At 46.3% G+C, this 72,089-nt stretch overlaps 2 protein-coding genes across 2 annotated transcripts; one reads left to right on the forward strand and one right to left on the reverse strand.

Moving 5' to 3' along the window:
• The first annotated feature begins 13,084 nt into the window (after positions 1-13,084).
• On the forward strand, positions 13,085-14,071 carry LOC139262752 (putative nuclease HARBI1). Its single transcript, XM_070877903.1, has one exon. It carries the CDS (start codon positions 13,085-13,087, stop codon positions 14,069-14,071), a length of 987 nt encoding a protein of 328 aa, XP_070734004.1.
• Positions 14,072-22,022: 7,951 nt separating this feature from the next.
• On the reverse strand, positions 22,023-57,090 carry LOC139262753 (prostaglandin D2 receptor-like). The gene is made up of 2 exons (XM_070877904.1): positions 56,308-57,090; positions 22,023-22,229 (listed from the first exon to the last, which is right to left on the reverse strand). The coding sequence occupies exons 1-2, from the start codon at positions 57,088-57,090 to the stop codon at positions 22,023-22,025; spliced, it is 990 nt and encodes a 329-aa protein (XP_070734005.1).
• Between the last annotated feature and the right edge of the window lie 14,999 nt (positions 57,091-72,089).

Raw genomic sequence — 72,089 nt, forward strand, 5'->3', positions numbered from 1 at the left:
GGATTCGCTCGGCCACCACGATCTTCCAACGAAATATGGAAAGCCTCCTCAAGTCGATTCCAGGGACTGTGGTTTTTCAGGACGACATCCTCATCACGGGTTACGATACTGAAGAACACCTCCACAACCTGGAGGAGGTGCTACGCAGACTGGACCGGGTAGGGCTGCGACTGAAAAAGGCGAAGTGCATCTTCTTAGCTCCAGAGGTAGAATTCCTGGGGATGAGAGTAGCAGCAGACGGGATCAGCCCTACTGCGTTCAAGACGAAAGCAATCCAGAGAGCACCCAGACCCCGCATCATGACGGAGCTGCGTTCGTTCCTGGGGCTCCTGAACTATTTTGGTAACTTTCTTCCCAAATTGAGCGCACTGCTAGAGCCGCTACACGTGCTCCTACGCAAAGGTCATGAATGGGTCTGGGGGGACAGCTAGGAAAGGGCTTTTAATAGAGCAATTTGTTATGTTCCAACAATCTGTTAACGCCATATGACCCATGTAAGAAACTTGTGTTAACGTGCGATGCGTCGTCCTATGGTGTCGGGTGTGTGTGTTGCAGCATGTCAATGCCAATGGTCAGATACAGCCAGTTGCTTATGCCTCCAGGAGTCTGTCCCAGGCAGAAAGGGGCTATGGGATGGTAGAAAAAGAGGCGCTCGCATGTGTATATGCGGTAAAGAAAATGCACCAGTACCTGTTTGGCAGGAAATTTGAGCTGGAGACAGATCACAAACCCCTAACGTCCCTTTTGGCCGACAACAAGGCCATAAATGCAAATGCATCGGCCCACATACAGAGGTGGGCACTCACGTTAGCCGCCTATGACTACACAATTCAGCACAGACCGGGCACCGAAAACTGCGCTGATGCACTCAGCAGTCTTCCACTAGCCACCACTGAGGGGGCTACCGAGCATGCTGCTGAGATGGTCATGGCTGTTGAAGCTTTTGGAAATGAAGGCTCACCCGTGACAGCCCATCAGATTAAAGTCTGGACAAATAGAGACCCGCTATTGTCTCTAGTCAAGAAATGTGTCCTGAATGGGGACTGGGCAGCCACGTACAGGGCATGCCCTGAGGAATTTAAACCATTTCACAGGCGCAGGGATGAACTCTCGATTCAGGCCGATTGCCTACTGTGGGGAAACCGCGTAGTCATGCGCAGATGGGCAGAGAGGTGTTCACCAGAGAACTCCACAATGAGCACCCGGGCATTGTCATGATGAAGGCAATTGCCAGGTCACACGTTTGGTGGCCAGGGATAGATGCAGATCTGGAACTTTGTGTTCGCAGGTGCAACACGTGTGCCCAGCTGGGCAACGCACCCAGGGAAGCCCCCCCTTAGCCCCTGGTTCTGGCCCGCCAAGCCTTGGTCACGCATCCATGTGGACTACGCAGGTCCTTTCATGGGAAAAATGTTTTTGGCTGTAGTAGACGCCTACTCCAAATGGATCGAGTGTGACATTTTAAATTCAAGCACATCCTCTGCCACGGTAGAAAGTCTACGGGCAATGTTCGCCGCCCATGGTCTACCGGATTCTTGGTCAGTGACAATGGCACGTGCTTTACAAGCATTGAATTCCAGGACTTCATGGCAGGCAATGGAATTAACCATGTCAGAACGGCACCGTTCAAGCCAGCCTCAAACGGCCAGGCAGAAGGAGCAGTGCAGATAATCAAACAGGGGATGCTCAGATTCCAAGGGGGTTCCCTACAAAGGCGCTTATCACGCCTCCTGTTGGCCTACAGATCCTGACCACACTCACTCACAGGGGTTCGACCCACAGAGCTGCTAATGAAAAGGATGCTCAAAACCCGGTTATCCCTCATACATCCCACCATGAAAGAAATTGTCGCGAGCAGGCGCCAGTCACAATATGACTACCATGACGGAAATGCGAGGGCGCGATGTATTGATGTAAATGACTCTGTTTTTGTCCTCAACTATGCTGCAGGGCCCAAATGGCTCGCAGGCACTGTGATTGCCAAAGAGGGAAATATGATTCTGGTAATTAAACTTACCAATGGTCAAATCTGCCGCAAACATGTGGATCAAACAAAAAGGAGGTTCAGCAACCCCGTAGAAGAAGCAGAGGAAGAACACGACATAAAGTTCACACCACCACAGGTGACCGAACACTGGAATCAAAGGGAGGAGAGCCCAGTCACTGTGGGCAGTTCGGACAGGCCTGAAGCACTGCAAACAGCAGACACTCAGGCCAGCGCCCAACAACCGGAGCCCCAACTCAGGCGCTCTACAAGAGAACGTAAACCACCAGAGAGACTCAACCTGTGATCCCAATAAGACTATGGGGGGGGGAGGTGATGTCATGTATTCAACCAGCATTGTAACCCATGTATAATCTGACCTAAGTTGTACACTGTGAGAACAATGACCACTAGGTGGTGAACTTGTGGGAGACACTCCTAACCTGGACCTTCGGGTAGAAAAGGGGAAGCTCCGCTCACCTTCATCACTTGAGTTCTAAGGAATAAAGGACAGGTCACAGACTGACCTTCTCTCAAGCATGGGCCTCGTGTGCATTTATACTGTATAGTTAGGACGTATCAGGCAGCTAGCGGGATTTAATTGAAGCCCAGGAGTTAAAATAGGCCGAATGTCATTTCCGGAGCAGTTGGTGAGTTTCCAAATCACCATGCTACTCACCCACCCAAAACACACGGGGAGTCAAAATCTGGGCCTGAGTGACTCAGCGCAGAACGGGCAACCCAATATTCCCTCCATCGCCAAGGCCACCTATTTCCACCTCCATAACCTCGCCCGTCTCCATATCTGTCTCAGCCCACCTGCTGACAAAACCCTCATCCATGCCTTTGTCACCTTCAGATTCAACTATTCTAATGCTCTTATGGCTGGCCTTCCATCCTTCAGTTAAACAATATTACTTACCTTGTGGTTCGGTTGCCTCCAGCGGTCCCTTCAAGGATCAGTTGGGCTGCAGTAGACCCAGAACAACTGGTTGCCAGTTTCTGGCTAATCTGGGAGTGGGGTCAGGAAACAGGAGTTAAGCCTCTGATAAGCATATTCAAAGCGGCCTCATGTTTGTTACAAGCAAGTGCCCTGGAAACTTGAAAGTTGCCGCTTCCAATTTGATAGTGGGCACACTTCTGTGAGAATTGGCCGCAGTATATGGCAACCCAAAATTCATCCCCCAAACACTGACTTAGCACCCAGAAATCAGGCGTGACATGGGCCAATTTGGCCCCCATATATATTTCAATATAGCATAGTCTTCTTCTTTCGTATGAAAGCATCAAAGCAAATTAAATGTCAATATCTAAGTTGGATAATCAGACCAAAGCTTCCAGTGCAACAGCATGGATATCTTGTAGGCTGCCTGCAAACGTCCTCTGAGGGCAGTGCCCAATGATGTGCTTCAGGGTCTGATTAGGAGTTCCACAGTTGCATGATGGGGATGCTTTAATCTTACATCTATGGAGCACAGTGTGCTATAAAGGGACCCACCGTGAATCTTAAAGCTTGTATATTTTTGACGAGGCATTTATCTTCCTGTTCCCTTTCAATGCAGTATCCTTTAAAAATTACATTGTACACGGAAGTACAGCATCAATATCATATTTCAACAAAAGGGACTCTTGAAAGGAATGGGAAAGCTTTTCTCAAGATACTTCCTTATCACAGTGATGCTATCTGTTTTGATATGTCATGCTGCCAGCTTGAGCAGGAAGCGACATCAATGAGTAGTTACATGTTAATTGTAACTGCTGGTAATATATTGAGTTGGATTCAGAACTGGTTGGCAGGACACAGGCAAAAGGTAGTTATAGATGGATTTAGATCTGTTTGGAGACCGGTCACCAGTGCTGTCCTGCAGGGATCAGTGTTGGGACTGTTGGGGTCCGAAATTGATCCCCACCAGAAACCTACCATTTTTGTTGTGTTTTGGCTTCCGCAATGGATGCAGCGGCCCATCCAGCGAAATTCAGCTTTTCGTCATTTTTTTTCAAACGGGCAGACGTCGGTCATAATGAGGGCGGAAGTGGGGGCAGGAACAGAGTGACTGTCACTAGGGGGGCAGAAGTGGAGGTGGGCTGGTGATGTCATCGCGCTGACGCGTCACAGCATCTCTCCCCTTCAGTTTCAAGGGAGAGCCACTGCGAGCTCTGCATGTTTTTAAGTTAGGTCCACTGGGCCACCAGGGAGGGTTTTGGTCGGGTCAGTGACCTGGCATCTGCGAGGGGGTGCCAGGCTACCTATTGGCAGCCCAGCCGAACCCAGGGGCATAATTGTCGGGTCGACCTGGCAGTCGTCCAATAAAAAAAAGGGCGTCGCCGGCAGTGCCACCTCCTCTTTAAGGGCGGTCCCGTCGCCAACCAACAAGGAGTACACCGACACAAAAAGTTGTCAGGGGCACTGATCGGCGGCCGGAAGACTTTTGGAGGTGAATTTCCCTCCTGGAGCAACTCCGTTGCAGTGCACGCTCTGATGACATCTTTACTGATGCATCAACAGGCACGGGGCAGAAGTGGGGGGAGCGGGGCGGATCTCCACACCACAGCAAAAAGCTCTGAGCTGAACTTCGCTAATGCTGGTCATTCTGCTGCAAGTCGACGGCCATTCCGCACCACCCCTTGGTCGTTTTCCGGTGGCCAGAGGTCTTATGGGGAGGCCAAATGTTGGCCCCATGCTTTTTACTATTTTTATTAATGATCTGGATTTAGGGGCTGGGGGCACAATTTGCAAATTTGTAGATGATACCAAGATCTGTTCAAGTGTTAGAACTGTAGAAGATGCTCGTCTGCTTCAGGCAGAACTTAATGATATCCAACTCGTATATTGACATTTGATTTGCTTTGCTACTACCATACGAAAGACTGTGCTACATTGAAATATTGGGAGATTGGGCTCAAGACAGAAAATTATGTATAACTTAGATAAGTACAGAGTTATGCATGTGCGCAGGGCAAATGCTTAACATTTGTACACCCTTCAGGGAAAAGCATTAAAGATGGTGGAGATAGAAAGAGATTTGGGCATTTTAGTGCATACATCCTTAAAGGTACATGAGCAATGCCGTGTAGTGATAGCTAGAGCAAATAGGGTGTATCCATAGGACAATTGAGTATAAGACGAGGCGTACTGTTTGTTCTTGTACAATACCTTAGTCAGGCCGCGCTTGCAATACTGTGTCCAGTTTTGGTCTCCTCACATGGCGGGTGATATTGAGGCTCTGGAAGAGGACACAAATAACGTCCCAGAAATGCTCGGGAACCAAGGGTCTAGTGAGCAAGAGGAATTAAAGTAAATGATGATTAGTAAGAAAATAGTGCTGGAGAAACTAATGGGACTGAAGGCAGATAAATCCCCAGAGCCTGATGATCTACATCTCAGAGTACTAAAAGAGGTAGCCATGGAAATAGTAGATGCATTGGTTGTCATCTTACAAAATTCTATAGATTATGGAACAGTTCCTGCAGATTGGAGAGTGGCAAATGTAACCCCTCTATTTAAAAAAGGAGGGAGAGAGAAAACGGGGAACTATGGACTGGTTAGCCTGGCATCAGTAGTAGGGAAAATGCTGGAGTCTATTATAAAGGATGTGATAACGGCACACTTAGATAATATCAATGGGATTAAATAAAGTCAACATGGATTTATGAAAGGAAAATCATGTTTGACAAACCGACTGGAGTTTTTTGAGGATGTAACTGATAGAATAGATCAGGGAGAACCAGTGGATGTAGTGTATTTGGATTTTTAGAAGGCCTTTGATAAAGTTCCACATAAGAGGTTAGTGTGCAAAATTTAAGCACATAGGATTGGGGGTAATGTATTGGCATGGATTGAAAATTGGTTAACTGACAGGAAACAGAGAGTAGGAATAAATTAGTCTTTTTCAGGGTGGCGGGCAGTGACTAGTGGGGTACCACAGGGATCAGTGCTTGGGCCCCAGCTATTCACAATAAATATCAATGATTTGGATGAGGGAACCAAATGTAATATTTCTGCTGTGTATCTGTAAAGCATGCACTCCCATGTTCCGCCACCAGGGAGTGCATCCCCTGAAGTCCCAAGGGATCCCAGCATCCCTTGGGAGCATGATATATAAGCCAGTCCGTAAAGCCTGTTATTCACTCTGGAGTGTCTTAATAAAGACTGAGGTCACTGTTACTTTAACCTCCCTGTGTGCAGTCTCATCTGTGTTAGGAACACAACAACTGGCGATGAGTACACGAATCCAACGCAAAGATGCAGCAAACTGTGGGCATCCTGGAGAAGTTCTCGGAGGGTGAGGACTGGGAAGCCTATGTCGAATGGTTAGACCAGTACTTTGTAGCCAACGAGCTGGACGGAGAAGGAAGCGCTGCAAAAAGGAGAGCGGTCCTCCTCACGGTCTGTGGGGCACCGACCTACAGCCTCATGAAGAATCTTCTGGCTCTGGTGAAACCCACAGATAAGTCATATGAGAAGCTGTGTACACTGGTTCTGGAGCATCTTAACTTGTAGGAGAGCATGCTGATGGCGAGGTATCGGTTCTATACGTACTAGCGATCTGAAGGTCAGGAAGTGGCGAGCTACGTCGCCGAGCTAAGGTGACTTGCAGGACAATGTGAGTTTGATGGCTACCTGGAGCAAATGCTCAGAGACTTTTTTGCACTGGGCATTGGCAACAAGACCATTCTATGAAAACTTATGACTGTAGAGACACCGACCCTCAGCAAGGCCATTCCGATAGCACAGGTGTTTATGTCCACCAGTGATAACACCAAACAAACTCTCAGCACACAAGTGCTAGCAATGTCCATAAATTAACTGGAACTGTGTTTGTGAGCAGAAATGTACAGGGCAGAAACCACGAGTCTGCAACTGCCAGCAGGCCTCAGGTGACCCAGATGACTCAGAGTCCACAACAAAGGGTGAATGCAAGGCAATTCACATCTTGTTGGTGTTGTGGAGGCTTCCATTCAGCCTATTCATGCCGCTTCAAAGGGTATGTTTGCAAGAGCTGTGGAACAATGGGGTACCTCCAACAAGCTGCAAGCGCCACAAAACCTGCTAAACACCTCGTGGCAGAGGAAGATCGGTCCATGGTGGGTCAAAGCAATTTCGAGCCTCAGAGAGAGGAGGCAGATGCTGAAGTACATGGGGTGCACACATTTTTGACGAAATGTCCACCTATAATGCTAAATGTAAAATTGAATGGCTTACCCGTAGCTATGGAACTGGACACTGGCGCTAACCAATCCATCATGAGTAAAAAGATGTTTGAGAGACTGTGGTACAACAAGGCACTCAGACTAGCCCTGATCCCCATCCACATGAAACTGAGAACGTACACCAAAGAGCTTATCACTGTCCTGGGCAGCGCCATGGTCAAGGTCACCTACGAGGGCACGGTGCACGAACTGCCACTCTGGATTGTCCCGGGCGATGGCCCGATTGTTTCAGTACTCAAAAGTGATGGCACGGTCAGGATTTGCGGCGATTATAAAGTAACTATTAATCGTTTCTCGTTACAGGAACAATACCTGCTACCTAAGGCAGACAACCTATTTGCGACGCTGGCAGGAGGCAAGACGTTCACCAAGCTCGACCTGACTTCGGCCTACATGACGCAGGAGCTGGAGGAGTCTTCGAAGGGCCTCACCTGCATCAACATGCACAAGGGACTGTTCATCTACAACAGATGCCCGTTTGGAATTCGGTCGGCTGCAGCGATCTTCCAGAGAAACATGGAGAGCCTACTCAAGTCGGTACCACGCACTGTGGTTTTTCAGAACGCATATTGGTCACGGGTCGGGACACCGTCGAGCACCTACAAAACCTGGAGGAGGGCCTCCAGCGACTGGATTGCGTAGGGCTGCAGCTGAAGAGGTCGAAATGCGTCTTCATGGCAACAAAAGTGGAGTTTTTGGGGAGAAAGATCGCGGCGGACGGCATTCGGCCCACAGACGCCAAGACAAAGACTATCAGGAATGCGCCCAGGCCACAGAACGTCACGGAGATGCTGTCGTTCCTGGGACTCCTCAACTATTTTGGTAACTTCCTACCAGTGTTAAGCACCCTCTTAGAGCTCCTACATGTGTTATTGCGTATAAGTGAGAACTGGGTATGGGGAAAAAAACAAGTAATTGCTTTTGAGAAAGCTCCAACAAGCTGCTTGTATTGTATAACCCATGTAAAAGACTCATGCTAGCATATGATGCGTCATCGTACGGAATTGCGGGGAAGTTGCAACGTGTCGCCTATGCCTACAGGAGCTTGTCTAAGGCTGAGAGGGCCTTCAGCATGATTGAGAAAGAAGCATTAGCATGTGTGTTCGGGGTAAAGAAAATGCATCAGTACCTGTTTGGCCTCAAATTTGAGCTGGAAACCGATCACAAGCCCCTCATATCCCTGTTCGTTGAAAACAAGGGGATAAATACTAATGCCTCAGCCTGCGTACAAAGGTGGGCACTCGCGCTATCAGCGTATAACTATACCATCCGTCACAGGCCAGGCACCGAGAACTGTGCGGATGCTCTCAGTCAGCTACCATTTCCCACCACGGGGGTGGAAATGGCACAGCCTGCAAACTTGTTGCTGGTGGCGCAGCCCGCAGACTTGTTGATGGTCATGGAAGCGTTTGAAAATGATAAATCACCTGTCACGGCCCGCCAGATTAGGACTTGGACCAGCCAAGATCCTCTGCTGTCCCAAGTAAAAAAACTGTGTATTCCATGGGAGCTGGGCCAGCATCCCCATTGAAATGCAAGAGCTAATCAAGCCGTTCCAGTGGCGAAAGGACGAGCTGTCCATTCAGGCAGACTGCCTGTTGTGGGGTAACCGCGTAGTGCTACCCAAAAAGGGGAGGGAGATGTTCATCTCGGATCTCCACAGCACACACCCGGGTATAGTAATGATGAAAGCGATAGCCAAATCCCACGTGTGGTGGCCCGGTATCGACTCTGACTTAGAGTCCTGTGTACGGCAATGCAGCGTGTGTGCTCAGTTGAGCAACGCATCCAGAGAGGCACCACTAAGTTTGTGGTACTGGCCCTCCAGACCATGGTCGAGGATCCATGTCGACTATGCGGGCCCGTTTCTCGGTAAAATGTTCCTGGTGGTGGTGGATGCTTTTTCAAAATAGATTGAATGTGAAATAATATCGGGAAGCACCGCAACCGCCACTATTGAAAGCCCGAGGGCCATGTTTGCCACCCACGGCCTGCCTGACATACTGGTCAGTGACAACGGGCCATGTTTCACCAGTGCCGAATTTAAAGAATTAATGATTTAGACGAGGGGATTAAATGTAGTATCTCCAAATTTGCGGATGACACTAAGTTGGGTGGCAGTGTGAGCTGCGAGGAGGATGCTATGAGGCTGCAGAGTGACTTTTGTTAGGTTGGGTGAGTGGGCAAATGCATGGCAGATGAAGTATAATGTGGATAAATGTGAGGTTATCCACTTTGGTGGTAAAAACAGAGAGACAGACTATTATCTGAATGGTGACAGATTATGAAAAGGGAGGTGCAACGAGACCTGGGTGTCATCAGTCATTGAAGGTTGGCATGCAGGTACAGCAGGCGGTTAAGAAAGCAAATGGCATGTTGGCCTTCATAGCAAGGGGATTTGAGTACAGGGGCAGGGAGGTGTTACTACAGTTGTACAGGGCCTTGGTGAGGCCACATCTGGAGTATTGTGTACAGTTTTGGTCTCCTAACTTGAGGAAGGACATTCTTGTTATTGAGGGAGTGCAGCGAAGGTTCACCAGACTGATTCCCGGGATGGCGGGACTGACATATCAAGAAAGACTGGATCAACTGGGCTTGTATTCACTGGAGTTCAGAAGAATGAGAGGGGATCTCATAGAAATGTTTAAAATTCTGACGGGTTTAGACAGGTTAGATGCAGGAAGAATGTTCCCAATGTTGGGGAAGTCCAGAACCAGGGGTCACAGTCTAAGGATAAGGGGTAAGCCATTTAGGACCGAGATGAGGAGAAACTTCTTCACCCAGAGAGTAGTGAACCTGTGGAATTCTCTACCACAGAAAGTTGTTGAGGCCAATTCACTAAATATATTCAAAAAGGAGTTAGATGTAGTCCTTACTACTAGGGGGATCAAGGGATATGGCGAGAAAGCATGAATGGGGTACTGAAGTTGCATGTTCAGCCATGAACTCATTGAATGGCGGTGCAGGCTCAAAGGGCCGAATGGCCTACTCCTGCACCTATTTTCTTTGTTTCTATGTTTCTATGACCCGCAATGGGATCAAACATGTCACCTCGGCCCCGTTTAAACCAGCCTCCAACGGGCAGGCAGAGCGGGCAGTACCAACAATCAAACGAGTCACAGAAGGCTCACTCCAAACCCGCCTATCCCGAATGCTGCTCAGCTGCGGCACGAGACCCCAGTCGCTCACAGGGGTGCCCCCGGCTGAACTACTCATGAAAAGCTACACTTAAAACCAGACTCTCGTTAGTTCACCCCAACCTGCATGATCAGGTAGAGAGCAGGCGGCAGCAACAAAATGTAAACAATGGTCACGCCACTGTGTCACTGGAAATTGATCTGAATGGCCCTGTGTATGTGCTAAACTATGAACATGGTCCCAAGTGGATCGCGGGCACAGTGATAGCTAAAGAAGGGAGTAGGGTGTTTGTAGTCAAACTAGACAATGGACAAATTTGCAGAAAGCACCTGGACCAAACGAGACTGCGGTTCACAGACTGCCCTGAACAACCCACTTGTACCGAGGCGGTCCACCAGAGAAAGAAAGGCTCCCAACTGCCTCACCTTGTAAATAGTTTTCACTTTGACTTTGGGGGGGGGAGTGATGTTGTGTATCTGTAAAGCATGCACTCCCATGTTCCGCCACCAGGAAGTGCACCCCCTGAAGTCCCAAGAGATCCCAGCATCCCTTGGGAGCACTGTATATAAGCCGGCCCCTATGGCCTGTTCCTCAGTCTGGAGTGCCGAATTAAAGACTAAGGTCACTGTTACTTTAACCTCCCTGTGTGCACTCTCATCTGTGTTAGGAACACAACAATTTCCAAGTTTGCTGACAACACAATACTAGGTGGGATTGTGAGTTGTGAGGAGGATGCAAAGACGCTGCAAGGTGATCTAGATAGGTTGAGTGAGTGGGCAAACACATGGCAGATGCAGTATAACGTGGATAAATGTGAAGTCATCCACTTTGATAGGAAAAACATAAGGACAAAGTATTATTTAAATGGTGATGGCTTGGGAAGTGCCGATGTACAGAGGGACTTGGGTGTCCTTGTATACCAGTCATTGAAAGCAAACATGCAGGTGCAGCAAGAAGTTAGGAAGGCAAATGGTATGTTGGCCTTCATTGCAAGAGGATTTGAGTACAGGAGCAAGGATGTCTTACTACAGTTATACAGGGCCTTGGTGAGACCACACCAGGAGTATTGTGTGCAGTTTTGGTCTCCTTACCTAAGAAAGGATATACTTGCCATAGAGGGAGTGCAGCAAAGGTTCACCAGACTGATTCCTGGGATGGCAGGACTGCCGTATGAGGAGAGATTGGGTCCACTAGGCCTGTATTCACTAGAGTTTAGAAGAATGAGAGGGCATCTGATTGAAACTTATAAAATTCTGACTGGGTTGGATAGATTGGATGCGGGGAGGATGTTTCCCCTGGCTGGGAAGTCTAAAACAAGGGGTCACAGTCTCAGGATATGGGGTAGGAAATTTAAGACCGAGATGAGGAGAAATTTTTTCACTCAGAGGGTGGTGAACCTGTGGAATTCTCCAACACAGAAGGCTGTGGAGGCCAAGCCACTGAATATATTTAAGAAGAAGATAGATAGATTTCTAGAAACAAAGAGCATCAAGGAGTATGGGGAAAAAGCAGGAATATGGTGTTGAGATAGAGGATCAGCCATGATCATATTGAATGGCAGTGCAGACACGAAGGGCCGAATGGCCTACTACTGCTCCTATTTTCTATGTTTCTATGAAAGGGTGCAGAAGAGGGCCACTAGAGTAATTCCAAGTCTAAAACATCTTAGTTATCACGATAGGCTAAAATAGTTGGGACTCTATGCCTTAGAACAGCGTAGACTTAGGGGGATCTGTTTGAGGTTTATAAGATAATGGCCCAGAAATCGCGACCTCTACGGGCAAGTAAAAGGTGCACATGCACCTGTAGAGGTCCCACAAGTTCCAGGTTTAGGCGCGCAATGTGCATGCGCCTAAACCTGGCACTTGCGATCTGTCAAACAAGCTCCTGATAGATCTACCGGATATGCTGGAAAAGCAGCAGTGCTGGTGCAGATTTGGGCTGTTTGCCCAACTACTGGCTAGCATCTACATACGAAAGTTATACGACTGATAGAAGTATGCGTACTGCCTGCATTTTATCACGAGAAGAAGCAGCAGGAAGGCTTGAAGTCAGAGGGCTTGAAAACAGGACTTTTTTTTATAACTTTTAAATTTAAGAAAGCATTTGGTGCAAAGCTGATTTAAGCATTTAACCACTTTAATTTTAGAGATATTTCATTGGTTTTGTATCTTTTTCTTAGCAGTGAAGTTGATTTGAAGAGTAACTTTTGCTGTGTAGAAGGTAAGCATTCTATTCAATTCGATTGCTTTTTTTTAAAACCTGAAAATGACTGATTCAAAATAATTTATCTCATAGTTACTGCTGTTTAAAATAATTATCCCAGAATATATGAATGTTTTAAATGTTAAGTTTTTTATGCTGTTTAAAAATTTATGTATGAAATTTTTAAAAGTCTTAAAAATTCATTTTGGCCGTGATAGTTATCAGGCGGTATGACGAGTGGTGATCAGATACCAATCGTTTCGCTCCACCGCCCAACGTGAATTTCTACCTACTCACATTATTAAAATGACTTTTACAAATATTTCCATCTTTTTTCCTACATGTACTGCAACTATCTAAAGAGGAAGCCTGTGAGGGAGAAACATGCCTGTTCACGAATTTGTCCCGATCCTCTGTTTGATCCTGGCACATAGAATTCAACGTGCCAAGGAACAATAATGAAGATTGAGGAACCATGACTGCCACCTCATCAGAAGGGACCACTGCCCAACACAAAGAGTGTACAGGGAGAGGCTATCTTTTGAAATGTTGTTGGAGGAGTTGTGTGTGAAGAGGCTGCGCTTCAGCAAAGAGGCAATTGGGAGACTGTGTGACATGTTAAAGGACGACCTTCAAACATGCTCCAAGTCCCGCATTGCGTTGTCAGTGTCTATGGAGGTAACCATGGCACTGGATTTCTTTGCATCAGGATCGTTTCAGTCAGGCACCGGTGACATTTCAGACATGAGCCAGTGTGCTGCGAGGTCCTGTATTAACCAGGTCTCTGAGTTCATAGATTTTGACTTGTCCACTTGGCAACAAAAGGAGACGGCCCTTGCTGGCTTCCCAAAAGTGATTGGGACCGTCGATGGAACCCATGTTGCATTGAAGGCACTAATTGAAGCACCTGCGAGATACATCAACAGGAAGTGGTATCATTCATTAAATGTAATGATCGTCTGTGATGCGCAACTCAGGATCCTAAGCGTGAATGCAGATCACTCCAACTTATATGACGCTCTCAACGAATTACCTGCAGGATCTGCATGGATATTGAACGACAAGGGCTACCCACTAAAGCCGTGGCTGATGACACCATACCGCAGGACCAATAATGAGGCACAGGAGAGATGCAACCAAGCACTTGTGGGCACACGGCAAGTGGTCGAGAGGACAATCGGGCTTTTGAAATCATGCTTCTGGTGCCTGGACAGGTCAGGAGGGACTTTGCAGTACAGTCCAGTGAAAGTGTCAAGGACTGTGGTGGCCTATTGTGCTTTGTATAACTTTGCCCTGCAGGAAGGACTAACTGTTAACCCTGCAGATCAACTCCCTGCTGAAATGGAGGAAACTGAGGATCCCAATGTCCCTCTGGTGAGGCGTGATAGGGTGGAGCCAACTGGTGCCAAAAGCAGAGCTGCAAGGGAACAGCGAGTAGCCAACACATTCAGAGGTGATGATGCTGTTGCCTCCATTCCCCCCCCCCGCTTACCTCAGCAAGGCACAGAAAAGAATACACGCAATTTAAAGTGAAACAGTTAATTTTTATTGCAGCATCAAAGACTTGATTTACCCTACTGAAGTTTGTAGTCTTGAAATTCAAATTGTTTGATAGCTATTTTCTACTTTGTAAATATTTGCAATTATAAAGTGGTTGATAAAAACATGCGAACAGTTTAAAGTGACTTTTTTAGTTTCTTAGTGCAATAAAGACTCAACAATCAAGATATAAACTAGCTATTTTCTACTTTTCAAACAGTTGTTATGTTAAATTGGTTGCTAATAAGGAAGTTGAAAAATGTTTTTAAAGAACATAAGAACATAAGAATTAGGAACAGGAGTCGGCCATCTAGCCCCTCGAGCCTGCTGCGCCATTCAATAAGATCATGGCTGATCTGGTCGTGGACTCAGCTCCACTTACCCGCCCTCTCCCCGTTAACCCTTAATTTCCTTATTGGTTAAAAATCTATCTATCTTTGACTTGAAAACATTCAATAAGCCAGCCTCAACTGCTTCCTTGGGCAGAGAATTCCACAGATTCACAACCCTCTGGGAGAAGAAATTCTTTCTCAACTCGGTTTTAAATTGGCTCCTCCGTATTTTGAGGCTGTGCCCCCTAGTTCTAGTCTCCCCTACCAGTGGAAACAACCTCTCTGCCTCTATCTTGTCTATCCCTTTCATGATTTTAAATGTTTCTATAAGATCACCCCTCATCCTTCTGAACTCCAACAAGTAAAGACCCAGTCTACTCAATCTATCATCATAAGGTAACCCCCTCATTTCTGGTTGGGGAGACTAGAACTAGGGGACACAGCCTCAAAATACGGGGGAGCCAAGTTAAAACCGAGTTGAGAAGGAATTTCTTCTCCCAGAGGGTTGTGAATCTGTGGAATTCTCTGCCCAAGGAAGCAGTTGAGGCTAGCTCATTGAATGTATTCAAATCACAGATAGATAGATTTTTAATCAATAAGAGAATTAAGGGTTATGAGGAGCAGGCGGGTAAGTGGAGCTGAGTCCACGGCCAGATCAGCCATGATCTTGTTGAATGGCGGAGCAGGCTCGAGGGGCTAGATGGCCGACTCCTGTTCCTAATTCTTATGTTCTTATGTTCTTATGAGCACGTGTAGCGGCTCTAACAGCGTGCTCAATTTGGAAAGAAAGTTACCAAAATAGTTCAGGGGCCCCAGGAACGAATGCAGCTCCGTCGTGTTACGGGGTCTGGGTGTTTTCTGGATCGCTTCCGTTTTGGACACAGTAGGTCTGATCCCGTCTGCTGCTACCCTCCGCCCCAGGAATTCTACCTCTGGAGCTAAGAAGACGCACTTCGCCTTTTTCAGTTGCAGCCCTACCCGGTCCAGTCTGCGTAGCACTTCCTCCAAGTTGTGGAGGTGTTCTTCAGTATCGTGACCCGTGATGAGGATGTCGTCTTGAAAAACCACCGTCCTTGGAATCGACTTGAGGAGGCTTTCCATATTTCGCTGAAAGATCACGGCGGCCAAACAAATCCCAAATGGCTATCTGTTATACTCAAACAACCCCTTGTGTGTCGTGATAGTGGTCAGCTTCTTCAACTCACTCGCCAGCTCCTGGGTGATGTAAGCTGAGGTCAGGTCCAATTTTGAAAAAAGTTTGCCACCGGATAGCGTCGCTAAAAGTTCCTCCGCTCTCGGTAGTGGGTACTGGTCTTGGAGTGACACCCGATTGATGGTGGCCTTATAATCGCTACATATCCTGACCGACCCATCCGCCTTGAGCACCAGCACGATCGGGCTCACCCAGTCACTGAATTCGACTGGCGAGATGATGCCTTCCCCCAGCAGGCGGTCCACCCCAATTCGCCTTCTATCTTTTCCCGCATCACGTACGGCACCACTCTGTCCTTGTGGTGTACTGGCCTGGCGTCCGGGTTTATGTGAATCACTACCTTGGCCCCCATGAAAGTACCGATGCCGGGTTGAAACAATGAGTCAAATTTGTCCAGGACCTGTGAGCATGATACTCGCTCCACAGAAGAAATTGCATTGACATCACCCCATTTCCAATTCATGACAGCAAGCCAACTCCTCCCCAGTAGTGCCGGACCGTCCTCCGGGACAATCCAGAGTGGCAACCTGTTCTCCGAATCTTTGTGGGTCACGATTACCGTGGCGCTGCCTAGCACCGGAATGATCTCCTTTGTATATGTCTGTAGCTGTGCGTCAATCGGCAATAATATTGGCCTCCTGGCCTTGGACACCCACAACCTTTCGAACTGTTTGATACTCATCAGGGACTAGCTGGCCCCCATGTCTAGCTCCATTAATACTGGGATGCCATTGAGGAGCACTTTCATCATTATCGGTGGCGTCCTGGTATATGAACTGTATATGTACTCCACATGAACTCACTGAACTTCAGCTTCCAGCAATTTCCCCCAGTATTCATCTGGCCTCGTGGGGCTTACATCAGGCCCGTCCTCCTAGTACATCAACCTGGCTGCAGGCGTCCTGCACATACGCACCAAGTGACCGCTGACTTTGCAGTTTCTGTAGGTATATTGCTGATACCTGCAAGCTCTGGCTGGGTGTTTGCTTCCATATCTCCAGCTTGAGCTGGAGGCTCCGTTGTTGGAAACAAAAGGTCCATTACCAGTCGATCATCTCTGACTGTCTCTGTAACTGTCCTTAAGCTCACCATTAACTGGTGTTGATGGCCCCATTACTGGCCGCATTGTCCATTGCGATGGCATGAATTGCCGTTCAGCTAGCCATTGTCTCTGTTGAATTCCCCCTTTGGGTTCGACTACATGCTGGGGCATTTCCGATTGCCCTTGTCTGCCTAGAGAACTGTGTGCCACGTTAACAATGTTGCCTCCCTGGTCATTTGTCGCATTTGAGCCAAGATTTTTGTCATACATCATCCTGGTCTCTTCCTCCCCTGAGTAAATGTCTGGGCTATCACAGCCGCCACTTCCAAGGTCAAGTCTTTGGTTTCAATCAGTTTCCTGAAAACCCCAGCATGCCCGATGCCCTCAATAAAAAAGTCTCACAGCATCTCCGCTCTGCATGCATCTGGGAACTTACATAGGCTCGCCAGTCGGCGGAGATCTGCCACGAAGTCTGGAACGCTTTGCCCTTCTTGCCGCCGATGCGTGTAAAACCGGTGTCTCGCCATGTGCATGCTGCTCGCTGGTTTAAGGTGTTCCCCGATCAACTTACTGAGCTCTTCGAATGTCTTGTCCGCCGGCTTCTCTGGCGCTAGAAGGTCCTTCATCAGGGAGCACGTTCTGGATCCACAAACGTCAGGAGATGAGCCCTGCATTTGTCGGCCAAATCCTGTCCCAACCATTCCTTAGTGATAAAACTTTGCTGTAGTCTCGCAATAAAGTTGTCCCAATCATCACCAACACAGTACCTCTCTTCTGTGCTGCTAGTGGCCATGTTCGCGTGGTTTAAATCCCAGTTTCTCGTCGCCAATGATATGTCCTAACTATACAGTATAAATGCACACGAGGCCCATACTTGAGAGAAGGTCACTATGTGACCAGTTACCTTTATTATCAGGACTTCAAGTGATGAAGGTGGGTGGAGCTTCTCTTTTTATGCCTGAAAGTTCAGGCTAGAAGTGTCTCCCACAAGTTCGCCCCTTATGGTCAATGTTCTCAAGGTGTACAACTTAGGTCAGCTTATACATGGGTTACAATGATAGTTGAATACATGACAGGGGTGATGGATGAATTGGACTTGATGCGAGTTTGGATGTGGGCAGCAAAGTTTTGGATGACCTCAAGTTTATGTAGGGTAGAACGTGGGAGTGCATTGGAATAGTCAAGTCTAGAGGAAACAAAGGCAAGGACGAAGGTTTCAGCAGCAGATGAGCTGAGGCAGGGATAGAGTTGGGCGATATTCCGGAGGTGAAAATAGGCGGTATTAATGATGGCGCAGTTATGTGGTTCAGCCTCAGACAGTTGCCAGGGAGAGGGATGGAGTTGGTGGCTAGGGAACAAACTGCGCATACAAAGACCGTTTCTCCCGAGTCACCAGTAGCAGCGCTCGGGAGACCAATCGCCCATTCCGATAAATTCCCTGATCAAAGCGGGAGGGTTGGGAACCCTAAGTTGAGAATCCCTTCAAATAATGCTGATATAGCATCTCTCCTGACTGTTCCTGCCCAGGATTTTTGGGCGTGTTTTAGAATTGGAAAATCTAGTTCTCAGGAAGTAGAATATGACTGATGTGTCCCTAAACAGGCACAGGACCCTCATTTACCCATATTTATTAAGCACGCCCTCGATGACTGAAACATGCCTGATTCAAAATAGTGCCGTTGCACTTCTGGTGGGCATTTGGTGCGAGAGAACACCATGCAAAATCCGCTGGCCTGGAGCCCATTTTACCAGTGCTAAGCAGGCAGCTGTGAGTTGAAAATCTCCCCATGCTTTTTGTGTTGCACCTTAATTTTGCACACAAGTTATTTTAACATGCATGTGCATTTATTCGGAATATGCATTTGTTTGTTCAGTAAACAGTGGAACTAAACTACAGAACCAGTGTGAAGCTGTTTAACCTATGCCGCCTCCAGGCCAGGTCCAAGATCACCCCAACCTCTGTCGTTGAGTTACAGTACGCGGATGACGCCTGCGTCTGCGCACATTCTGAGGTTGAACTCCAGGATATAGTCGATGTATTCACCATATGAAAACATCCGTAAGACAAAGGTCCTCCACCAACCTGTCCTTGCCGCACAGCACTGCCCCCCAGTCATCAAGATTCACGGCGCGGCCCTTGACAACGTGGACCATTTCCCATACCTCGGGAGCCTTCTATCAACAAAAGCAGATATTGATGCAGAGATTCAACATCACCTCCAGTGCACCAGTGCAGCCTTCGGCCACCTGAGGAAAAGAAGACCAGGCCCTCAAATCTACCACCAAGCTCATGGTCTACAGGGCTGTAGTAATACCCGCCCTCCTGTATGGATCAGAGGCATGGACGATGTACAGAAGACACCTCAAGTCGCTGGAGATATATCACCAACGATGTCTCCACAAGATCCTGCAAATCCCCTGGGAGGACAGACGCACCAACATCAGTGTCCTCGTCCAAGCTAACATCCCCAGCATTGAAGCACTGATTATACTCGATCAGCTTCGCTGGGCAGGCCACACAGTCCGCATGCCAGACACGAGACTCCCTAAGCAAATGCTCTATGCAGAGCTCCTTCACGGCAAATGAGCCAAATGTGGGCAGCGGAAACGTTACAAGGACACCCTCAAAGCCTCCCTGATAAAGTGCGACATCACCACTGACACCTGTGAGTCCCTGGCCGAAGATCGCTCTCGGTGGAGAAAGTGCATCTGGGAGGGCGTTGAGCTCTTCAAATCTCAACACCGAGAGCGTGAAGAGATTCAAGCGCAGGCAGCGGAAAGAGCGTGCGGCAAACCAGTCCCACCCACCCCTTCCCTTGACGAATGTCTGTCCCACCTGTGACAGGTTCTGTGGCCCTTGTATTTGACTGTTCAACCACCAAAGAACTCATTTCAGGAGTGGAAACAAGTCTTCCTCGATTCCGAGGGACTGCCTATAATGATGGTGAATTGTGATTGCTAAATTTAACACCTAATTCAATTCTGAATCATAAATCATTTCTGTTACACTATATCACCAACTTCATTTACACATGCAAAAAACATGCATTTTATTATATTTTTTTAAAAGTGACAAAGAAACCTTGAAGTAAACCAGTCATCCTGCGGAGAAGTGCACTGTTCAGTTTCCAAATCATTTTGAAAAACTGGGAAATACATATCTCCTGTAGATACTGGTGACATTTTTATATCAAGACAGTTCTTTCCAACTAATGTTGAAACATGACATAAATGTACACATTCTGGTTTTTGACTGAGTTTCACATTACATAAATTATTCAGCAAGATGCGTCATAAAGTCATTGATGCCAGTTACAACATGCTGCTCAGCTTTCAGTTTTCAAACTATAAGCTTAGTAAGCACCCAAATGGTTCGACAATAACAACAACTTGTATTTATATAGCGCCTTTAACATAGTAAAACATCCCAAGGCGCTTCACAGGAGTATTATAAGAAAAAATTTGACACCGAACCACATAAGGAAAAATTAAGGCAGATGACCAAAAGGTTTGGTCAAACAGTTCGGTTTTAAGGAGCATCTTAAAGGAGGAAAGAGAGATTGAGAGGCAGATAGGTTTATGGAGGAAATTCCAGAGCTTAGGCCTAGGCAGCTGAAGGCACGGCCACCAATGGTGGAATGATTAAAATCAGGGATGCTCACGAGGGCAGAATTAGAGGTTTAAATGATTTAGTCGTTTAAATTCACCACATTCTATAGCATTGAGGCTCCTTGGTCTTGTGTCCAGTTAGACTATCTCAGCTGGAGTGATAGTGGGGCTGCTCCAATAAACCTCACTATACCCAGGCTCAGAGAGGAAAATAAACTATCTCTTTTGTTCATGATACAATGCTCTCGGTTGGAAAATATCAATGTTGGGTGAGGGCAGGTTTCTCTTATGCTGCAATTCCCCCACAACCAATGATCAAATATTTGGCCTCACACTTGAAGAATGGACACTTTGGCAAGGTACTGGAAGGCTATTGGCACCCATGGAATTTTACCCCAGCTTGATTCAAAGCCTTTAGGAAGGAAGAAAAGGGCAAGGAAATTGGAGTCAGAAAGCAACCGTGTAGCATAGTGTAAACAATGCATAATATAGACAAACATTCTACAGATGTATGGCATGTTTGAGATATATATAATATAATCTTTAAACCGCATGCAAACCGATACTAAGTCACAGTATATCATGTTCACAGATTTGACTAAATGAACAATCTAGACATTAATCTACAATCAGTTCATTCAATTATCATAGAATCATAAAAATTTACAGCACAGAAGGAGGCCATTGTGTCTGTGCCAGCTGAAAATGAGCTATCCATCCTAATCCCACTTTCCTGCTTTTGGTCCATAGCCTTGTAGGTTACAGCACTTCAAGTGCATTTCTATGTACTTTTTAAATGCGATGAGGGTTTCTGCCTCTGCCGCCCTTTCAGGCAGTGAGTTCCAGACCCCACCACCCTCTGGGTGAAAAAAGTTCTCCTCAATTCCCCTCTAATCCTTCGACCAATTACTTTAAATCTTTGCCCCCTGTTTATAATATGGTCATTGGTGCAAATATTTTGAACCTAGAGAAGATATAAGATACCCAGATATCTGACTGCCACCACTGAAAACTGGAGTTCTTGTGACAGAGGAAAATAACTCCAAGGGTCTAATTATCAGTGTCTTTGCACCCTGAATTGGGGCACTACTGGGACAGCAGAGGCTGAGAAATCTTGCAGAAAATTGTTATGCTGGATTACCAGTGCTTTTAATTCCCACTGAATCTTCCAGATGGGCAAGCAAAACTCCCATTAGAAGTAGGCAAGAGCTTTGATTGCATATCTAATGTGAATAATTGTGTAAATGAGCTTAGAGCAGAAAACTCAGTCCTATTTGCACGCGAGATTCAGGCAGACTTAAAGCAGTGCTAATCAATTTTGAACTGACTTTACACATGAAGACCAATATCAGCCCCTAAATGGTTTATTCTGGATAGAAATTGTACAACTTCATGAATATGACGGCAACAATCATACATACCACAGGCACACACAGAATTTGCATAGCATAGTTTGTAACTTCCAAGTAGTGCGCAGCAATTATATAAATTAATCTGAATCATATGTTTCACTGCTCTGGTTCTAACAAGAACAGTACCATTCAGAACATTGAGAGCTTTTTAATTTATCCCAAATGCCTACCAATTTTAAAAGCAATGTCTATTATTATTGGGTTCTGTCAATTGTCCTTTGCTGAAAATCAAGCAATAATCATTTAGGTTCCACTCTTTAGTCCTTGGTTGACCTTTCTGGTAATGGAGAAATCAAAGGAAGGGCAAGGCAGTAAAATATTTCACCTAAATCAAGCATTATATTTCAGGAGTAGCATTGGACTCTAAGTGCTGTGTTGCGGAAGAGTCTTTGCAACACATAGAAGCTAATTTCCGAAATACAGATGTCCTGAAAATTATGAAAACCCATGGGTTAACAATCGAATTCACTGATGCAAGCCTCAGAGCAATCAAATCGTCTTCATCTTTGTTGTCAGGAGCAAATGCACCAATATATGCACGGATCTATAAATATTAAAAAAAGACATTATTTTTAATAAATTTCAGACATTCACTATATTATGCACCAAATCTAAATATGCTTGGTAACAGGAAAAATCTTCAACAGGCTGCTATCTTTCAGACCTTGTAAAATAAAAAAACGCTGGATTCTGAAACACTTTTATAAAAACAATTGAACAAAATGCAACTCATGGACACGAATAGAGAAAGGTCATAGATTCAGAACATGTTTGCAGTGATATAGTAAGATTGAGTGTTTCACTTTTCAATCAGCCTAGGGCTTTGGCGAGCTAAAATAAAAGAGCTCTCCATCCTACAAGTGTTACAAGAATGTTTAGGCTTTCCGGTACAAATCTATCTAGTTCTTCAGAATGCAATATCTTTCTTCCTCCATGGTGTTTATTTTTGTCTTTCTTTCTCCATCTCAATTGGGCAAAGGAGTCAAGAAAGTGTTATTAAAAACTAAACCTTCGTTAGACCACATTTAGAATACAGCGTCCAGATTGTGTCCACTCATATGGTGGGTGATATGGAGACTTTGAAAAAGTTCAGAGGAGGGCTACAAAAATGACTCCCAGCTTAAAAAATCTCACTTACTCAGAGAGGCCATTCACTTTAGCCATGCATAGACTTAGGGATAATTTGATAGAAGTATCTAAAATAAAGGGCTAAATTGTGTTCCTATTGATAGATTATTTCCATTTAATAGATTGGGGATTACCAAAGATCATGCATATAAGTTATGCGAGAGTAGGGCTAGGTTAGATGTTAGGTATTATGGTCTTTTCCCAGAGGATGGCAATTATCAAGGCTGATTTTAATCTTCATGTAGATTGAACAAATCAAATAGGCAAAGGTAGCCTGGAGGACGAGTTCATAGAGAATATGCGGGATGGTTTCTTAGAACAATACGTTGTGCAACCACCCAGGCAAACAAATCTGCCACCAAGCTCATGGTCTACAGGGCTGTAGTAATTCCCTCCCTCCTGTATGGCTCAGGGACATGGACCATGTACAGTAGACACCTCAAGTCGCTGGAGAAATACCACCAACGATGTCTCCGCAAGATCCCACAAATCCCCTGGGAGAACAGATGCACCAACATTAGCATCCTTGACCAGGCCAACAACCCTAGCATTGAAGCACTGACCACATTTGATCAGCTCCACTGGGCAGGCCACATTGTCCGCATTCCAGACATGAGACTCCCAAAATAAGCGCACTACTCGGAACTCCTTCACGGCAAACAAGCCAAAGGTGGGTAGAGGAGACATTACAAGGATACCCTCAAAGCCTCCATGATAAAGTGCAACATTCCCACTGACACCTGGGAGTCCCTGGCCAAAGACCGCCCTAAGTGGAGGAAGTGCATCCGGGAGGGCACTGAGCACCTCAAGTCTTATCGCCGAGAGCATGCAGAAATCAAGTGCAGGCAGTGAAAAGAGCGTGCGGCAAATCTGTCCCATCCTCCCTTACCCTCAACGACTATCTGTCCCACCTGTGACAGGGATGGTGGCTCTCGCAGTGGACTGTTCAGCCACCTAAGGACACATTTTATGAGTGGAAGCAAGTCTTCCTCGATTCCAAGGGACTGCCTATGATGATATGGAACCACCCTGGCAACAGGCTATTTTAGATCTGGTAATGTGTAATGAAATAGGATTAATTAATGATCTCATAGGAAAGGATCCTCTAGGGAAGAGTGATGATAGCATGTTAGAATTTCAAATTCATTTGAGAGTGAGAACCTTGGGTCTCAAATTAGTGTCCTGAACTTAAATAAAGGCAATTACAAAGGTATGAAGACAGAGTTGGCTAAAGTGTACTGGGAAAATACATTAAAGTGTAAGAAGGTAGATAAGTAGTGCCTGACATTTAAGGAAATATTTCATAACTCTCAGCAAAGATATATTCCAGTGAGAAAGAAAGACTCTAAGAAAAGGATGAACCATCCGTGGCTAACTAAGGATGGTATCAAATTGAAAACAAAGGCAAGTGCTGCGCAAATTAGTGGTAGGCCAGAGGATTAGGAGATTTTTAGAAACCAGCAAAGGATGACTAAAAAAATAGGATAGATTATGAGAGTAAACTAGCAAGAAATATAAAAACAGACAGTAAGAGTTTCTATAGGTATATAAAAAGGAAGAGAGTAGCTAAAGCAAATGTTGGTTCCTTAGAGGATGAGACTGGGGGATTAATAATGGGAAACGGAAATGGCAGAGACTTTGAACAAATATTTTGTATCGATCTTCACGGTAGAAGAAAATAAAAGCATCCCAATAATAACAGATAATCAAGCGGCTATAGGGAGGGGGGAACTTAAAACATTCACTATCACTAGAGAAAAAGTACTAGGCAAACAAATGGAACCAAAGGTGGACGTCCCCTGGACCTAATTGCCTGCATACTAGGGTCTTAAAAGAAGTGGATGCTGAGATAGTGGATGCATTGGTTGTAATCTACCAAAACTCCCTGGATTCTGGAGAGGCCCCAGTGGATTGGAAAACCGCAAATGTAACACCTCTATTCAAGAAAGGAGGGAGACAGAAAATAGGAAACTATACACCAGTTAGTCTAACATCTATCATTGGGAAAATGCTGAAGTCCATAGTTAAGGGAGTAGTAGCAGGACATTTAGAAAATAATAATACAATCAAGCAGAGTCAGCATGGTGCTGTGAAAGGGAAATCATGTTTGAAAAATTTGTTAGAATTCTTTGAGGATGTAATGAGCAGGGTGGATAAAGGGGAACCAGTAGATGTAGTGTATTTGGATTTCCAGAAGGCATTCAATGTTGCCACATAAAAGATCACTGCATAGAATAAAAGCTCATGGCATATATTAGCACATTAGCACAGTTAGAGGATTGGTTAACTTACAGAAAAGAGAGTCGGGATAAATGGAACATTTTCAGGTTGGCAAATTGTAACTAGTGGGGTGCCACAGGGATCAGTTTTGGGACCTCACCTATTTACAATCTATATTAATGACTTGGATGAGGGGACTGAGTGTAATGTAGCCAAATTTACTGATGATACAAAGATAGGTAGAAACATAGAAACATAGAAAATAGGTGCAGGAGTAGGCCATTCGGCCCTTCGAGCCTGCATCGCCATTCAATAAGATCATGGCTGATCATTCCCTCAGTACCCCTTTCCTGCTTTCTCTCCATACTCCTTGATCCCCTTAGCCGTAAGGGCCACATCTAACTCCCTCTTAAATATATCCAATGAACTGGCATCTACAACTCTCTGTGGTAGGGAATTCCACAGGTTACCAACTCTCTGAGTGAAGAAGTTTCTCCTCATCTCAGTCCTAAATGGCTTACCCCTTATCCTTAGACTATGTCCCCTGGTTCTGGACTTATGATACTTATGATTTCAGACCTGTGATACTTATGATTTCAGACCAATGTTGGTATAAAATTTTTTTTCTTGAACAGAATCTTGTTGCGCATTGTCTCAGATAGCTGCACCGTTACACACTGGTGATTCCTTAACATGAAAGGGTTAAATACAAATTAACATCAATCAATGTAAACGTTAACTGGCACCAAGGTGATGGGCACCATTGATGTCTGAGCTGCACACACACAGCAGTGTGTCAGCATTGTCACTCACATCAACGCTCTTTGAGGCAAATTGTTCAGATATAAGCTCCTCATGTAAGAGTCTTGCAGCTATATAGTCATCATGGGCCCTTTCCTGCAGTCTGGAACGGGGTCGTGGGCATGGTTGCATAGCCAGCCTGATTGTCTGGCCCAAGGTCAGTGTCTAGTCCCTTGTCATCCTCTTCCTCTCTCTCATGAGGTAGAGCATCAGTGCCTTCTGGCAATTCTTGGCCCCTCCTGATAGCCAGGTTGTGCAGCATCGAGCACACAACCACGAATTTAGCTACTTGCTCAGGATTGTATTGTAGCTCCCCTCCTGAGTGGTCAAGACATCTGACGCGCTGCTTAAGCACAGTTATTGTTTGCTGGCCCCATTGCATTGAAAGTATAATAGCGATTGATCAGAAACAATGGTTTTTTCACTAAAATACACCTAAAATAGTTGCCAAATTAAGTTAATCTAGGGGTTAAGTCATGGCAAGAGAACTCGGACATGTGTTATGCTCCTCCTGTACCATGTAAGAAATCAGGGACACCTCCGATGTCCCTGACGACTACGTGTGCGGGAAGTGTATCCGCCTCCAGCTCCTGACGAAGCGCGTTGTGGAACTGGAACTGCGGGTGGATTCACTCTGGAGCATGCACGACGCTGAGAATGATATGAATAGCACACTTAGTGAGTTGGTCTTGCCACAGGTAAAGGGTCCACAGCCAGATAGGGAATGGAAGACCAACAGGAAGAGCAGTGCAAGGAAGGTAGTGCAGGGGTCCCCTGCGGTCATCCCCCTGCAACGCAGATACACCGCTTTGGGTAATGTTGAGGGGGATGACTCATCAGGGGAGGGCAGCAGCAGCCAAGTCCATGGCATGGTGGGTGGCTCTGCTGCACAGGAGGGCAGGAAAAAGAGTGGGAGAGCAATAGTGATAGGCGATTCAATTGTAAGGGGAATAGATAGGCGTTTCTGCGGCCACAACCGAGATTCCAGGATGGTATGTTGCCTCCCTGGTGCAAGGGTCAAGGATGTCTCGGAGCGGGTGCAGGACATTCTAAAAAGTGAGGGTGAACAGCCAGTTGTCGTGGTGCAAATAGGTACCAACGATATAGGTAAAAAACGGGATGAGGTCCTACGAGACAAAGTTAAGGAGCTAGGAGTTAAATTAAAAAGTAGGACCTCAAAAGTAGTAATCTCAGGATTGCTACCAGTGCCACGTGCTAGTCAGAGTAGGAATCGCAGGATACCTCAGATGAATACGTGGCTTGAGCAGTGGTGCAGAAGGGGGGGATTCAAATTCCTGGGACATTGGAACCGGTTCTGGGGGAGGTGGGACCAGTAAAAACCGGACGGTCTGCACCTGGGACTGGAACCAATGTCCTAGGGGGAGTGCTTGCTAGTGCTGTTTGGGAGGAGTTAAACTAATATGGCAGGGGGGTGGGAACCTATGCAGGGAGACAGAGGGGAATAAAATGGAGACAGAAGCAAAAGACAGAAAGGAGAATAGTAAAAGTGGAGGGCAGAGAAACCTAATGCAAAAAACAAAAAGGGCCACTTTACAGCAGAATTCTAAAGGGTCAAAGTGTGTTAAAAAAAACAAGCCTGAAGGCTTGGAATATTCAGAATAAAGTGGACGAATTAACTGCGCAGATAGCAGTTAACAGATATGATGTGATTGGCATCATGGAGACATGGCTCCAGGGTGACCAAGGCTGGGGACTCAACATCCAGGGGTACTCAGCATTTAGGAAGGATAGGCGTAGCTGGTTAAAGAGGAAATTAATGCAATTGTAAGGAAGGACATTAGCTTGGATGATGTGGAATCAGTATGGGTGGAGCTACGGAATACCAAAGGGCAGAAAATGCTAGTTGGAGTTGTGTACAGGCCACCAAATAGTAGTAGTAAGGTTAGGGACAGCATCAAACAAGAAATAAGGGATGTGTGCAGTAAAGGTACAGCAGTAATCATGGGCGACTTTAATCTACATATTGATTGGACTAACCTAACTGGTAGCAATGCGGTGGAGGAGGATTTCCTGGAGTGTATTTGGGATGGTTTTCTCGACCAATATGTCGAGGAACCAACTAGAGAGCTGGCCATCCTAGACTGGGTGATGTGTAATGAGAAGGGATTCATTAGCAATCTTGTTGTGCGAGACCCCTTGGGGAAGAGTGACCATAATATGGTAGAATTTTTTATTAAGATGGAGGGTGACAAAGTTAATTCAGAAACTAGGGTCTTGAACTTAAGGAAAGGTAACTTTGATGGTATGAGGCGCGAATTGGCTAGATTAAACTGGCAAATTATACTTAAAGGGTTGACGGTGGATAGGCAATGTCAAACCTTTAAAGATCATATGGATGAACTTCAGCAATTATACATCCCTGTCTGGATAAAAATAAAATGGGGAAGGTGGCTCAACCGTGGCTAACAAGGGAAATTAAGGATAGTGTTAAATCCAAGGAAGAGGCATACAAATTAGCCAGAAAAAGTAGTAAGCTGGAGGACTGGGAGAAATTTAGAAAAAAGCAGGGGAGGACAAAGGGTTTAATTAAGAGGGGGGAAATAGAGTACGAGAGGAAGCTTGCCGGAAATATAAAAAATGACTGCAAAGGCTTCTATAGATATGTGAAGAGAAAAAGATTAGTGAAGACAACGTTGGTCCCTTGCAGTTGGGTTCGGGTGAATTTATAATGGGGAACAAAGAAATGGCAGACCAATTGAACAAATACTTTGGTTCTGTCTTCACAAAGGAAGACACAAATAACCTTCCCGATGTACTAGGGGTCCAAAGCTCTAGTGAGAAGGAGGAACTGAAAGATATCCTTATTAGGCAGGAAATTGTATTAGGGAAATTGACGGGATTGAAGGCCGATAAATCCCCAAGGCCTGATAGTCTACATCCCAGAGTATTTAAGGAAGTGGCCCGAGAAATAGTAGATGCATTGGTGATAATTTTCCAAAATTCTATCGACTCTGGATCATTTCCTATGGACTGGAGAGTTGCTAATGTAACACTACTTTTTCAAAAGGAAGGAGAGAGAAAACTGGTAATTATAGACCAGTAAACCTGACATCAGTAGTGGGGAAAATGTTGGAATCAATCATTAAGGATGAAATAGCAGCATATTTGGAAAGCAGTGATAGGATTGGTCCAAGTCAGCATGGATTTATGAAGGGGAAATCATGCTTGACAAATCTTCTGGAAGTTTTTGAGGATGTAACTAGTAGAGTGGACAGGGGAGAACCAGTGAATGTGGTGTATTTGGACTTTCAAAAAGCTTTTGACAAGGTCCCACACAAAAGATTGGTATGCAAAATCAAAGCACATGGTATTGGGGGTAATGTACTGACGTGGATAGAGAACTGGTTGGCAGACAGGAAGCAGAGAGTCAGGATTAACGGGTCCTTTTCAGAATGGCAGGCAGTGACTAGTGGAGTGCCGCAGGGCTCAGTGCTGGGACCCCAGCTCTTTACAATATATATTAATGATCTGGATGATGGAATTGAGTGTAATATCTCCAAGTTTGCTGATGACACTAAACTGGGTTGTGGTGTGAGCTGTGAGGACGACAGTAAGAGGCTGCAGGGTGTTTTGGACAGGTTAGGCGAGTGGGCAAATACATGGCAGATTCAGTATAATGTGGATAAATGTGAGTTTATCCACTTTGGGGGCAAAAGCACGAAGGCAGAATATTATCTGAATAGCGGCAGATTAGGAAAAGGGGATGTGCAGCGAGACCTGGGTGTCATGATTCATCAGTCACTGAAGGTTGGCATGCAGGTACAGCAGGCGGTGAAGAAGGCAAATGGTATGTTGGCCTTCATAGCAAGGGAATTTGAGTATAAGAGCAGGGAAGCCTGACTGCAGTTGTACAGGGCCTTGGTGGGGCCACACCTGGAATATTGTGTTCAGTTTTGGTCCCCTAACCTGAGGAAGGACATTCTTGCTATTGAGGGAGTGCAGCGGAGGTTCACCAGACTGATTCCTAGGATGGTAGGACTGACATATGAGGAGAGACTGGATCGACTGGGCCTGTATTCACTGGAGTTTAGAAGGATGAGAGGGGATCTCCTAGAAACATAGAAAATTCTGACGGGACTGGACAGGTTAGATGCAGGAAGAATGTTCCTGATGTTGGGGAAGTCCAGAACCAGGTGACATAGCCATAGGATAAGGGGTAAGCCATTTAGGACTGAGATGAGGAGGAACTTCTTCACTCAGAGAGTTGTTAACCTATGGAATTCCCTACCGTAGAGAGTTGTTGATGCCAGTTCATTGGATATATTCAAGAGGGAGTTCGATCTGGCTCTTGCGGCTAAAGGGATCAAGGGGTATGGAGAGAAAGCAGGAACGGGGTACTGAAGGAATGATCAGCCATGATCTTATTGAATGGTGGTGCAGGCTCGAAGGACCGGGTGGCCTGCTCCTGCACCTATTTTCTATGTTTCTATGTTTCTATGTAAGTAAACCCCAAATAGTCCAGAGTCTGAAAATATGTCTGTTGAGATGTTCATTTCACCTGAGAAGAACTCCAGAGTCAATGCAAACTCCTCCAAAGTTGAAGCAGCCTTGTGAATGAAGCGATCTGCGATTTTAAAATGCCAGCCACACCGCTGGCGTTCGTTCAGAACAGTTCCACTTTTTCTGGGCGATATGTGTGCGAGGTGATGAAAATGACGGTGGGCGATCTCCTGGGCGTTAGTTTTGCCAAATTTGCTCTTTACGACAAAAAAAAGTGGGCGGACGGTATTATTGAATCTCAATGTTAATTCCATGCAGAAAGTAACGCTGGCCGATATTATGGCCGTAGATTTCGCCCATTCTGATGATTCTGCCTAAAATAAGTGGGCGGGTGGTAATATTTTTTCCCGGCATTAAGCACATGGGAAAAGTAACGCTCGGCGATAAGTTTCCTAGAAATGCTCATCAGTTTCCATTTTGTGCCAAAATGGCCGATATATGGGAGTTTGATGTCATTTCAGCGTTAAAACGGGCGTTAAGTTGGCATTAAGCATGCAAAAAAAGTGGAGGTTCGAGCCCATTGTCTCCATATTTAAGGAGGGATATACTTACATTGGAGGCAGTTCAGAGAAGATTCACTAACTTGATTCCTCAGATGTGAAGGGGTTGTCTTATGAAGAATGTTTGAGCAGGTTGGGCCTATACTCGCTGGAGTTTAGAAGAATGAGAGGTGATCTTATTGAAAAGTATAAGATTCTGAGATGGCTTGACAGTGTAGATGCAGAGAGGATGTTTCCCCTAGTGGGGGAATCTAGAACTATGGGACATAGTTTTAGAATAAGGGGTCGCACATTTAAAACAGAGATGAGAAGGAATTTCTTCTCTCAGATGGTCGTGTATCTTTGGAATTCTCTATCCCAGAGGGCCTTTGAGGCTGGGTCATTGAATATATTTAAGGTGGAGACAGACAGATTTCTGAACAATAAAGGGAGTCTAGGGTTATGGAGAGCGGGCATGAAAGTGGAGTTGAGGCCAAATAAGATCAGTCATAAGAATATAAGAACATAAGAAATAGGATCAGGAGTCAGCCACCAAACCCTTCGAGTCTGCTCCACCATTTAATAAGTTCATGGCTGATCTGATCATGGACTCAGCTCCACTTCCCTGCCCGCTCTCCATAACCCTTTATTCTCTTATCTCTCAAAAATCTGTGTATCTCCACCTTAAATATATTCAATGACCCAGCCTCCACAGCTATCTGGGGCAGAGAATTCCATAGATTTACAACCCTCTGAGAGAAGAAATTCCTCCTCATCTCAGTTTTAAATGGATGGCCCCTTATTCTGAGACTATGTTCCCTAGTTTTAGTTTCCCCTATGAGTGGAAATATCCTTTCTGCATCCACCTTGCCGAGCCTCCTCATTAGCTTATATGTTTCAATAAGATCATCTCTCATTCTTCTGAACTCCAATGTGTATAGGCCCAACCTATTCAACCTATCCTCATAAGTCAACCCCCTCATCTCCAGAATCACCCTAGTGAACCTTCTCTGAACAGTTTCCAATGCAAGTATATCCTTTCTTAAATATGGAGACCAAAACTGCATGCAGTACTCTAGGTGTGGCTTCACCAATACCCTGTACAGTTGTAGCAGGACTTCTCTGCTTTTATACTCTATCCCCCTTGCAATAAAGGCCAACATTCCATTTGCCTTCCTGATTACTTGCTGTACCTGCATACTTACTTTTCGTGTTTCCTCTGTACTGCAGCACTTTGCAATTTTTCTCCATTTAAATTATAATTTGCTTTTCTATTTTTTCTGTCAAAGTGAATAACCTCACATTTTCCCACAATGTACTCCATCTCCTCCTCACAATTTGCTTTCCCACCCATTTTTGTATCATCAGCAAACTTGATTACATTACACTCGGTGCCTTCATCCAAGTCATTAATATAGGTTGTAAATAGTTAAGGACCCAGCACCAATCCCTGCGGCACCCCACTAGTCACTGTTTGCCAACCGGAAAATGATCCATTTATCCCGACTCTTTGTTCTCTGTTAGTTAGCCAATCCTCTATCCATGTTAATATATTACCCCCAACCCCGTGAACTTTTATCTTGTAAAGTAACCTTTTATGTGGCACCTTATCAAATGCCTTCTGAAAATTCAAATACACCACATCCACTGGTTCCCCCTTATCCACCCTGCTCGTTACATCCTCAAAGAACTCCAGCCATGATCTTATTGAATGGCGGAGCAGGCTTGAGGGGCTAAATGGCCTACTCCTGCTCCTATTTCTTATTTTCTTATGTTCTAATGATGGCAGATGAACAACTTTGGAACAAGTTTCCGGCTTGTGTGGTAAGCGCTGACTTTGAAAACCTCCAAAAGAGAGCTGGTCCATTTACTACACCAGATTTGACTTGAGGAGAGTATTTTTCTGTGAAACCTCCTTTCCCTCGCTTTCTGGTTCATCAGCTCCAGTATTGCCATCAAAGCTGGCAGGTTAAGATGCAACATTTTGTTTTAATTTTGCAGCACAAACCCAGCCCTTCTACCCCAGATGATAACGCAGCTATTTAAATGGGCAATCTACTATTCAACTATACAGCTGCTCCATTGACTAGCCAGCTGTGCTACTGGGAGCTCACTTGAAGGACCAATGCTCTCTTCCAGGGTTACATCCGAGCTAGGGTGTCCCTGGAGCTGGAGCATGCGGTGTCCACCGGTACGCTCGCGGTCTTCCGCGAGAGGTGGGCGCCGGAGGGGACTGGAGTGCATCATCACCCCCGGCAACCAAATTTTAATTTGATTTTATATGTTTTAAAGTTTAATTTGTTTAATTGCCGGATTTTTAGTGTCCCCCTCCCCTTTTATAGGGGGCACTTGTAAAATTTATGATTTTATTGCCCCCCAAAAAATCACAAAAAAAACACAAAAAAAACCACAAAAAAAGGGCAGTTGAAAAGTGGCTGGAGTGTTCCCCAGATTAGGGGGCACTTGATTTAATGTTAATTATGTTTTACTCCAAAAGAGTTAAAGGACCAATGCTCTCTTCCAGGGTTACATCCGGCCCAGTATGTCCCTGGAGGTGGAGCACGCGGTGTCCACCGGTACGCTCGCGGCCTTCCACGAGAGGTAGGCGCCGGAGGGACTGGAGTGCATCATAACCCCAGCAACCAAATTTTAATTTGTTCATTTAAGTTTAAACTTTAATTTGTTTAATTTGCCGGTTTTAGTGCCCCCCCGCCCCCCCCCCCCTTTTAGCCAGGGGGCACTTGTAATAATTTCTATTTTAAGTGCCCTAAACCCACCCCCAAATAAAAGGGGCACTGGAAAATTATTTATTTTGGAGTGTGACCCCCCCTTGCAGGGCGCATTTGTTTAAAGTGCACAACTGAAATAGTTGAAAGGCCAATGCTCTCTTGCAGGGTTACACCCGAGCCAGGGTGTCCGTGGAGATGGAGCACGTGGTGTCCATCGGTATGCTCGCGGCCTTCCGCGAGAGGTGGGCGCCGGAGGGACTGGAGTGCATCATCACCCCCGGCAATCAAATTTTAATTTGATTTTAATGTCTAAAGTTTAATTTGTTTAAGTTGTCGGTTTTAGTGCCCTCCTCCACCCCGCTTTTAGCCAGGGGGCACAATATAATTTGTGTTTCTAGTGCCCTCAAAAAAAAAATAAGGGGGCACTTGAAAAGTTTTTGGAGTGTGCCTGCCCTTTAATCAGGGGAGCACTTGATTACTGATACAACTAAAATAGTTGAAAGACCAATGCTGCACAAATAATGAATATTTGGAGTAAAACAGCCATGTGAGTCTACTTCCAAAACCAGTATGTAATGCTATATTAATCCTTGATTTGTGCAAGAATGGGAATTTCCAGACCAAAATCTGCAACTACTGGAGTCTGTTCAGATTACTTTAAATACCCTCAAAAGATGAGGTTGGTAGTAAATTCATCACGTCCTGGGAAATGTATCTTGTTATATTTGATTGGAATCTCAGTAATAATATTTAATATCCTCTGACACAACAGTGGAATCCTATTCACTAGCCTCAGAAGGGTGCTCCAAGGTGGTTCCTGGCATTGTTCTCCGATATTACTGCTATTTTCTGCCCTCGCCTAGAAGAGTATTTAGGAATTCAGCATGAATACCTACCAGACCAATTGCTTTACCATTAGCTAGGCATGATCAAGAAAGAAAGAACAAATTGCATTGATATAGCACCTTTCATGACCTTTCCTGGCAAGTAAATTACTGGCCACATCATCTGCTCTTAATTCACAAGAAGTTACAGAGACCTGGTTCCAAACTTCGTGATGTCTAATGTTCACCCTCACAAGGCCACCTGGAATCATTTTTGGTTCCTGGTAGAGTACTGGTACATTATTGAATGCTTTGTCACTTAGTTGTTTTACCTGGCTAGGTGAACAATCTAGAAACTTTTTGGTGACTTAGACGTGAAGCACAGTAAGCTTCCTTTACTCAGTTTAAAATGCACATTTTTGTCTAAGCAAAAGCGACCAGTTTTGCAGTTTTTATACGATAATTTATATATTGAAATGTCCCCAAAATGTAGATAGACTTACTGCAAAATCTACATTCTCATGCCACTGAAATTGGTTGGGATTGCTACATATTGACCTTGAATTTTAGGGGCCTCAAGGGTATATTTTCTGCTTCCATATGCTCAATGTAGAGGCTCTCCCACTGGATGTGTATATCGGAAAATCATACAGATGCAGCTCTAAAATTAATGGACTGAAAATCAAGGGTTATTTCCAGATCTAAACTTCCACAAATCTCCTGCTGAGTGAGGTTCCATGTCAGGGCACAGAAGAAGAATTTGTACACTTCAGTTGCTTGAATTTTATTTCACAACACATGCTTTCTGACCCCTACATAGGTTGCAGAGTCCTAGGGCAAAATTACTGGATCGGAAATCAATGAAGATTGATGTAAAGAATTATGTTAGAATCATAAAATTATGCAGACGTACATTCGGTCCATTGTGCCTGTGCCAGCTCTTTGAGCTATCCAATTAGTCCCACTCCCCTGCTCTTTCCCCATATCTCTGCAACTTTTTCCTTTCCAAATGTATATCCAATTCTCTTTTGAAAGTTTCTATTGAATCTGATTCCACCACGCAACCAGACATTCCAGATCATAACAACTTGCTGCATAAAAACAATTCTCCTTATCCCCCCTGATTCTTTTGCTAATTATCTTAAATCTCTGACCTCTGGTTACCAACCTCCTGCCATTGGAAACAGTTTCTCCTTATTTACTCTTATCAAAACCCAGCTAGCATTGCAAAGAAGTCATCAGCCTTCGGTAATGGGTAATGATCCTGTTTCGAAACCCTGTTGACCGTAGCCTTGTCGTCTCCACAGATTCTAACTGTGCCATCACTTTTCAGCACAGGAACAATGGGGCTGGCCCAATCATTAAATTCAACCAGTGATATGATCCCTTCACACTGGAGTCTGTCCAGTTTGATTTCGACCTTCTCCCTCATCATATACGGAACTGCCCGAGCTTTATGATGGACGGGTCTTGCATCCGAGTCCACATGGATCTGCACCTTGGCTCTCATGAAGTTGCCGATGCCTGGTTCGGACAGCGAGGGGAACTTGCTCAATACTTGGGCACATATATCTTACTCCGACGACAACGCCTTGATGTCATTCCAATTGCATCTGATTTTTTTCAAGCCCGTTCCTGCCGAACAGTGTTGGGCCATTGCTTGGGACAATTCATAGCGGTAACTCGTGAACCGCACCGTCATACAACACTTTAATTGTGGCACTGCTAATCACCGTTATGAGTTCTTTGATGTACGTGCGCAACTTGGCATTGACTGGACTCAGCCTGGGCCTCATAGCCTTAGTATCCCACAGCTTGTTGAATGCCTTCTGGCTCATTATCGATTGACTCGCCCCCGTGTCCAGTTCCATCAATACTGGCACCCCATTAAATTTTATGTTGATCATTATCGGTTTGCTCTTAGTTAGGAACGAGTACAGTCCATACACTTCCTCCTCTGGTATCTCGGATTGCGTATCCAGATCCGTGCTAGTCTGACCATCATCCTCCATGTGGTGTGTCGCAGCACGCTTGCTCATCTGCGGACACTTGCGCTGGAGATGCCCCACTCTCAGACAGTCTTTGCAACTATATTGCTTAAATTGGCACTGCTGGTGCCGGTGATTTCCCCCATCACGCCAACATAGAGAAATTGGATGCATTCCCATTGGCCACAGGTTTCAGGTAGGTCCTGCCATGTGCCCTCTGTCAAACGCCGAATCAATCATATTTACAAAATTGCCGAGTTTCGATTTTTCACTGATATCTGCTTTAGACTTCTATCCGTCGTCATGCATGACTGAGTGATCGTGATGGCCCTGTTCAAGTCCAACGTCTCCACCTCCAGTAGTTTACATAGGATCACCTCGTGGTTGATGCCAATTACAAAGAAGTCCCGCAGCATGTATGCCAACACAGTCCCAAATTTACACGCTCCCGCTGGAGTTCTCAGGTCGACAACAAATTCCGCCGCATTCTGGCCCTCTGAACGAATGTGCGTGTAAATTCTGTATCTCGCGATGATGATGCCTTCGTCTGGCTTAAGGTGGTCCTGTACCAGTGTACGTAATTCTTCATACGTCTTTTCTGTTGGACTCATGGGCAGGAGTAGATTCTTTATCAGATCATAAATTTTTGGACCGCAAATCGTGAGGAACACCGCCCGGCGCCGATCTGCGTCACCGACCTCCTCCATCTTGTTGGCCACGAAGAACTGGCTCAAACGGCTCACAAAGTCTGCCCAATCTTCTCCTTCCACAAATCGCTTCAACAATTCAATTGTGCTCATTTTTGCATGCAAAGGTTCTGTTGCCTCGTCACCAAATGTTGTGTATGCAATAACTGTTAGACTGAGTACTGTTTAACTCCAAGAGGTATGACATTGGCTCTGCCTTATTAAGGCCCAAAGTGACTAATATACAAAATGGCTGGTCTTTTACACTTGGGCTGTACACACGTGCGACAGTGACGCCATCAAGTGGCTAGTGATCCCAAAAGTACATACATGACAGGGAGGGAAATGTTGTGCTGGTGAAGCATTGCCCTTGCTGCAGCAGCTTAAAGGACTGGCCACTAGCATCTTTAATGGGTGCAGCAGTCTCGTAAATGTAGAGGTCTGTGCATCTGGCACAAGCTCTGCTGTCTTATTGCTTTTGATATTTTCTGATGGTTCTGTGAATGACCTGGGCTTCATAAGAGACCATAAGTGCACCATACTTCTGACTGTCTCGGGATCATGTGCCTGTTATAATGGCTTCTCCCACTACTGCCATCTAGGTCCTACCGTCACGCAGTCCCAACGCGTGTTCGATTCAGGTGCTGTTACCATGAGGCGGAAACTGAGGGAAGTTGAGGTGCTGTCATTTATATGTGGCAGATGGGAAATGGGTGAGCAGTTATCACTGTCAGCAGAGGAGGTGGAGGAAAGTACTGGTGACATCTTTTTATGGGCGAACATTCTTTGGAAGGCCTCCTCACCCCCATTTCCTTGATTCTCCACTCCAGGACCATTCATTTTTGCATAGTAATAAAGAGGAAAATCATCCCCCTCCCTTATTATTGCTATTTTGTTTCTATTTCTGTTTTCCCCTCCGAAACTGGGCTCAGAAGGTGCGTGACAAGTGAGAGCAGAACTAGGCGAGCGATTAAATAATCTTTTAAAAATGTAAGCGTACATGCTTTCACAAAAATACAGAAAGTTCATTTATTTCATACTCTACCAGCCTGGTTTATTCATTCAAGCTTGTATCAGCATTTGAGGTACATTGGCAAGAAAAAGATAAGATACAGTGTCATACCATTTTCTGAGAAACTAATATGATTTCCAATAAACTTTTAAAAATTCATTCTTGGAATGCGGATGTCACTGGCAAGGCTGACATTTATTGCCCATTCTCTGTTTCCTTAAAATGAGTGGCTTGCTAAACCACTTCAGAGGGTGGTTAAGAGTCACCCACATTGGTATATAACTGGAGTCATGTATAGACCAGACCGGGTAAGGACAACAGGCTTCCTTCCCTATATATGGAGGTTAGTCAACTGGTTGTTTTTTTTCAACAATCCAATAGCTTCATGGTCCCTTTTTCTTTGAACTGATATCAGCTTTTTATTTCCAGATTCTTTTAAAATTAAATTCAAATTCTCAAACTGGCATGGTGGGATTTGAACTCATTAGTCCAGTGCTCTGGTTTATTAGTCAGTAACATAACTGCCACAAAGTTAAGTGATTTTGTAGTATTCGTTAACTTATAATCTCAGGTTTTGTGAATCATATAACTCATAGTTTGCTAAGATGTGGTGACTGTTAACGTTTTGAATCCTTGACTTTTTCAATAACAAAAAAAATCCTTTACGTCAATGAGATCAGAGCGATAAATATCCATGTTAGTTTTTAGTTTCATGCTGGCTTCCAAGATTTATTGAACTCCATGAGTACTTAGACTCAAATAGTCCATGTGTAATGTCTCTTCTGCAAAGATAAACTTTGAGACTGCATGTAAAATACCGATGAACAAGAGGCTCATCGACCCAAAACATTGACCTGGTGTTAACACGGAGGCGGGGAGGAACGGGTGGCGGGTGTAGTATATGTAGGCACCTTTAGTAATGACTCCACGAGGCAGGGTATGGTCTTAAACTGTACAGACCTGCAGTCCTTTATTAGCAACTCCTGAGTGTTGACAACAAGCTGTGTGTTCCTTTTTATACTGGGTTACCTGCCGTGTGCAGGCAACCCCTGGGTCTCCAGCAGCAGCACCTTCTAGTGCACCGGTAAGGTATGTACAGTACAAGGGTACATTCAATGTTGCATACAGTGTTACAGACATCACACAGTAATGTGACCCCTGTGCTTGAGGCTGGCCTTGTACGTTTCCCCTCCCTCACACACAAACCAAGTGGGTGTCACTGTTGTGGGATCCTTCGGGGAGGTAGCCATCGCAGCAGTGGGTGGTGTGTATACACTGTGATGTGGGTAGTTGTGGGGTGGTGGGCAGGGCCACAAGACTGGGTGGGCTCCTTGTCCACCAATGGGGATGAGGATCAGGCCATCCCAGGGTTTGCCAGGGAAGCTGGAGGGTATTGGCCTCATGCTCCTCGTGTTGGCCCTGGTGGCCAGGAGCTGTAGGGCTGGTCTGGTGCCGGTTGCCATTGGTGGTGGCTGGGCTGCCCATTGACCACTGTCCCTGTAGTGGGTCTGCTCCCACGAGCTGTGAGTGTCCTGCAAGGGGCATCACATTCGTTCCAAAGGTCCAGGCTACATGGTCAGGTAGCCTGCTGGACCTGAGGGCCTCCCACAGGGGGATTCCATTGGCATTAGCATGGTCCCTGTAGGACCCAATGTCCTTTGGCAGTGTCCTACTGGTATACATAACACCTTGGCTCTGATCACACATAGTCGAGCCTGCATTATACATTCTAGCACTTGCATCACTTTTGGGTGTCCTGGTTTCAACAGACATGGTAACATTAGGCATTTCACAATCTCTATCATTATTGTTAAGCATAATAAACTTCTTAACCTTACTGACACCTGCATTCATCTCATTAGTCACATTAGTTAAACCAGCATCACAATTCATGGTTACATTGCATACATTTTCATACTTGCACCCTTTAATTGCATCTTAGCTTTAAAGTCCGTGTACTCAAATAGTTGGAACTTCCCCTTTAAATTTTTTTGGTTACCGGTCTCCTTTAAGGAAGCTTTCAAATCCGATTCGCTGCTCTATGTCACATGATGCTCCTCCATGTTGACTCGCATTTTGAATCCAGGTCTGCTGCTCACCAAGCAGCAGCCATTTTGTGGTGCTCCTTTCTTCCACGTTCTTGTAGTACTGCAGCCATTTTGTGGTCTTGCTGCAGGCAGGCTGTGGTGCTCTTTTCTTCCACAGCACCACTTCGCCTGATGTGGACCCGATTCATCCAATTTCTGCCCAGCAGCGTGGGACCATCACCGGCTACAATCCACAGGGGGAGTTTGTGTAACACGCCGCCCTGGGAGACCTGGATGTTTACACTGCCAACGATTTGGATTTTACCTTTAGTATAGGTGAGCAGCTTTGCCTGGACAGGAGACAGTTTTGATCGAGTGACAGGATTCCTCCAAATTTTTTCAAAGGTCTTATGGCTCATCACAGACTGGCTCGCCCCTGTGTCGATCTCCATGGAGACTGGGACCCCGTCGATGTCCACTTCCATCATCCACAGAGAACTTCCGGTGGAGCAGGTAAAGATTCCATACTCCTCTCCCAGGGTTAGAGCAGCTACATCTTCATCTGTGTCGGAGCCCCGGTGATTAGCCGACTCATCAGAGACACAGTGAGTACAGCCTTTTCTGCACATTCTCTGAAGGTGCCCTTTCTCTTTTTAGCCTTTGCATGCATAGTGTTTGTAGCGGCACTGGTGGGCCCTGTGGTTTCCTCCACAGCGCCAGCACGGGGCCATCCGGTTTGCCCCATGTGGCGACTCAGGGTTGCGGGACTCGGGGCAGCATTTCTGCCTTTAGAAGTGTCAATGCGGTGAACTGCGCTCGTCAGTTTAGAGTCCTGGGTCAGTATTCGCCTGGAGTCGCTGGCCGAAACCATGTAGGCCTGGCTCACTTGAATTGCTTTCTGCAGGGTGACCGTAATGTCAGCCGAGAGCAATTTGTGTAGGAGGTCTTCGTGGCCGATTCCGATGACAAATATGTCCCTTAGTGCTTCATTAAGGTGGTTGCCAAACTCACACGGTGCAGCTCGTCTTCTTAAGTGTGCAGCATAATTAGCAATTTCTTGTCCCTCAGGTCGCCGGTAAGTGTAGAACCGGTGCCTGGCTGTGAGGATGCTTTCTTTCGGTTTTAGTTGTTCCTGTATGATTGTTACAAGTTCCTCATAGCTCTTGGTGGTTGTCTTCTCTGGAGCTAGTAAGTCCCTGACGAGACCGTAGATGGTGGGCCCACAACTGCTAAGCAAGATGGCCCTGCGTTTGTTCGGTAGTATGGCCGGTGTGTCCCTGTCCAGGTCGTTGGCTATGAAGAAGTGTTCCAATCTTTCCACAAAAGCATCCCAATCCTCCCCCTCCGTAAATTGCTGAAAGTTGCTGAGGTTAGACATGTTGAGCGTGTAGTTCATGATCCCATATTCCCGTCGCCAGTTGTAGTGTATGTAGGCACCTTTTAGTAATGACTCCATGAGGCAGGGTATGGTCTTAAACTGTACAGACCTGCAGTCCTTTATTGGCAGCTCCTGAGTGCTGACAACAAGCTGTGTGTTCCTTTTTATACTGGGTTACCTGCCGTGTGCCGGCAACCCCTGGGTCTCCAGCAACAGCACCCTATAGTGTGCCGGTAAGGTATGTACAGTACAAGGGTACATTCAATGTTGCATACAGTGTTACAGACATCACACAGTGAACAGGCATGCATACACAACACGGGGCAGTTTAGTAGTTGGGAAACTTAGAAGAATGGGTTTCCCTCAGGTCCTGCCAAATTTAACAGCAGGACCTGATTCATAATTTTGGACTCCACTTCCCGGCCTCAGGCAACCAGATTGAGAGTCTGGCTGACAGGTGGGTAGGCCTCCAGCGCCAGGCTGAAGCCAGGGAGCAGAGAGGAGGGAGGGAGGGAGAGATCGGGTGTCGTCGGGGGGAGGCATGGTGGAAGAGGTCAGGAGAGATCAGAGGTTGGGGGTGTAGGGGGTTCATGGTGGAAGGGACCAGAAGAGATTGGAGATCGGAGGAGACATTGTGGAAGGGGCCAGAGAGATTGGGGCAGGAACGACGGGGGTGGGGGGGGGGGAGATCATGGCATGGATCGGAGAGATCGGGGGAAGAGCGGTGAAGATTGTGGGGCCCCTGTGGAGGACATGTCGGGTGGTTGGGAGGAAATTGTGGGCTGTAGAGGATATTGGGAGGGCATCAGATTGTGGGGTGGGATCCAATCACTGGGGATCAACGTTCCCTCTATGCTGTGTGGCCATACAGTCCCACAGCTCTCCACCAGTCCCGCACAGCCCGGGATCGGCTTTTCCAATGTTACATTTCTGTGAAACTGTGAATAGGCCATGCAGCCCCTAAAGGAGCCTTGCATCCAAAGAAAACATTAGGGGGAACATTGCTGGGAACGTTAACAGGTTTACTTGGGGGGCCAGAGGGAGCACTACTGCTCCTCTTGGCCCACAAGCAGTGCTGAAAAAGCACGTAACTATTCCATGCAACAGCCCTCCCCTCCCTTTAGCTGCCGGGTTTCCCGCGGCCCACGAAACTTGGCTGGCCAGCGTTAAAGCTGGAACAGAGAATAAATCTGAGGCGCACAGCCTCATTAAAATATTTAAAGGGGCCTGGGAGTGGGTTGGTCACCCATCCTCCCCCCACCCATCCTGTCTCCATTGAAACTGGAAATGGGCGAGTTCGAGCTTGAGATTTTTTGTATTTTCACTTCCCAACTAACCCATTTTTGGAGTTAAATGGCCCCCGTTACCTCTGCTTCTCTCTCCACAGATGCTGCTGACCTGTTGAGCATTCCCAACAGTTGATGTTTTTATTATAAGACTTGGTTCATCTCAAGAAATTGTTCCATTTCCAGAAAGTACAAAAAAAACTGAAAGCAGCTGAAGATGATAGATTAATATCTTGTGGACTGTTTCCATTCTCTTATACAATATTGCATTGCTGAGTGTTTTGTATATATTTCTGCCTCTGTGAATCACTTTATTTGTAATGACTAACAGAAGTTTAAACTATGTAAAATGGTCTAACATTATAAATATTTTTCTACATTGCAAATTGACAGTAGATAGAGTGGGCATCTTATGTGTTCTCCAGTAAACAATGTGCTGTGATTGCAGTTAGTTATTAGGTACCTGGACCTCACTAACTCAGTATGAGAGTGTAAATAGTTTATGAGGTGCCACCAAGCTATTTACACAATAAAAGGGGACTGGAAAAAGATCAATCCATGACACAGAGTCATCGGACTCAAGTTTCGGCTCAAGTTGCTCCTATTTTTTTGGAGCTACTAGTTTAGTATGGAGTATCTTAGAAATTGCAATTCTCGGCATTTAGTTTACTTCAATTCTAGTTAGTTAGAATAGTTTCGTTTTAGAACAGTTTTTTTTAAAAAGGGGGCGTTACCAGCCACTTACGCCTGTTTTGCAAGTTTAGGCAGCGAAAACTTACTCCAAACTAACTTAGAACGGAGTAAGTGTCGATTTTTGTACGCTCAGAAAAACCTTGCCTACATTTTAGGAATTAGGCACAGGGAACGAGAGATAGGTGTTCGGGGAGGGGGGGTGGGGAAGGAAAGTTAAAGGGAAATATGGGGATTTTACAAGCATTAAACACTTCACTTTTACTAATAAAGAGCCATCATCAATAATAAATGATAATTAAATCAATAAATCAACTAATAAATCAATCAATCAAAAAAAATTAATAAATTAAAAATAAAAAATATAATAAAAAATCAATCAATAAATAAGAAATTTAAAGTTTCTACTCAGCTACTGCAGCACTGGGAGCCCTTCAACAGCCTGCTGAAGAGCTGTTCAGGCGGGGCTTGTCCCTGAGGAGATGCGGTCGGGCAGGCCCCGCTGCCGATGAGGACTTCGGGCGGGGCCCACCCCCAGCGAGATGCCGGGCGGGCCTGCCGCGGAAGAGGTAAGGGCAGTCAGGCCACTCGGCCTGGGATAGGGGCGACATCCCTTCTTTCGGCAGAGATAGGGTTGTCACCCGGAGACAGGACGCGCTGGGAGGGCCAGGAGCTACTGCGCACACGCGCAGCTGCCGGCACTCTTTTTGGCGCAGGGCTGTAGCTCTGCCCCCAGTAGCTCCTGCTGCGCTGCGCCGAGCTGGAAATGGCCCAACATATATCCGAGAATCGCGAGGTAAGTATTCAGCCCAATTTCTGTTCCACAAATTAGGCGGGCCTCTCCGATGTGCGCCGTTCTAGCGGGGGGCCGAAACTTGAGCCCTAAATTTGCAGCACAGGAGGCAGTGTGGCCCTGCACCCATGACTAACACTAATATGTAATCTCGTTCACTATATTGCTCCCGAGTGCTGCAGTAATGTTCCCAAGTAAAAGATTGTTTATCATTTTAATGCTTCACTCAGAAAATTCTAATTGCATTCCAAGAATATTTCATGCTAAATACACAATTCCATATACTTGTCAACTCCGCTTTACAATATTATAGCAATAGTGTACGGACAGCAGAATTTCTGTACTGGATGGAATAACTAAATTGCAAGACTGAGCTAACTAAATTGCAAGACCACTCAAACTGACTTAATTCAAGATCTCCTATTCAATAATGCAACTTGTATGTTCTTGCATAGTAGATACTTATAGGAACTTGGGGACCTGCATCTTTATTAAGCATTGTATTGTGTTTAAATAATTTAACAGATTCACCCAGAATGTTTTCATTTGATGTGTTTATAGATTTCAGACAGACTCTTGCTGTGTGCCAAATGCATATGGTGGTTGTTGATATAATAATCACGGCATTTCAAAATATTAATCGGATGAAGCATTTTAAGCCATTTCTGAGAGACATGGTCGGGTATTATATCATTTTTTTAAATATATTCTCGGGACATGGGCATTGCTAGCAAGGCCGGCATTTTATTATTACCCATCCTTAGTTGCCCTTCAGTCGGTGCTGGTGAGCCGCCTTCTTAAACCGCACCAGTTGATGTGGTGAAGGTACTCCCACAATGCTGTTAGGTAGGGAGTTCCAGGCTTTTGACCCAGTGACAATGAAGGAACGGCAATATATGCCCAAGTGAGGATGGTGTGTGTCTTGAAGGGGAACTTGGAGGTGATGGAGTCCCCATCTATCTGCTGCGCTTGTCATTCTAGGTAGTGGTTTGGGAGGGGAAAGGATGAATGAAAGAATCATCCATTCCAACCCCACCCCGCACCATGCTGATCGGGATTCATGGATGGATCTTTATTGAGTGGAAACCTATCAGATCCATGCCACAGATGATCCGCCTGAGTTACACCCTCCCAGTTAAAAGTTTTATTCAAATTTAAATTTTAATGTTTTTAATATCTCAAACTATAATTAAATTCTGAAGGAATGATATTCCACACTCGTAAAATTAAATTTTCAGTGCTAGAGAGATTGTTTGGCAGTAATTAAGACTTGTCACACTGTTACAAATTCACTTACATAGAAACATAGAAACATAGAAAATAGGTGCAGGAGTAGGCCATTTGGCCCTTCTAGCCTGCACCACCATTCAATGAGTTCATGGCTGAACATGCAACTTCAGTACCCCATTCCTGCTTTCTCGCCATACCCCTTGATCCCCCTAGTAGTAAGGACTTCATCTAACTCCTTTTTGAATATATTTAGTGAATTGGCCTCAACAACTTTCTGTGGTAGAGAATTCCACAGGTTCACCACTCTCTGGGTGAAGAAGTTTCTCCTCATCTCGGTCCTAAATGGCTTACCCCTTATCCTTAGACTGTGACCCCTGGTTCTGGACTTTCCCAACATTGGGAACATTCTTCCTGCATCTAACCTCTCTAAACACATCAGAATTTTAATCGGTTCTATGAGGTCCCCTCTCATTCTTCTGAACTCCAGTGAATACAAGCCCAGTTGATCCAGTCTTTCTTGATACATCAGTCCCGCCATCCCGGGAATCAGTCTGGTGAACCTTCGCTGCACTCCCTCAATAGCAAGAATGTCCTTCCTCAGGTTAGGAGATCAAAACTGTACACAATACTCCAGGTGTGGCCTCACCAAGGCCCTGTACAACTGTAGTAATACCTCCCTGCCCCTGTACTCAAATCCCCTCGCTATGAAGGCCAACATGCCATTTTCTTTCTTAACCACCTGCTGTACCTGCATGCCAACCTTCAATGACTGATGTACCATGACACCCAGGTCTCATTGCACCTCCCCTTTTCCTAATCTGTCACCATTCAGATAATAGTCTGTCTCTCTGTTTTTACCACCAAAGTGGATAACCTCACATTTATCCACATTATATTTCATCTGCCATGCATTTGCCCACTCACCTAACCTATCCAAGTCACTCTGCAGCCTCATAGCATCCTCCTCGCAGCTCACACTGCCACCCAACTTAGTGTCATCCGCAAATTTGGAGATACTACATTTAATCCCCTCGTCTAAATCATTAATGTACAGTGTAAACAGCTGGGGCCCCAGCACAGAACCTTGCAGTACCCCACTAGTCACTGCCTGCCATTCTGAAAAGTCCTCATTTACTCCTACTCTTTGCTTCCTGTCTGACAACCAGTTCTCAATCCATGTCAGCACACTACCCCCAATCCCATGTGCTTTAACTTTGCACATTAATCTCTTGTGTGGGACCTTGTCGAAAGCCTTCTGAAAGTCCAAATATACCACATCAACTGGTTCTCCCTTGTCCACTCTACTGGAAACATCCTCAAAAAATTCCAGAAGATTTGTCAAGCATGATTTCCCTTTCACAAATCCATGCTGACTTGGACCTATCATGTCACCTCTTTCCAAATACGCTGCTATGACATCCTTAATAATTGATTCCATCATTTTACCCACTACTGATGTCAGGCTGACCGGTCTATAATTCCCTGTTTTCTCTCTCCCTCCTTTTTTAAAAAGTGGGGTTACATTGGCTACCCTCCACTCGATAGGAACTGATCCAGAGTCAATGGAATGTTGGAAAATGACTGTCAATGCATCCGCTATTTCCAAGGCCACCTCCTTAAGTACTCTGGGATGCAGTCCATCAGGCCCTGGGGATTTATCGGCCTTCATCTTACATCTGAATGCACTAGCCCTAACTTTTTCTGGTGTGATTACTGAGTATCTAGTGGATAAGTACAGCATGGATTTCAATGCCGAGTCAATGTGGAGAAGCTGGGCAAATCGGATAGCAACTTCAGGATTTCTGCTTTAACTGCGGATGTGCAGACTCTGGAAGTTGCTGTCTGATTTAAGCGCTGTTAGCCTCACCGTTATTCTCAATGCAAAATCCAGGCCATTGTAATTATTTTTTCTCAGCACAAATCACTTGCATCATCTGCAAGCCGTTCTCCCAATACCTTTGTCCAAATGATTAATAAAGATTGTAAACAGCAAAACAACAAAGGAATTTCCAATGAAGGCAGTGAATGTACATATAATAATATTGCACACTTTAATTTCAAGGATTTAGAGATTTTATGGCCGAAATTGCCCCTTTGCACAAGGCCAGTTAGCACCGTCTGCCGGCAATAAGGGTTTTCGCCCGGGCGCTGTGAACAGAGTGCTCCCCCCAGAAATGCCCCCAGGGGTCGTCGGGCAAAAAGGGGTTTACTGGTAATGACATCATCGCCGTGCCCGCCAGCCCCTTATCACACTGCGCTGACCACTTTGTGCCCCGGGGGAGTGAGTTCTGTGTGGGGCAATGCCACTGACAGCTTCTCGGTGCGAGAAGTTGCAGTGATTATGATGCCCTGGCCGCCCTTAAAGGGGAGGTGATACCATGGCAGCCGCTATCTTTTTTGGGTCGGCCCAGCCGACACCCTCCCTGATGTGAGTAGCACGGTGCTGAGCATCGCATGCCACGCAAGCACATCAGGAGCTCCGGAAGAACCTACGGTTACTGCCCCACCATTTTTTGCAAAAAGAGCACAAATCGGTGCCGGCTCCAGTGTGAAACCATTCATTAATTCGAATTATGCGCTGCAAATCCAGCATGGGCAATTTCGGACTCTTAGTATCAACTATCCGATGATCAGATCTTCCCCACACTTTCTTTTTCTAATTTTAAACCCTACATCGCAAGATAGTTATGGATAAGGAAGGCCATTTAGCTCATCATAACTCACCCATCTAGAAAAACTGCAGTGTACTCCCACTGCTGTATCTAATTTGTTTCTTAATGATTCCAGCATTTATTACTCCATCTCACTATGGGAAATCCATCGCAACTGTTGCTTACACTGCATGAAGAACCTCCTGATATCAATCCTAAACTTACCTTTTACTAGTTTAAACCTTTATCTCCACAGTTTAATTAAAAGTATTATTCCACACCAACCTTTTCCATTCCGTTTACCACCTATATATACCTCTACAAAGTCATCCTTCAGTATTCCACTGTCCTCTTTAGTCTGGGATAGAATCATTTTACTCAGACAGCTCCATCAACATTGACAATGTAATTTTTTATCTGATCACATAAACATATAGGAAGAGACTAAGGCAGTTTTCTCCTCTTCCCCCGGTGACTTGGCTAAAGCTGGCAAACGTACCGCACCTTTTCTCTTGCAGCTTTTTGCGCAAGTTCCTGCCCCGCGGTCCATCGGCCTGGCGCTCTGCTTGAGTGCCAGGACGATCGCACGGGGTCACAGTTTCCGTCGTGATCCAGGTAAGTTGGTTTTCCTTTTCAGAGCCTGCAGCGATGGCCCTTCAGTTTAAGGAAGGGAAGGAGTCTTTCAACGCGGCAGTGCTGCACAGCCCAGTATGCAGTGCTGCTGAACTCACCACCCCGCCTGCTGCCGATTGCACTCCAGGGAGGAAATGGAATGCTTGATTTAGCTCTCCACTTGCTTCTTGGAGCGCAAATGCCGAATTTTTTTAAGTTTGAAGTGATTAGCCCCCGGCGTTAATTTTTCAAACTTTTAAAAGTTAGCGCCGCAAATGGGGTGCTCCCCAATTTCACCACCTATTTCTATTCAATGTTAGCATTATTTTCAAATCAACTGATCTGTTAAGCTCCAGGAAGTCAAGACCAAAATAAAAATGTAACATGTCATTATCATATATTCCAAGAATGTACAATACACATAATAATTTTTACTTCCCCCATTTGTTGCCAGCTCTCTCCATTCCTCTCTTGGCCGGGCTGATTTCTATTGAGGCAAGGTTTCATGCACATAGGATACACCCCATTATCTGAATCAACTTATCTTTCGTGTGAACCTAGGTAGTGAGTGTTATCAGACTATTCAACCACAGAAGGGCTTTGCTGCAAACATGATCTTGTCCTCATCCAAAATCCACACACATGCATTTCCAGAAGGGGTTCACTGAACAGCAATCAACAGTAAGAAAATGTATCGATCTTCTCCTCCCAGGGACCCAGAGCCCAATTGTCAAGTCCACAATCCAACCCAGTTGAAATCAGCTAACTGAGCACAGACCAAAAATAAAAACGGTAACTCTCTGGACTGTATAGCTCAGCTATTCACTGCCTTCATCAGCTGAGGTATCAGGAAAACCATATATTATCATCTATTAACCCTAATGTTGTCTCAGCATCGAAGTTCTATGTTGTAACTGGAATTTTCTGAGTTTAAAATCATTGTGATGCTAACTCATTATGAATGTCTATTCTGGCCCTGAAATTTTTATTTTTTTAGATGCATCAAATGAATGGGGCCTGCATCTGGCAGATGTTTTTTAATGTAGATATAAGTGCAGTATCATACACATGGATAGGGCTAATGGCAAGCATGTATATACCATGCTTGGTACAGAATTAACTTGAACATACGAACATAGGAACAGGAGTTGGCCATTCAGCTCTTTGAGCCTGTTCGCTATTCGGTTAGATCTTGGCTGATCTTTATCTTAAACTCCATCTATCCACTTTGGTTCCATATCCCTTAATACCCTTGCCTAACAAATATGTATCAATCTCAGTTTTGAAATTTTCAATTGAAGTAGCCTCAAAAGATTTTTTGGAGAGAGTTTTCCAGATTTCCACTACCCTTTGTGTGAAGAAGTGCTTTCTGACAAGGAGGAGCTGGTGAGGGTTCAGAGCAAATATGTTCCCTTAAGGAAAAAGGGTGGGTTAACAAATTTAGGACCCCCTGGATATCAAGGGACAGACAGAGTAGGATAACGGAAAAAAAAAGGAAGCTTATGAGAGAAACTGAGGCCTCAATACAGCAGAAATCCTAGGAGTATAGTAAGTGCAGGGGTGAAATTAGGAAAGCAAAGAGAGGGCATGAACAAATATTGGCAAGTAAAACCAAGGAAAAGCCAAAGATGTTTTATAAATATATTAAGCAAAAGGATAACTAAAGAAAGAGTAGGGCCAATTAAAGACCATAAAAGTAATCTGTGTGTGGAGGCGCAAGACATGGGTATGGTTTTTAATGAATACTTTGCGTCTGTTTTCACAGAAGAGAGGAAGTATTAAGGCATTTAGCATCTTTGAAAGTGGATAAATCCCCAGGCCCTAGGCAGGGATCAGTGCTGGGACCCCAACTATTTACAATCTATATTAACGACTTGGAAGAAGGGACTGAATGTAACGTAGCCAAGTTTGCTGACGATACAAAGATGGGAGGAAAAGTAATGTGTGAGGACGACACAAAAAATCTGCAAAAGGACATGGACAGGCTAAGAGAGTGAGCAAAAATTTGGCAGATGGAGTATAATGTTGGAAAGTGTGAGTATAATGTTGGCAGAAAAAAAAATCAAAGAGCAAGTTATTATTTAAATGGAGAAAGATTGCAAAGTGTCACAGTACAGCAGGACCTGGGGGTACTTGTGCATGAAACACAAAAGGATAGTATGCAGGTACAGCAAGTGAGCAGGAAAGCCAATGGTATCTTGGCCTTTATTGCAAAGGGGATGGAGTATAAAAGCAGCGAAGTCTTGCCACAGCTATACAGGGTATTGGTGAGGCCACACCTGGAATACTGTATTTCCATATTTACGAAAGGATATACTTGCTTTGGAGGCAGTTCAGAGAAGGTTCATTAGGTTGATTCCAGGGATGAGGGGGTTGACTTATGAGGAAAGGTTGAGTAGGTTAGGCCTCTACTCATTGGAATTCAGAAGAATGAGAGGTGATCTTATCAAAATGTATAAGATTATGAGGGGGCTTGACAAGAAGAATGCAGAAAGGATGTTTCCACTGATGGGGGAGACTTGAACTAGAGGGCATGATCTTAGAATAAAGGGCCGCCCATTTAAAACAGAGATGAGGAGAAATTTCTTCTCTCAGAGGGTCGTAAATCTGTGGAATTTGCTGCCTCAGAGAGCTGTGGAAGCTGGGACATTGAATAAATTTAAGACAGAAATAGACAGTAATGGAGAGCGGGCGGGGAAGTGGAGCTGAGTCCATGATCAGATCAGCCATGATCTTATTGAATGGCGGAGCAGGCTTGAGGGGCCGTATGGCCTACTCCTGTTCCTATTTCTTATGTCCTTATGTTCGTAAATATATCCCAGGCTGTTAAGAGAAGCAAGAGGGGAAATAGCAGAGACTCTGATCATCATTTTCCAATCCTCTCTGGCTACAGGTCCCAGAGGACTGGAAGACTGCTAATGTTGTACTTTGTTTAAAAAGGAAGAAAGGGATAGACCGAATAATTACAGGCCAGTCAGCCTAACCTCGGTGGTGGGAAAATTATTGGAAAAAATTCTGAGGGTCAGGATAAATCTTCATTTGGAAAGACGTGGATTAATCAAGGACAGTCAGCATGGATTTGTGTCTGACTAGCTTGATTGAATTTTTTGAGGAGGTAACAAGGAGGGTCAATGAGGGTTGTGTGTTTCACATAGTGTATGTGGATTTTAGCAAGGCTTTTGATAAGGTCCCACATGGCAGACTGGTCACAAAAATAATAGCCCATGGGATCCAAAGCAAAGTGACAAGTTGAATCCAAAATTGGTTCAGAGGCAGGAAGCAAAGGGTAATGGTCGATGGGTGTTTTTGTGACTGGAAGGATATTTCTAGTGAGGTTGCACAGGGTTCTGTATTAGGTCCCTTGCTTTTTGTGTTATACATCAATGATTTAGACTTGAATATAGGGGATATGATTTGGAAGTTTGTAGATGAAAAGTTGACTGTGTGGTTGATAATCAAGAGGAAAGCTGTAGACTGCAGGATGATATCAATGGACTGGTCAGGTGGGCAAAACAGTGGCAAATGAAATTCAATCCGGAGAAGTATGAGGTAATGCATTTGGGGAGCGCTAACAAGGCAAGGGAATACACATTAAATAGTAGGACACTGAAAAGTGTAGAGGAACAGAGGGACCTTGCAGTGCATGTTCACAGATCCCTGAAGGTAGCAGGACAGGTAGATTAGGTGGTTAAGAAAGCATATGGGATACTTGCCTTTATTAGCCAAAGCATAGAATATAAGAGCAGGGAGGTTATGCTTGAACTGTATAAAACACTAGTTAGGCCACAGCTAGAGTACTGCGTGGAGTTCTGATCACCACATTACAGGAAAATGTGATTGCACTAGAGAAGGTACACAGGAGATTTACGAAGATTTTGCCAGGACTGGAGAATTTTAGCTATGAGGAAAGATTGAATAGGCTGGGGTTGTTTTCTTTGGAACAGAGGGGGCTGAGGGCAGACCTTATTGAGGTGTATAAAATTATGAGGGGCCTAGATTAAGTGGATATGAAGAATCTATTTCCCTTAGCAGAGGGGTAAATCACCAGGGGGCAAAGATTGAAAGTAATTGGTAGGAGGAGATTTCAGGAGAATTTTATTCACCCAGAGGGTGGTGGAGGTCTGGAATTCACTGCATGAAATGGTGGTAGAGGCAGAAACACTCATAGCATTTAAAAAGTACTTGGATATGAACTTGACGTGCCTTAACCTACAAGGGTATGGACCAAGAGCTGGAAAGTGGAATTAAGCTGGATAGCTCTTTTCCAGCTATTACGGACATTATGGGCCGAATGGCCTCCTTCTGGGCTGTAAATTTTTATGATTCTATGAGGACCTCGATGGAGAGGCATTCACAAGAAGGGTGATGGCCATGCACTCCGAGATGTTAAGTGCAATGGCCTCTCAGCAATGGCAAGGAGCATGGAGGAGGCTGCCTCCAACATTGTACAGAGTTCTGTGGACAACATGGAGCCCATAATTTCCACTCCGCAGTGGATGATGGACTCCCAGAGAGACCGTGCAGACCCAAACCTCATGCCATAGGCGATTTGGCTGTTTCCATTGCAGCACAGGCAGAAGCCACGCAATGTCTTAGTGCTGTAATGCAGATAACGGTTGCTGGCATCGAAGCTCAGACTGCTCTCATGCAGTCTCAGCTGGATGCCACACAAGCTCTGACTGCTGCCATCATCGCTGGTGCTACCAGAGTCCACCGGGGATCTCAGTGTCACAGCAGACCACCAATCTGTGCTCCAGCAGATTGGTAGGGATGCCGAGGTGCTGCCCCGGGGGAGTGACAGTGGGTCCTGTCTCAGGTTGACAGCATTCCTGATCCCACCAATGCCATTCCTTGCAATTGTCTCTGACTGTCATCCAGCCAGCCCAGACTGCCGCTACCCAGCCCGATGTGGTGTAGTCTTTCAGGCCAAGAGCTTGTCAAGGGCGTCCTGCAACGTCATCTGTAGTCTCTGGCACCGACACTCAGCAGTCTTCCACCAGCTGTGCTGCAGCCACTGGAGAGACATCACGTAGCAACAGTAGAGTAAGAAAAGGCACGGTTAAGAGGGGAGGTAAAGGTTTGCACAAGGGTGATTAGTCAATATTGATGTTGTGTATATATGTGGTTAACCTTTTTGGATAAATTTATTACTGGAATGTTGCACATTTGGTGGTGTGTCTCATTTCAGTTTTGGGGTGTGGTATGGAATGACAAATTGATGCAATGATGGGGATGTGCTGAGTAACTGGGAAGTGGTCTCAAATTCATTGGAACCGAAGTCTGATGAGGCGATCACAGACCACGCTTCCAGAAAGCCATTTGAGTGGCTGCTGTCCCTACTCCTGTTCCTCCTCCTCGTCCTCCTCTTTCTCCTCCTGCGGTGGCGGAACTATACCAGGTGGCAATGGCTGCACTATCATGGTGGCCAAGTTGTGTAGCATGCAGCAGACGACGACAAAAAGGAACACCCACTCAGCCAAGTACTGGAAGGCTATTCCCGAGCAGTCAAGGAAGCATTGTTGGCCGACTAAAACGGAAGCGGATGTTGGCGTCTTTAAATAGCGCTCCTCCAGCGGACATCCGATTAAAAGCTGCCTCTTCTACCTGTAGTTGTTAACAGCAGGCGTGCAAGCAAGGGGTGAGAGGGAATTTAGCATCTGGGGCACTACCGAGGTGCTGCAAACGGAATGACTTCATGATCTCCAGCCGTAGGAGAATGGGTCGTAATGTCTTATCGACACTGCAAAACTTCTGCTGAATTTAGCGGGAGTCGGTGATCTTGCCATGCCCGGTTGCAAAACCATTTGCACCTTGTTATCACCCCTTGAAGGCACTAACGGGAGGTGCAAAGGAACCCAATTTCGCCCCCTAGGAGTCACAATGCTTTGTTGCATGAAGACTATTTGGGACAGGCTCAATGGAGCTACCATTTTCTGTTTTTGTTTCAGACTTTCAGCGTGTGTAGTATTTTGCTTCTTACTAATAAAGGCATTGGTCAGTCAACTGGGTGATGCGATTACCACACTATACTTTTACTTGTGAAAATTATGTTTAATTCCAGATTAACTGGATGAAAGACTCCTTTCTGTCAACTGGAAGGTATGCTATCCTGAGGTTGGAGTTAAGGCACATCTGTATCTGGCTGCATTACATTTGACTTGGGAATATTTGATTCCAACAGCAGAGTGTAAATTCTTCCTCTCAAAGATTTTAGCTAAAATGTCCACACGAGTATAAAATAATATCTCCCATTTTTACTCCCAGTTTTTCAGCAAAATTAAGGGCAATGAATTTTCACCCCTCCCCATGCCCTTCAGCAGAAAAACAGATTTTGCCAGTATCTCACAGGCTAAAATTGAAGGAGTCTGCTTATTACAAGAGTTAACTTGCCTTATACTATGTAAACATATTAGTTTTCAGACACATTATCTTGAAGCTACATGTCGAAAAGCATATATTAGGAAAACATAAAGACATTCAGTGCTGATAGGTTGACTAGTTCTTGCTCACTACACTGCAAAATGTTCCCCTTCAAATCTTCATCCAATTCCGTTTTAATAGTTATTATTGAATCTGCTTCACAACCTTTTCAGGCAGCGCAATCCAGATCATAACATCTTGCTGCATAAACATGTTTTCCTCACGTCGCCTCTGCTTCTTTTGCCAATTATTTTAAATCTGTGTCCTCTGGTTACCGGAAATACTTTCTCCTTGCTTACTCTATCAAACCCCTTCATGATTATGAACATCTCGATTACTTCTCGCCTTAACCATCTCTGCTTGAAGGATAACAATCCCAGTTTCTCTAGTCTCTATCAATGCTGTCCCCAAGGTATGCGGCCATATAGCCGCTCAACAATCGCAAGGTCCCATGCAGAGTGCTCACCAAGTGCTGGCTGCTGCTGGATGACATATTGCGATGTGTGGTGGCAGCATCTGTCCTAACGTGCGGTGCCCACAATTGCCCACAATACTCCAGCTGAGGTCTGACCAGTATTTTGGAAACTTTAGCATAACTTCCTTGCTTTTGTACTCTATGCTTCTATTTATAAAGTAAAGTATCCTGTATGCCTTTTTAATAGCCTTCTCAATTTATCCTGCCGCCTTCAAAGACTTGTGTATGAACACCTCCAGGTCTCTCTATTCCTGCAATCCCTTTGCAATTGTACCATTTAGTATATATTGCCTATCCTCATTCTTCCTACCAAAATTAAACCCTTCACACTTCTCTGTGTTAAATTTTATCTGCCATGTGTCTGCCCATTTCATCAGTCTGTCTATGTCCTCCTGAAGTCTGCTACTATCCTCCTCATTATTCACTACATTGCTGAGTTTCATATCATCTGCCGACTTTGAAATGATGCCCTGCATACCCAAGTCCAGGTTATTAATATACTGCATATCAACAGTGCTCGCTATTAACAGTGATGCGGCAAGGAACTTTCGACCAAAGGCGAATGGCCGAACCGCCACACTGGAGAAACTAGCGCTCCCCAGTATGAACCGTGTTCTTTTTCTTAGTGTTTTGTAAGTAAACTGGACAAAGGAGAGAAACGGGGGAACTTACCGTGAGAGGTAGAGAACAAATAAGAAAGATAATGCTCATTAGAACCAGCAGGATGAGATGATCCACCTCCTCGGCGTGAGCGAAGCGCTTGGTGCGGTTGCGGAAACTCAAACTCGAATTGCTCCTCTGCCTTTGCCTCCGGTACATTTTGGCCAAGTTTATGGCAACGGAACTATTGCACAGCAGCACAGCGGCGATGAGGATCGCCATGAGAGTCGCGTAAAACACCGAGAAAGACGAAGTACTTTCGACCGTGGCCATGTTAAAGAAGCACCAGGTCCCCGGGCAGTACTGCTTGTTGCTGCCCAAACCCACCAGGGGCAGCGAGCAAAACAAAAGGCAGAAAATGTAAACCACTGGGAAAATAACCACCACCCGGCGCCGGGTGAAATGTTCCTGGTAAAAGAACGGGTGACTTATTGACAGCCAGCACTCCAGGGCCATGGCGAACAAGATAAACATTGAGGCTAAGCCGAAGAAGGACATGGAGAAGGAGAAGTAGTCACACAGGCTGTCGGCTTCTGCCAGAGCTCTCAAGGTGAGGTTGGAGGCGTAAGAGACGAACACCACTGGGCTGACCAAACATTTCCCGAGCAGGTCGGTCAGAACCAGCCCGGTGACTAGAATGTAAAAGACCGACACCTGGCGCCTGCTGCTGTTCTTGTGTTTGCCGAGAATGAGCAGCGCGATGATGTTGCCGATCAGTCCGGTGCTGAAGAGCAAGGTGCTGCTCAACACATTGCCACCCGTGTGCACAGTGCTGGAGTTATCGCAAGATGCCATCGTTTCAGACAGTTTGATTATTGGCTGGGGCAGCAATCGGGAATGTCCTTGTAAAGTTTTTATTTCAAACAGACAGATCCACTGAGGAGCTTGGAGAGATTGTCCCTGAAGTTCGGCTCCAGTTGCAGTGTGGGGCTACTGCCGGGTCAGACTGACCAGGAGTCGCTCAGCCCAGCGACAGCTCAGCGCATCCTGAGCCACTCGGCACTGCGGCTCTGCTTACTTGGCAAGCTCTTCAACTCTGTGAACTGCGCTGCGCCGCCGAAGCCTTTTATACATTTCGCAGCTTTCGATATCGTGCCAATCCCGTCAGTGAGACCAAACACAGAGGCTGGGTGTCGGGACCTTTCTTTTGAAAGTTTGAGCTTCCGGACCGCTGTGCTGGATTGAAACGTACCCCTTCCCGCTTACTGATGCTCGTCAATTCAGATCGAAATAACTTGTGCAGCTCAACACACTGCACTCCACTACCGTGCCTGCTGAAGTCCTTGGCGCCGGGGAAAGCGCCCTTCCACCAGACTCAGGGAACACACCTTGCACAGTGAGGCGTGTCACTCTGTTCATACATTATAACTTGGTGGAATGAATTCGTTATTCTTACCCATCCCCCGCACCCCCCAGTTCCAGGTACGAAGTGCTGTAAAATCATTAACCAACATTATCCTCCACACCACCAGCTCAAGTTATATCATTCCCCTAACGAGTTACATTATTACCCCCCAGTTACATTAATCCATGTCCACAGTTACATTATCCCCATGCACCCCCTCCCAGTAATATGATCCTCATGTCCCCCAGTTACATTATCCCCATGCACCCCCTCCCAGTAATATGATCCCCATGTCCCCCAGTTACATGATTCCCCTGTCCCCTCAGTTACATTATCCCCATGACCCCCAGTTACATTATCCCCATGGCCCCCAGTTACATTATCCCCATGTCCCCCAGTTACATTATCCCCCTGTCCCCCCCGTTACATTATCCCCATGTCCTCCCAGTTACATTATCCCCGTGTCCCCCAGTTACATTATCCCCATGTCCCCCAGTTACATTATCCCCATGTCCCCAGTTACATTATCCCCATGTCCCCCAGTTACATTATCCCCATGTCCCCAGTTACATTATCGCCCTGTCCCCCAGTTACATTATCCCCATGTCCCCCAGTTACATTATCCCCCTGTCCCCAGTTACATTATTCCCATATCCCCCAGTTACATTATCCCCCTGTCCCCCAGTTACATTATCCCGATGTCCCCCAGTTACATTATCCCCATGTCCGCCAGTTACATTATCCACCTGTCCCCAGTTACATTATCCTCCTGTCCCCCAGTTACATTATCCCCCTGTCCCCCAGTTACATTATCCCCATGTCTCCAGTTACATTATCCCCATGTTCACAGTTACATTATCCTCATGTCACCCCCCAGTTACATTATCCCCATGTCCCCCAGTTACATTATCCCCAAGCCCCCCAGTTACATTATCCCCATGTCCCCCAGTTACATTATACCCAAGCCCCCCAGTTACATTATCCCCGAGCCCCCCAGTTACATTATCCCCATGTCCCCCAGTTACATTATCCCCAAGCCCCCCAGTTACATTATCCCCATGTCCTCCAGTTACATTATCCCCATGTCCCCGAGTTACATTATCACCATGTTCCCCAGTTACATTATCCCCCTGTCCCCCAGTTACATTATCCCCATGTCCCCCATTTACATTATCCCCAAGACCCCCAGTTACATTATACCGAAGCCCCCCAGTTACATTATTCCCATGTCCCCCAGTTACATTCTCCCCAAGCCCCACAGTTACATTATCCTCATGTCCCCCAGTTACATTATCCCGATGTCCCCCAGTTACATTATCCCCATGTCCTCCAGTTACATTATCCCCATGTCCCCAGTTACATTATCCCCATATCCCCCAGTTACATTATCCCCATGTTCCCCAGTTACATTATCCCCATGTCCGCCAGTTACATTATCCACCTGTCCCCAGTTACATTATCCCCATGTCCCCCAGTTACATTATCCCCCTGTCCCCCAGTTACATTATCCCCATGTCTCCAGTTACATTATCCCCATATCCCCCAGTTACATTATCCCCATGTCCCCCAGTTACATTATCCCCATATCCCCCAGTTACATTATCCCCCTGTCCCCCAGTTACATTATCCCCATGTCCGCCAGTTACATTATCCACCTGTCCCCCAGTTAGATTATCCCCATGTCCCCCAGTTACATTATCCCCAAGCCCCCCAGTTACATTATCCCCAAGCCCCCCCAGTTATATTATCCCCATGTCCCCCAGTTACATTATCCCCATGTCCCCCAGTTACATTATCCCCATATCCCCCAGTTACATTATCCCCATGCCCCCCCCCCAGTTACGTAATCCCCATGTCCCACAGTTACATTGTCCACATGTCCCACAGTTACATTATCCCTATGTCCCCCAGTTACATTATCCCCATGTCCTCCAGTTACATTATCCCGAAGCCCCACAGTTACATTATACCCATGTCCCCCAGTTACATTATCCCCATGTCCTCCAGTTACATTATCCCCAAGCCCCCCAGTTACATTATCCACCTGTCCCCCAGTTACATTATCCCCATTTCCTCCAGTTACATTATCCCCATGTCCCCCAGTTACATTATCCCCCTGTCCCCCAGTGACATTATCCCCATGTCCCCCAGTTACATTATCCCCATGTCCCCCAGTTACATTATCCCGAAGCCCCACAGTTACATTATCCCCCTGTCCCCCAGTTATATTATCCCCCTGTCCCCCAGCTACATTATCCCCCTGTCCCCAGTTACATTATCCCCCTGTCCCCCAGTTACATTATCCCCATGTCTTCAGTTACATTATCCCCATGTCACCCCCCAGTTACATTATCCCCATGTCCCCCAGTTACATTATCCCCATATCCCCCAGTTACATTATCCCCCTGTCCCCCAGTTACATTATCCCCATGTCCCCCAGTTACATTATCCCCATATCCGCCAGTTACATTATCCACCTGTCCCCCAGTTACATTATCCCCATGTCTTCAGTTACATTATCCCCATGTCACCCCCCAGTTACATTATCCCCATGTCCCCTAGTTACATTATCCCCATATCCCCCAGTTACATTATCCCCATGTCCCCCAGTTACATTATCCCCAAGCCCCCCAGTTACATTATCCCCAAGCCCCCCAGTTACATTATCCCCATGTCCCCCACTTACATTATCCCCATGTCCCCAGTTACATTATCCCCATATCCCCTAGTTACATTATACACAAGTCCCCCAGTTATATTATCCCGATGTCCCCCAGTTACATTATCCCCATGTCACCCCCCAGTTATATTATCCCCATTTCCCCCAGTTACATTATCCCCATGTCCCCCAGTTACATTATCCCCATGTCCCCCAGTTACATTATCCCCATGTCCCCCAGTTACATTATCCCCAAGCCCACCCAGTTACATTATCCCGAAGCCCCACAGTTACATTGTTCCCATGTCCCCCAGTTACATTATCCCCATGTCCTCCAGTTACATTATCCACCTGTCCCCCAGTTACATTATCCCCATTTCCTCCAGTTACATTATCCCCATGTCCCCCAGTTACATGATCCCCCTGCCCCCCAGTTACATTATCCCCATGTCTCCAGTTGCATTATCCCCATGTGTCCTAGTTACATGATCCCCATGACACCCCCCAGTTACATTATCCCCATGTCCCCCAGTTACATTAGCCCCAAGCCCCCCAGTTACATTATCCCCATGTTCCCCAGTTACATTATCCCCAAGCCCCCCAGTTACATTATCCCCAAGCCCCCCAGTTACATTATCCCCATGTCCCCCAGTTACATTATCCCCAAGCCCCCCAGTTACATTATCCACATGTCCCCCAGTTACATTATCCCCATGTCCCCCAGTTACATTCTCCCCATGTCCCCTAGTTACATTATCCCCATGTCCTCACGTTATATTATCCCAATGTCTCCCAGTTACATTATCCCCATGTCCGCCAGTTAAATTATCCTAATGTCCCCCAGTTACATTATGCGCATGTCCCCCAGTTACATTATCCCCATGTCGCCCAGTTTCATTATCCCCATATCCCCCAGTTACATTATCCCCATATGCCTCAGTTACATTATCCCCATGTCCCCCAGTTACATTATCCCCATGCCCCCCCCCCGTTACGTAATCCCCATGTCCCACAGTGACATTGTCCACATGTCCCACAGTTACATTATCCCTATGTCCCCCAGTTACATTATCCCCATGTCCCCCAGTTACATTATCCCCATGTTCCCCAGTTACATTATCCCCATGCCCCCCAGTTACATTATCCCCAATCCGCCCAGTTGCATTATCCCCAAGCCCCCTCCAACTACTTTATCCCCAAGTCCCCCCAATTACATTACCGCCATGCCCCACAGTTACATTATCCCCATGTCCCCCAGTTACATTATCCCCATGTCCCCCAGTTACATTATCCCCATGTCCAAAGTAACATTATCCCTATATTCCCCAGTTACAGTATCCCCATGTCCCCCAGTTACATTATCCCCATGTCCCCCAGTTACATTATCCCCATGTCCAAAGTAACATTATCCCTATATTCCCCAGTTACAGTATCCCCATGTTCCCCAGTTACATTATCCCCATGCCCCCCAGTTACATTATCCCCAATCCGCCCAGTTGCATTATCCCCAAGCCCCCTCCAACTACTTTATCCCCAAGTCCCCCCAATTACATTATCCCCAAGCCCCCCAGTTACATTATCCCCATGTCCCCCAGTTACATTATCCCCAAGCCCCCCAGTTACATTATCCCCATGTCCTCCAGTTACATTATCCCCATGTCCCCGAGTTACATTATCACCATGTTCCCCAGTTACATTATCCCCCTGTCCCCCAGTTACATTATCCCCATGTCCCCCATTTACATTATCCCCAAGACCCCCAGTTACATTATACCGAAGCCCCCCAGTTACATTATTCCCATGTCCCCCAGTTACATTATCCCCAAGCCCCACAGTTACATTATCCTCATGTCCCCCAGGTACATTATCCCGATGTCCCCCAGTTACATTATCCCCATGTCCTCCAGTTACATTATCCCCATGTCCCCAGTTACATTATCCCCATATCCCCCAGTTACATTATCCCCATGTTCCCCAGTTACATTATCCCCATGTCCGCCAGTTACATTATCCACCTGTCCCCAGTTACATTATCCCCATGTCCCCCAGTTACATTATCCCCCTGTCCCCCAGTTACATTATCCCCATGTCTCCAGTTACATTATCCCCATATCCCCCAGTTACATTATCCCCATGTCCCCCAGTTACATTATCCCCATATCCCCCAGTTACATTATCCCCCTGTCCCCCAGTTACATTATCCCCATGTCCGCCAGTTACATTATCCACCTGTCCCCCAGTTAGATTATCCCCATGTCCCCCAGTTACATTATCCCCAAGCCCCCCAGTTACATTATCCCCAAGCCCCCCCAGTTATATTATCCCCATGTCCCCTAGTTACATTATCCCCCTGTCCCCCAGTTACATTATCCCCATGTCCCCCAGTTACATTATCCCCATATCCCCCAGTTACATTATCCCCATGCCCCCCCCCCCAGTTACGTAATCCCCATGTCCCACAGTTACATTGTCCACATGTCCCACAGTTACATTATCCCGATGTCCCCCAGTTACATTATCCCCATGTCCTCCAGTTACATTATCCCGAAGCCCCACAGTTACATTATACCCATGTCCCCCAGTTACATTATCCCCATGTCCTCCAGTTACATTATCCCCAAGCCCCCCAGTTACATTATCCACGTGTCCCCCAGTTACATTATCCCCATTTCCTCCAGTTACATTATCCCCATGTCCCCCAGTTACATTATCCCCCTGTCCCCCAGTGACATTATCCCCATGTCCCCCAGTTACATTATCCCCATGTCCCCCAGTTACATTATCCCGAAGCCCCACAGTTACATTATCCCCCTGTCCCCCAGTTATATTATCCCCCTGTCCCCCAGCTACATTATCCCCCTGTCCCCAGTTACATTATCCCCCTGTCCCCCAGTTACATTATCCCCATGTCTTCAGTTACATTATCCCCATGTCACCCCCCAGTTACATTATCCCCATGTCCCCCAGTTACATTATCCCCATATCCGCCAGTTACATTATCCACCTGTCCCCCAGTTACATTATCCCCATGTCTTCAGTTACATTATCCCCATGTCACCCCCCAGTTACATTATCCCCATGTCCCCTAGTTACATTATCCCCATATCCCCCAGTTACATTATCCCCATGTCCCCCAGTTACATTATCCCCAAGCCCCCCAGTTACATTATCCCCAAGCCCCCCAGTTACATTATCCCCATGTCCCCCACTTACATTATCCCCATGTCCCCAGTTACATTATCCCCATATCCCCTAGTTACATTATACACAAGTCCCCCAGTTATATTATCCCGATGTCCCCCAGTTACATTATCCCCATGTCACCCCCCAGTTATATTATCCCCATTTCCCCCAGTTACATTATCCCCATGTCCCCCAGTTACATTATCCCCATGTCCCCCAGTTACATTATCCCCATGTCCCCCAGTTACATTATCCCCAAGCCCACCCAGTTACATTATCCCGAAGCCCCACAGTTACATTGTTCCCATGTCCCCCAGTTACATTATCCCCATGTCCTCCAGTTACATTATCCACCTGTCCCCCAGTTACATTATCCCCATTTCCTCCAGTTACATTATCCCCATGTCCCCCAGTTACATGATCCCCCTGCCCCCCAGTTACATTATCCCCATGTCTCCAGTTGCATTATCCCCATGTGTCCTAGTTACATGATCCCCATGACACCCCCCAGTTACATTATCCCCATGTCCCCCAGTTACATTAGCCCCAAGCCCCCCAGTTACATTATCCCCATGTTCCCCAGTTACATTATCCCCAAGCCCCCCAGTTACATTATCCCCAAGCCCCCCAGTTACATTATCCCCATGTCCCCCAGTTACATTATCCCCAAGCCCCCCAGTTACATTATCCACATGTCCCCCAGTTACATTATCCCCATGTCCCCCAGTTACATTCTCCCCATGTCCCCTAGTTACATTATCCCCATGTCCTCACGTTATATTATCCCAATGTCTCCCAGTTACATTATCCCCATGTCCGCCAGTTAAATTATCCTAATGTCCCCCAGTTACATTATGCGCATGTCCCCCAGTTACATTATCCCCATGTCACCCAGTTTCATTATCCCCATATCCCCCAGTTACATTATCCCCATATGCCTCAGTTACATTATCCCCATGTCCCCCAGTTACATTATCCCCATGCCCCCCCCCGTTACGTAATCCCCATGTCCCACAGTGACATTGTCCACATGTCCCACAGTTACATTATCCCTATGTCCCCCAGTTACATTATCCCCATGTCCCCCAGTTACATTATCCCCATGTTCCCCAGTTACATTATCCCCAAGCCCCCCAGTTACATTATCCCCAATCCGCCCAGTTGCATTATCCCCAAGCCCCCTCCAACTACTTTATCCCCAAGTCCCCCCAATTACATTACCGCCATGCCCCACAGTTACATTATCCCCATGTCCCCCAGTTACATTATCCCCATGTCCCCCAGTTACATTATCCCCATGTCCAAAGTAACATTATCCCTATATTCCCCAGTTACAGTATCCCCATGTCCCCCAGTTACATTATCCCGATGTCCCCAGTTACATTATCCCCATGTCCCCAGTTACATTATCATCATGTCCCCCAGTGACATTATGCTCATGTCCCCCCCAGTTATATTATCCCCATGTCCCCCAGTTACATAATCCCCATGTCCCCCCCAGTTATATTATCCCCATGTCCCCCAGTTACATTATCCCCATGTCCCCCAGTTACACTATCCCGATGTCCCCCAGTTACATTATCCCCATGCCCCCCACTTACATTATCCCCATGTCCCCCCCCACCGTTACATTATCCCCATGCCCCCCTCAACCCGCCCAGGAACATTATCTCCATGTCCGCCAGTTAGAATATCCCCATGTCCCCCAGTTACATTATCCCCCTGTCCCCCAGTTACACTATCCCGATGTCCCCCAGTTACATTATCCCCATGCCCCCCACTTACATTATCCCCATGTCCCCCCCCACAGTTACATTATCCCCATGCCCCCCTCAACCCGCCCAGGAACATTATCTCCATGTCCGCCAGTTAGAATATCCCCATGTCCCCCAGTTACATTATCCCCCTGTCCCCCAGTTACATTATCCCCATATCCCCCAGTTACATTATCCCCATGTCCCCCAGTTACACTATCCCGATGTCCCCCAGTTACATTATCCCCATGGCCCCCACTTACATTATCCCCATGCCCCCCCCCCCCCACAGTTACATAATCCCCATGTCCCCCCAGTTATATTATCCCCATGTCCCCCAGTTACATTATCCCCATGTTCCCCAGTTACACTATCCTGATGTCCCCCAGTTACACTATCCCCATGTCCCGTAGTTACATTATCCCCATGTCCCCCAGTTACATTATCCCCATGTCCCCCAGTTACATTATCCCCATGTCCGCCAGTTACATTATCCCCATTTCCCCCAGTTACATTATCCCCATGTCTCCAGTTACATTATCCCCATGTCCCCCAGTTACATTATCCCCATGTCCCCCAGTTACAGTAACCCCATGTCCCCCAGTTACATTATCCCCATGTCCCCCAGTTACATTATCCCCATATCCCCAGTTAAATTATCCCTATGTCCCCCAGTTACATTATCCCCATGTCCCCCAGTTACATTATCCCCATATCCCCCAGTTACATTATCCCTATATCCCCCAGTTACAGTGTCCCCTTGTCCCTCTGTTACATTATCCCCATGTCCCCCACAGTTACATTATCCCCATGTCCTCAGTTACATTATCTGCATTTCCCACAGTTACATTATCCCCATGTCCCCCAGTTACATTATCCCCCTGTCCCACCAGTTACATTATTCCCATGTCCCACAGTTGCAGTATCCCCATGTACCCCAGTTACAGTATCCCCATGTCCCCCAGTTACATTATCCCCATGTCCCCCCAGTTACATTGTTCACATATACCCCCCATTTACATTATCCCCATGTCCCCCAGTTACATTATCCCCATGTCCTCCAGTAACATTATCTCTATATTCCCCAGTTACAAAAACCCCATGCCCCCCCCAGTTACATTATCCCCAAGGCGCCCCCAGTTACATTATCCCCATGTCCCCCAGTTACATTATCCCCATGTCCCCCAGTTACATTATCCCCATGTCCCCCAGTTACATTATCCCCATGTCCTCCAGTAACATTATCTCTATATTCCCCAGTTACAGTATCCCCATGTCCCCCAGTTACATTATCCCCATGTCCCCCAGTTACATTATCCCCATGTCCCCAGTTACATTATCCCCATGACCCCCAGTTACATTATCCCCATTTCCCCCAGTTACATTATCCCCATGTCACCCCCCAGTTACATTATCTCCATTTCCCCCAGTTACATTATCCCCATGTCCCCCCTGGTTAAATTATCCCCATGTCCCCCCTGGTTACATTATCCCCATGCACCCCCCCCCACCGCCCCCGCCCCTGCCCAGTAACATTATCCCTATGTCCCCCAGTTACATTATCCCCATGTCCCCCCAGTTACATTATCCCCATGTCCCCCCCAGTTACAATAACCCCATGTCCCACCCCAGTTACATTATCCCCATGCCCCCCCCCAGTTATATAATCCCCATGTCCCCCAGTTACATTGTCCACATGTCCCACAGTTACTTTATCCCTGTGTCCCCCAGTTACATTATCCCCGTGTCCTCCCAGTTACATTATCCGCATGTCGCCAGTTACATTATCCCCATGTCCCCCAGTTACATTATCCCCATGCCCCCCAGTTACATTATCCCCATGTCGCCCAGTTACATTATCCCCATGCCCCCCTCCCCAGTTACATTATCCCCATGTCCCCTAGTTACATTATCCCCATTCCCCCCCCCCCAGTTACATTAACCCCCTGTCCCCCCAGTTACATTATCCACATGTCCCCCAGTTACATTATCCCCATGTCCCCCAGTTAGATTATCCCCATGTCCCCCAGTTAGATTATCCCCATATCCCCCTGTTACATTATCCCCATTTCCCCCAGTTACATTATCCCCATATCCCCCAGTTACATTATCCCCATGTCCCCCCAGTTACATTATCCCCAAGCCCCCCAGTTACATTACCCCCTTATCCCCCAGTTACATTAACCCCATGTTCCCCAGTTACATTATCCCCATGTCCCCAGTTACATTAACCCCATGCCCCCCAGTTACAGTATCCCCATCTCCCCCCCCCCATTTGCATAATCCCCATGTCACCACCCAGTTACATTATCCCCCTGTCTCCCCAGTTACATTATCCCATGTCCCCCAGTTACAGTATCCCCAAGTCCCCCAGTTACATTATCCCCATGTCACCCAGTTACATTATCCCCATATCCTCCAGTTACATTATCCCCATGTCCTTCAGTTTCATTTTCCCAATGTCCCCCAGTTACATTATCCCCATGTCCCCAGTTACATTATCCCCATATCCCCTAGTTACATTATACACATGTCCCCCAGTTATATTATCCCGATGTCCCCCAGTTACATTATCCCCATGTCACCCCCCAGTTATATTATCCCCATGTCCCCCCAGTTACATTATCCCCATGTCCCCCAGTTACATTATCCCCATGTCCCCCAGTTACATTATCCCCATGTCCCCCAGTTACATTATCCCCAAGCCCACCCAGTTACATTATCCCGAAGCCCCACAGTTACATTGTTCCCATGTCCCCCAGTTACATTATCCCCATGTCCTCCAGTTACATTATCCACCTGTCCCCCAGTTACATTATCCCCATTTCCTCCAGTGACATTATCCCCATGTCCCCCAGTTACATGATCCCCCTGCCCCCCAGTTACATTATCCCCATGTCTCCAGTTGCATTATGCGCATGTCCCCCAGTTACATTATCCCCATGTCTCCAGTTGCATTATCAACATGTGCCCTAGTTACATTATCCCCATGACACCCCCCAGTTACATTATCCCCATGTCCCCCAGTTACATTAGCCCCAAGCCCCCCAGTTACATTATCCCCATGTTCCCCAGTTACATTATCCCCAAGCCCCCCAGTTACATTATCCCCAAGCCCCCCAGTTACATTATCCCCATGTCCCCCAGTTACATTATCCCCAAGCCCCCCAGTTACATTATCCACATGTCCCCCAGTTACATTATCCCCATGTCCCCCAGTTACATTATCCCCATGTCCCCTAGTTACATTATCCCCATGTCCTCCAGTTATATTATCCCGATGTCTCCCAGTTACATTATCCCCATGTCCGCCAGTTACATTATCCCCATGTCCCCCAGTTACATTATCCCCATGTCACCCCCCAGTTATATTATCCCCATTTCCCCCAGTTACATTATCCCCATGTCCCCCAGTTACATTATCCCCATGTCCCCCAGTTACATTATCCCCATGTCCCCCAGTTACATTATCCCCAAGCCCACCCAGTTACATTATTCCGAAGCCCCACAGTTACATTGTTCCCATGTCCCCCAGTTACATTATCCCCATGTCCTCCAGTTACATTATCCACCTGTCCCCCAGTTACATTATCCCCATTTCCTCCAGTTACATTATCCCCATGTCCCCCAGTTACATGATCCCCCTGCCCCCCAGTAACATTATCCCCATGTCTCCAGTTGCATTATCCCCATGTGTCCTAGTTACATGATCCCCATGACACCCCCCAGTTACATTATCCCCATGTCCCCCAGTTACATTAGCCCCAAGCCCCCCAGTTACATTATCCCCATGTTCCCCAGTTACATTATCCCCAAGCCCCCCAGTTACATTATCCCCAAGCACCCCAGTTACATTATCCCCATGTCCCCCAGTTACATTATCCCCAAGCCCCCCAGTTACATTATCCACATGTCCCCCAGTTACATTATCCCCATGTCCCCCAGTTACATTCTCCCCATGTCCCCTAGTTACATTATCCCCATGTCCTCCAGTTATATTATCCCAATGTCTCCCAGTTACATTATCCCCATGTCCGCCAGTTAAATTATCCTAATGTCCCCCAGTTACATTATGCGCATGTCCCCCAGTTACATTATCCCCATGTCGCCCAGTTTCATTATCCCCATATCCCCCAGTTACATTATCCCCATATGCCTCAGTTACATTATCCCCATGTCCCCCAGTTACATTATCCCCATGCCCCCCCCCGTTACGTAATCCCCATGTCCCACAGTTACATTGTCCACATGTCCCCCAGTTACATTATCCCCATGTCCCCCAGTTACATTATCCCCATGTTCCCCAGTTACATTATCCCCATGCCCCCCAGTTACATTATCCCCAATCCGCCCAGTTGCATTATCCCCAAGCCCCCTCCAACTACTTTATCCCCAAGTCCCCCCAATTACATTACCGCCATGCCCCACAGTTACATTATCCCCATGTCCCCCAGTTACATTATCCCCATGTCCCCCAGTTACATTATCCCCATGTCCTCCAGTAACATTATCCCTATATTCCCCAGTTACAGTATCCCCATGTCCCCCAGTTACATTATCCCGATGTCCCCAGTTACATTATCCCCATGTCCCCAGTTACATTATCATCATGTCCCCCAGTGACATTATGCTCATGTCCCCCCCAGTTATATTATCCCCATGTCCCCCAGTTACATAATCCCCATGTCCCCCCAGTTATATTATCCCCATGTCCCCCAGTTACATTATCCCCATGTCCCCCAGTTACACTATCCCGATGTCCCCCAGTTACATTATCCCCATGCCCCCCACTTACATTATCCCCATGTCCCCCCCCCCACAGTTACATTATCCCCATGCCCCCCTCAACCCGCCCAGGAACATTATCTCCATGTCCGCCAGTTAGAATATCCCCATGTCCCCCAGTTACATTATCCCCCTGTCCCCCAGTTACACTATCCCGATGTCCCCCAGTTACATTATCCCCATGCCCCCCACTTACATTATCCCCAAGTCCCCCCCCACAGTTACATTATCCCCATGCCCCCCTCAACCCGCCCAGGAACATTATCTCCATGTCCGCCAGTTAGAATATCCCCATGTCCCCCAGTTACATTATCCCCCTGTCCCCCAGTTACATTATCCCCATATCCCCCAGTTACATTATCCCCATGTCCCCCAGTTACACTATCCCGATGTCCCCCAGTTACATTATCCCCATGCCCCCCACTTACATTATCCCCATGCCCCCCCCCCCACAGTTACATAATCCCCATGTCCCCCCAGTTATATTATCCCCATGTCCCCCAGTTACATTATCCCCATGTTCCCCAGTTACACTATCCTGATGTCCCCCAGTTACACTATCCCCATGTCCCGTAGTTACATTATCCCCATGTCCCCCAGTTACATTATCCCCATGTCCTCCAGTAACATTATCTCTATATTCCCCAGTTACAAAAACCCCATGCCCCCCCCAGTTACATTATCCCCAAGGCGCCCCCAGTTACATTATCCCCATGTCCCCCAGTTACATTATCCCCATGTCCCCCAGTTACATTATCCCCATGTCCTCCAGTAACATTATCTCTATATTCCCCAGTTACAGTATCCCCATGTCCCCCAGTTACATTATCCCCATGTCCCCCAGTTACATTATCCCCATGTCCCCAGTTACATTATCCCCATGACCCCCAGTTACATTATCCCCATTTCCCCCAGTTACATTATCCCCATGTCACCCCCCAGTTACATTATCTCCATTTCCCCCAGTTACATTATCCCCATGTCCCCCCTGGTTAAATTATCCCCATGTCCCCCCTGGTTACATTATCCCCATGCACCCCCCCCCCCACCGCCCCCGCCCCTGCCCAGTAACATTATCCCTATGTCCCCCAGTTACATTATCCCCATGTCCCCCCAGTTACATTATTCCCATGTCCCCCCCAGTTACAATAACCCCATGTCCCACCCCAGTTACATTATCCCCATGCCCCCCCCCAGTTATATAATCCCCATGTCCCCCAGTTACATTGTCCACATGTCCCACAGTTACTTTATCCCTGTGTCCCCCAGTTACATTATCCCCGTGTCCTCCCAGTTACATTATCCGCATGTCGCCAGTTACATTATCCCCATGTCCCCCAGTTACATTATCCCCATGTCCCCCAGTTACATTATCCCCATGTCGCCCAGTTACATTATCCCCATGCCCCCCTCCCCAGTTACATTATCCCCATGTCCCCTAGTTACATTATCCCCATTCCCCCCCCAGTTACATTAACCCCCTGTCCCCCCAGTTACATTATCCACATGTCCCCCAGTTACATTATCCCCATGTCCCCCAGTTAGATTATCCCCATGTCCCCCAGTTAGATTATCCCCATATCCCCCTGTTACATTATCCCCATTTCCCCCAGTTACATTATCCCCATATCCCCCAGTTACATTATCCCCATGTCCCCCCAGTTACATTATCCCCAAGCCCCCCAGTTACATTACCCCCTTATCCCCCAGTTACATTAACCCCATGTTCCCCAGTTACATTATCCCCATGTCCCCAGTTACATTAACCCCATGCCCCCCAGTTACAGTATCCCCATCTCCCCCCCCCCCCATTTGCATAATCCCCATGTCACCACCCAGTTACATTATCCCCCTGTCTCCCCAGTTACATTATCCCCATGTCCCCCAGTTACAGTATCCCCAAGTCCCCCAGTTACATTATCCCCATGTCACCCAGTTACATTATCCCCATATCCTCCAGTTACATTATCCCCATGTCCTTCAGTTTCATTTTCCCAATGTCCCCCAGTTACATTATCCCCATATCCCCTAGTTACATTATACACATGTCCCCCAGTTATATTATCCC

The sequence above is a fragment of the Pristiophorus japonicus genome, chromosome 4 (assembly GCF_044704955.1).
Source record: "Pristiophorus japonicus isolate sPriJap1 chromosome 4, sPriJap1.hap1, whole genome shotgun sequence".
NCBI classification, from domain to species: Eukaryota; Metazoa; Chordata; class Chondrichthyes; family Pristiophoridae; genus Pristiophorus; species Pristiophorus japonicus.

What these genes read in the sequence shown, in the direction of transcription:
- LOC139262753 (XM_070877904.1), bottom strand. Translation starts at nt 57,090, where the DNA reads ATGGCATCTTGCGATAACTCCAGCACTGTGCACACGGGTGGCAATGTG. An exon ending in TTTGTTCTCTACCTCTCACG is followed by an intron (nt 22,230 to 56,307) that starts GTAAGTTCCCCC and finishes TAATATTTATAG; the next exon opens with ATCCGTGCATATATTGGTGC.
- LOC139262752 (XM_070877903.1), top strand. Translation starts at nt 13,085, where the DNA reads ATGTTGTTGGAGGAGTTGTGTGTGAAGAGGCTGCGCTTCAGCAAAGAG.